General features: G+C 41.4%; 2 protein-coding genes across 7 annotated transcripts; one reads left to right on the forward strand and one right to left on the reverse strand.

Annotated features, from left to right (window-relative positions):
* Positions 1-365: 365 nt before the first annotated feature.
* nedd4l (NEDD4 like E3 ubiquitin protein ligase) lies at positions 366-42,822 on the forward strand. 6 transcript variants are annotated; one of them, XM_072372623.1, is made up of 32 exons: positions 366-701; positions 2,672-2,745; positions 8,802-8,883; positions 10,326-10,364; positions 10,755-10,808; positions 19,187-19,222; positions 19,904-19,954; positions 21,410-21,471; positions 21,750-21,852; positions 22,683-22,837; positions 22,979-23,114; positions 23,226-23,414; positions 23,577-23,654; positions 26,064-26,123; positions 27,109-27,246; positions 28,273-28,443; positions 30,298-30,495; positions 30,873-30,950; positions 33,076-33,130; positions 33,450-33,508; positions 33,826-33,891; positions 34,439-34,668; positions 35,530-35,651; positions 35,809-35,879; positions 36,109-36,204; positions 36,294-36,367; positions 36,476-36,536; positions 36,761-36,820; positions 37,168-37,275; positions 38,216-38,312; positions 40,703-40,775; positions 40,900-42,820. In XM_072372623.1, exons 1-32 carry the CDS (start codon positions 657-659, stop codon positions 41,000-41,002), a joined length of 3,024 nt encoding a protein of 1,007 aa, XP_072228724.1. In that variant the 5' UTR covers positions 366-656; the 3' UTR covers positions 41,003-42,820. The 6 variants fall into 6 exon arrangements, with proteins under 6 accessions (XP_072228724.1, XP_072228725.1, XP_072228726.1 ...); XM_072372624.1 differs by lacking the exon at positions 19,187-19,222; XM_072372625.1 differs by lacking the exon at positions 19,187-19,222 and having other exon boundaries at positions 26,067-26,123.
* Positions 42,823-45,573: 2,751 nt separating this feature from the next.
* alpk2 (alpha-kinase 2) lies at positions 45,574-56,383 on the reverse strand. Its single transcript, XM_072372588.1, has 12 exons — positions 56,300-56,383; positions 55,846-56,017; positions 54,497-55,608; positions 52,137-53,628; positions 51,875-52,022; positions 50,132-50,259; positions 50,001-50,045; positions 49,617-49,915; positions 48,503-48,591; positions 48,200-48,417; positions 48,074-48,122; positions 45,574-47,990 (listed from the first exon to the last, which is right to left on the reverse strand). Exons 1-12 carry the CDS (start codon positions 56,381-56,383, stop codon positions 47,786-47,788), a joined length of 4,041 nt encoding a protein of 1,346 aa, XP_072228689.1. The 3' UTR covers positions 45,574-47,785.
* Positions 56,384-60,922: the final 4,539 nt, after the last annotated feature.

Below are 60,922 nucleotides of genomic sequence, written 5' to 3' on the forward strand. Positions count from 1 at the left end.
GCTCTCTGCCAGAAGCCCTGCCCACATCACGAAAGCGCTCAAGATCTCCACGAGACCATTTTGCAAAAAAAGCAAAATAATGAAACAGCTGTGGTGCTACATGTTGTAATATCTAATGCTAAGATCCCTGTATTGTTAACGTTGTCGTTTCTGAGGAGAATTATATTCAATCACCCTGAAAATTACTAAAAGAAAATCCTTTAAAAAAAATACACACGACACTCTCTGGTTGACGCCCTCTTTTTTAATTGGGCATCTGGGAACGTTGGGGGATTTACAATGCAGTTGATAGGTCCATTATGGGAGCAGTCATACGTAATCCGTAAACGATTGGCTGAGCTTTCAGGAGGAAGTCAAGTGTCACAACATTTGGTGTTAAGCTTTGAGTTGACAATAGCGATCTGTCTCAGTAGAGACAATTTAGTTATTGTCTTTTTCTTCACTTCCAAGTTGGGTCTTGGACGGACCACACTGGCGCTCATTACGTTATTTGTCTGTGAATCAACCCCCGATTCGTGCCAAGGATTTGATCTCACCGTGGACTTTACCACCACCGCACGGCAGAGAGAGGAAAGTGGGACTTTATTGTTCAAGGCTAGCTAGCTAGCTTTGCAAAGCGGCTTGTTTTTGTGTGTACATCGTGGACCGCAGACCATATGGCTGCGAATTACGAACCGATATATGGACTTTCAGAAGATGAGGTAAGCTTTAATGGCAATGAGGCTTTCATGAAATTGCACAGTGAAGTCATTGCTAAGTGTCATGAGGGGTTCAGTCAGACATAGCTAGCGGATAGCCGTTTGTAAAGCTAACAAGCCCTCACCAACGGCAACATTCCGTTGTAGTGTTCAGGCAGCTGTCAGTTTCATGCCACAGTCTATTAGTTTACTAACCTTTTATTAAGTAACGAGTAACTACTTATAAGCAATTTACCACTTTGTCCGCTGAATCTTGAAATGAAACCGTCCACTTTATTGCTTTACAGCCTTACAGCATCCTCCATTACATTGAATGTACGGACTACTTGTAGCTGAACTTGTGCTGTGTTGGAGCTCAGATGTGCAAGGGCGAAATATTTCAATTTCACGCACGTGGGGCTAGATGACATTACAAACCAACCTCCACGACAAACGTCAAAACCCAACTTGGTCGTAGTCCTAGCTGTTTGATTGTGTACTGTCCCCTAAAGGAGTGTGAGAGCTGAAGCTGACGCTTGCGCTCTCAAATGAGGTCAAAATCCACGCGATTTGTGGACTCTGCGTTGACTTTGAATTCAAACTTACATTAATGATGGTAGTTGTGATAATGCAGTGCAGATGTTACGGTTTCTCATGATGGCATCAGAGTCACAGGTCCACATTAAAGTAGCACTCGGTGACAGAGTAGTTTATTTTAATGGAGCAGCTGTCATATCACCTGTCAGAAGAGGTATGTACATTTATTGAATGATTCAGATGGATGATCAAGAGATCGTACGTATTTATTCGTAGTTCTTAGAAAATCCTTAGTATTGGTGTTGCTCTTAATAGCAGATTCAGCTGGCACTTCCGGCAAGATGCAAAGGAATTTTCTATTTATTTGCCTTTTTTTTATTTTTTAAATTGATTTTCGTTAAGGCACGTGGATAGATGTACCAAAGCCTATAAGTTTATATTTGTATTTCTGAAACTAACGTTATTGCTATCATTCAGATCAGTACAGCTGATGATGATCTTTATTAAATGATCCAACCCAAAAATATAGTGTCTTTGTTGTTGTTTTTTGACCAGCTAAACAGCTTCATGGTGCTCTGTCTCTCTGACATTACCTAATGTTATCAGTAATATTCTGAAAAGGATGGTTCCTTTCTATTATTTTTTTGTTTTCTTTCTTTTAAATGATTGAAATGCACCTTATCCGATATGTTCAACTAGAATGTCACAGGGGGGACACGGTTCTCCATCAAAGTCAAAGCTCACAAACTTAAAGTAAGTGATCCAGATCTGAACCAAACTGTATGAGGTTCTTGCTTTGACCCACCTCTTCTGTCTGAAGTTTCTTGAAAATGAGCCTGGTTGTTTTTGCATTATCTTTCCAACAGTCAAGCAAAACACCTAAAGGAACCATATCATTTAATTCCCACAAGTATAGTTAAGTATAGTTGTGGGCCTACATTTCATGAGACAATGCACATCCTGTGGCTATGAGGTAAACTTAGCTTCATCCCACAGCCTGATTATGGGATGGCCTGGGTTCCCATTCCCTCCTGGGCTCCCTCCTATTAGGCACTGCAGCTTTAAGTTAAACTAATACAGACTTTGTTTTCAGGCTTAATGTAAATGTCATTAACCCTACCAAGAAGCAGTGCGTCAGTGATTTTAATTTAGCCCACAGTGAGTTGGAGATACGTGCTCGAGGCTGTAAGTAGAGCAGGTGGTTTGACTAAACTTCCAATAGCTTTATTCTAAAAGAGGTTCTTAAATATAAGGATGCATTCATAGAATAGTCATAAAACACATGGATTACTTCAGACTGCCAGTAAGAATATGTATGTTTTGGAATCTGCTTCAACCAGGACTGCCATAGTTTATAACTTCAAAAGTCAGGTTAGTAAAAGTGTTTCAGGTGGGTTCATAGAGATAATTTTCCATGGGTTTGATTACACAATTTCCATTATCTTTTTCTTCTGCAGCATGAAACGCGAGTGCTGCGGGTTAAGGTCATCGCAGGAATTGATCTGGCGAAGAAAGACATCATTGGCGCCAGGTCAGTGTCACAGGATTCTTGAGGATCCACCAGAAAAAGGCTGTTCTAATCCGAATCACTGAAGAAGAGCTGTTACAATCTGGCCTTTTACATCCCGAAAAAAAATCAAGGCCCATTGTCACTGATAGAATAATGATTTGTCAGAGATGAGTACGAGTAAAACTTAAGACCCGACACCAAAGCTTTGGCTGTTTCCTTAAGCATCCCACTCCTTGACTTTAAAGGTCTCCTTGAGTCTTTCCTTTCAACCTTGGACTGCAAAAATATTACAGACTTTCACTGCATTCCCTGTAGAAACAAGACCTTGAACTCCAAGTGTTAATCAATGATTACTCACCTGCCTCTCCCACTTTACACATAGTCCACCTCAGCTGCAGCTGAGTCTGACTAATAATTATACACGCCGCATACTTTCTCATTTGTAAAAACACACTGATGTTAAAGTTAAACCTTTGAGAGTTTTTGAGTTGTTATGTCCATCGGTGTCTTTTTTTTTTCCTTTTAAAAAGATGTCATATTGCACAGTATGTCTTTGTGGAGTTGTATTCCAAGTCTTTAGTTTGTTATGTATGTTTTTTTTTCTAAGCAGTGTGAAATCTGCCCATGGAATTGTATTTGGAACGTTATACCTGCACTGAACTTCCAACATATTGAAAAGTTAATATTTCACAAAGCAACTAGTTATCCGTGCTACCACCTGTCATGAGTATCAATTTTGTATGTGTGCTAAATTAAGCAATTCTTATGAGTATGGAAGTTTATTATCCAGGGCCTTTATTTAGTCACATTGGATGTTAACTAAACTGCTGATTGTTTTCTCATACAAATAAAAGCATTTGTGTGAGAAATTACACGCGTATATTTGGGTGGTTTGAAACTGAATGTCTGGCATGGCTGCTTAGAAAATGATTAATCGGTTAGTTTCACTGTAATATCCTGTCATTTCTCAATGGGTGATTACTCGGCTGAATGTTTCAGCTCCAGAAGGGATGTAAAACAAATTTTAAAACATCATCATCTAACGATCAGTGTCTGCAGTGATGTTGCGTTTCTGACAATGCTCATTCAGGACAATAAATTCTTAGAAAGCCGAATTGACATTCCAGGACTCGAAGGCTTGGATAAGTCTGTACATGACTATGCAATACTAACGCATGTAGTAGCAGCTCAGTAACATCCTCTCAGGGGCTTCAAAAAGAAAGCTGACTGAAGGCTCGCTTTGTTTAGCATATTATCTTTATTTACTTAAACGCTAAACCGTAACCTCTGCATTATAAGGTGCAGGAGAAGGTCATTTAAAAAAACCCATCAAAATGCAATTCCGTACAGTTGATATCCAGTTGAAATCACAATATAACCAACGCGAGCCTCATCCGCAATTAAAACCATGGCTCTACTGTTGGCTTTAGTTGTGTGTTGTAAATGAGGCCTGTGAAAAGCATGCGTTGCCAGAGAACGGGCTTGTTTAGTGCTACTCACATGCCAGAGTGCATGTGTTAGCATCCCGATGCCCTGCTGGCAGCTGACAGCTCAGCCTGGATGAGGTGAAGGCTGAACTGTAATGAAGAAACACTGAATGAGGTTTTGATATGTGGCTAGCTACCACAGACTGTGCCCACTTGGCAGTCTGTCACCTCATAAGATGCTCGAACAGTGCCAGCTTGTTCTTCTTTTCGCTCCAAACGCCGTTCTGTTGCTGCTGCTGCGTTGCAGCGACCTTGCTATATTGGATTCTTCCCCGTTTCTTTTGGACTAGACCAAACATCTCGAGGTTAGATTTTTTTTTTTATTCGATTTTGAGAGGTGTGGATAGAGCCTTAAGGAAATTGTTTCCAAACAGATGACAAGATGATGGAGCGACATTTTAAAATGTAGCAGCCCTGCGTTGACCTGAAGTCGCCTGTCTGTTTCACACAGCAGGGGTTTTGTTAATAGAGAGACGGAGAAAAGAAGTCTCAGAGAGATACAGTTGGCTCATTGTTATTGTTTAGTCACAGCACATCACAGTACCACACAAACGCACAATTAGAGGCTGCAGGGTTCCTGGAAATGCTAATTAGCAATCAAGCAGCACCCCTTTTGCTTGGGGATATGTTTGCAGCACATGTTTCTGATATCTGCCTCCCCATTGCTCTTTCCTTCCCTTTTAAACTATTTCATCCATATGAATGTAAGACGCTACTCGAGCTGGCAGGCTAAATCTAATTTTGGACACAATCGCACTGAAATTAGAAAAAAAAGAAAAACACTGAAAAGAAATCCCATGGAATCAGATTATTATGACATATCAGGTTTAAAATGTATTCTGAGATGGTTTGAAGTGCGTTTCAAATCAGTTGTCTGGAGCGGTGGTAATAGCTGTCTCTGTGGCCGTAAGCGGTAATTACAGGATGCTGGGGCATTAGCTGCTCTTCTGCTTCAGTCTGAGAGGTGAAGGGCAACAGTTCAGCTGATCCAGCAAACAGCTGATAGTGCCTGAAACCTAAAATCTTCATCTTGATTCCAAACAGCAATTGCAGTGTATTCACCCATGCGCGGCACAGTCGGCGCGCTGCTTATCTTATTAGTGCAGCTGAAAAGTTTTGATCCCAAAGCGGTTGTGTTCCAGAGATGTCGAAAAAAATCAGTTTAACCTGAATGAGTGACTAATGGGGAGTGATCCCTCCCTGGCAGAGATGACAACTGTGCAAACTGCAGCGGGCATTTAAGTGAGTTGCCTAAAATAACCGACTGATGTTATTGTCGACCTCATCTTCATACACCACAGAAAATACTATTTACCAGCACACCGCATGCATGTTTTGCTGTCATGATGTAGCAAATACTTGCTGATATCTGGATGTAATACATGTGGTCAGCTAAGTCATCTAATCGCTGGTGGCTGGAAGGCTGACCTGTCGATGTGCAAACAACCACATGGACAAATTGCACAGTTTAGAGAGTAGCAGTGGCTGATGGGTGGAAAAAAAGCTTGAAATTGTTGTTTAACATTTGTCTTGTTTGCAAAATGTCTGCCAATGCACACCGACTGCGAGCTACCTGTGAGTAGAGATAAAGTAACTTGAACCTTGCGTTTAGGGATAACACGATGCTGAAAATAAATCCTGCTGTGCTCCACTGTAAGGTGCTCTGTGTGACTCGCCAGGGTTACTTTTGTGTTCACAGATTAAAGCCTTGGACTCCGGATACTGACTGACAAACGGCAAAGACAGAAAATGTCATTCGGACTTAATGTTTTGCGTCGGAGACGATTGATTGGAATTGCAAACAGTTCAACTTGTGTCCTCAGTTTTTCTAAAGCGTTTACCCCTCGCCTGAAGTGGGCTGTGCCTTCTTTGGAAAAGAGTTGATGCGCATCGGTTCTGATGGAGCAAACGTACTACTCGCATAGAAACAACCCAACAAGTCATCGTGTTAGTCCAACTAAAACTGGGCTTTAAACAGGTTTAGTTCGGTTTTCTCTAAACCAGACAAGCACGCCCAGATAAGGTGCTTAGGGATCGACTCACACCTGCACGTGGGCGCTCAACTGGACTCCCATTGTTCTACACCCTGCACACACGCTCCAATGTTCCATCTTTTTGGAATGTGTATATTAATACAGCCGAGTTCCCACAACAAAGCTGTTCTCGTTCACATACTTTTCCGTTTCTTTCATCAGATGGTTGCAGTTGCAGAAAATGTGGGCGAAAATCATCCCATAAAGACGTCAACTCGCAGTCGCTTGGTGCGTTCTGCGATACTCACATGTGTTATGAGCTCCCTCAGAGAAAATTAGAATTGGCAGATTGTGTTGAACGTTTACTCATTTATACTTTCCAAAGTGTCACATTGTCAGACGTATTTCAGTCAATGACTCTGCTCCCCTGTTCCTCTGTATAGTGGAAGATTGTCGGTGGTCCGGTTAAATGGCGAAGTTAAGTTGTAACCATAGCCAGACTGAAAGATTTAACACTGCTTAGCCAGTTCAAAAGAGTCCCTACTGAGCTGTCAGTTTATTTTTTTCTCACGTTGTCTTTCTTTTTTTTGAGCTCTTCCAATCTTAGTGTTTTAACTTTGTTTCGTTGTGGCTTTTCTGTTTCCCACCGACGTGTTGGTGGCGTCGTTCTTTGGCTTCGCGTTCGAGCCTGTGTTCGCGCCTTGTTTCTTTAGCTGCATTCCGACCGACAGCACCCAGAACTAAACGGCCAGAGCTTTGTTATCCAGGAGTGAGCAGATTATTTTAGCCGCGGGTCTGCTGCGTTCCCACAGAGCTCTAAGGTTTAGGGTAGATTAGGCAAACCAAGTCTGCTGAAGATTGTTGGACCGCGCAGCCCATCTGTGCTCGCCGGAGTCTCGGCACCGCCACGCTGGGCCTGCAGCAAAACCAGGAAGTCTGCGTCTGCTGCATTCACACACAAATCTGTCCATGTCACACATTTCTATTGGGTTTTGGGTGTTTTTGCATCCTGGAGCCTAACTGCTGTGAAAAAAGAATCTAGGATTAATGGTGAATTAGTCTAAATCACATCTATCTCATCGCAGCCACTGCTGCCCTAACCCTCCGCAGTAGAAGTCCGCTACAGCTGTATCATTTCAAAATCCGCTCATGTTGGACATTTCTGCGGCGTTTAGGATGTTCTTATTTGTTTCTTAGAACGTATTGGCTATGAGAAGATGAGCGATTAACATTTTATTGCTCTGATATCACAGTTTTTTAACACAGTGTCACATTTGGAGCGGTCTCTCTTTCTGGACCATGCCCGACCAACGCAGGTTCGGACAGGGCTCTTTTTAGGGTTTCTCCCCTGGAAGAGCGGGGGGGGGGGGTCGAGGTCAAGGAAGCTCCATGGTTCCTAAAGATTCCTGCCACTGGAATGCACCTCGCAGCGCCACACGTGTACCATGTAAACCACGTAAACCACAGCAAAAAAAGTCACCCGGGGAGATTGATACATTTCTTCCACAACTACAGAATGTCTCGGTGTGAAGAATTGGACTATTTATCTTTCTTCTTCCCACAGCCTGCTGCTTTCTGATTTACATCCGCTCCAGAGAGTTGCACCATCTGCTCTGTCAGGTTTTTACATTTAGAAGTGTTACTTCAAAAAATACAGTAAAGGAGCAGAAAAACCCATGTAACTCTATGTTTTCCCATAGAGTTACATGGGTTTTTCTGCTCCTTTAACAACCGGAGGTTGTTTGAGTTACAGTACATCTGATGCTGCATTTCATTGTTCACTGTTTTTATAAACAACACAACTTGTGTACAGTTTGATGCGCAAATAAATGATTAATAATGCAAAAGGGTTTTACTTTTACTGCATTACTTTACTGATTTTAGACGACTTCCTTGGATATAAAGAAAAAACACAAGAAAGCGTTCTTGTAATTCCCCTTTCTGTAATATCCTTAAATGTGCCAAATGAATGTCCCTTGTCACCACCATAAGTTTCCTTTTTTTTTTCCAAAGGGACACTTCAGGATAGTTGAAACCCGACACTGTAAGTGTGTTGACATCCGCACAGGAACTGGTGAATAGTCGATCTCTGCCTCTCCATCCAGAACTCTGAAGAACTCTAATCAGTCATTCTAAATGTCACAGTCACACACACACACACACACTCTGTTTACTGTTTGTGCTGTTTATCTCAAAATGTTTTGCTATGGCTGTATTTATCATTTTGTCAATATAACATTATAGCCTTAGCTCGCTGTTTCCAATCTTGTGTCTGGTGGGCAGACCTCAGGTCTGGTTTCAGGTCTAACTGTAGCCCACAGCGTGGGCTCCGACAGCTGTGGGATGTGTCTGCAGTTGATATGACATTAGGTCTTCAGTAAGGTTAGGCGTACATTCTGGGATCCAGAATTCTGCTGAAGACTAGTGTGACTTAACACAAAATATCAAAATGTACACTAATGTCAGTTTATTATTACCATATGAAAAAAATCTTATCAGCAATATTACTCATAAACATTTCAGACCGATTGTTGGTGTCACGGAGCATATTTGCATTTGTAACCGTGGATATTCGCATTCTGAATTGCTCAATATGTTTCCTCTCTTGTTTTTGCAGTGACCCTTACGTCAAGCTTTCCCTCTATGTTGCGGATGAGAACAAGGAGCTTGCCTTAGTCCAAACAAAAACTATTAAAAAGGTAAGTCCACAGAGAAACATGGAGCATACTGCTGCTTCCAGAGCCGTCCCCTAACGTCACACATTCTCCCAAACGTTTTTTGTTACTGCATCCTCTTGAAAGGACCCCGCAATCGCCACGGCGTTTCCTACAAATCTCTGTAATCATTTAATTCTGGGAGTGAAACCACAGGAAGGCACCGTGCTTCCTTTTTCTGTTCGTGAGAGTCTAGAGTGAGACATTGGCTGAGGTCTTTACCCCAGTGGCCCATTTTTAGGTGGAAATGTATTCACAGCAGGGGGAGCCATTACTTGATATTAATGTTAATTGTATTCATTTCAAAGTGGTCTGTATAGAGTTCTGGACTGCATTTCTAATTAAGTCTGTTGTACTCTGTTGCTTTACATCTGAGCTTCCTTATATCCAAGTGGAAGGCTGTGAAATATGTATCCATAGGGGTGAAACTTTGATAAAGCAGCAGTCTAACTCCATGTATTATCGGTATAATAAGGATAGTTGCTGTTATCACTATTACCAGTCAGCTTATCTTTTGTCTGTTAAGGGCAGCTCCAAGCAGCTGCCAGCAAAACCCTCTGTTGGAGTCGGGCAGCTCAGGCCTCCAAGCAGGCAGACATATGCTGCCAGTGGCCATGGTGGCTTTATGGGATATAAATAGCTGACAATGCTCTGCTATGTGGAGCAGAAAAAGAAGCTTCACTGCTCAGCTCTTCTGTGGGCTCTATGTGTCTTTAAGTGGCGCACCTTTGATGGCGTCTTTGTTGGCAAGATGATATGAATTATTATTAAAATTATCAGAGAAAGCAGAGAGCCAGGCTGAAAGTAACGCCGAGTGCATACCAGGCACTCATAATTGGCCAGTTAATCTGAGAATATTGTTTGTTTAATGATGATGCATCATGGCTCCCAGAGTTCAGTATTAAATGAGCTGTTTGTCAAAGTGCAGTGGGTTTATTTGTGGTATCTTAGTAGTTGTTTTAACATAGATGTTGTTTTATCGCCGCTGTAAAATGTTGCCTTTATTAATCGGAGTGACTTGTGAAATTAAGGCTTCGTTGACATTTGAGTGTTTAAGTCATTTTCAGTCACCAAAGGAATTTTAATGAGGAGTGTCACTTAGCTCTGAGTCTAATGAAATTCAAATGTGTGAGAGAGACGCAAAGAGTTTAAGGGAGTGTGTCTGCTGGGCTTATCCATCCTGAAAGTGCGTGAAAATCTCCATGCTGTTTATCTAGAGACTAAATGCCAATCGCTGGGACATGTTTTGTTGCTGCAAACTGCCTCTAACAACACACAAAGTGACGCAGATGACTGAGCTGAATTTCTCACTTAGTTCCTCACACTCTGAGTTGGACAGGTTTCATACATCTGTTCTGTTTTTCCGTGTAAGCCAAGCATTGTGTTATTAAACTGCGGTCTAACCATATCCGTACTTTGCCTTTCAGACTCTCAATCCTAAATGGAACGAGGAGTTCTACTTCAGAGTAAGTTGAGCTTTGTAAACTCGTGGGCTGTCATGGATTTTTGTATCTCCAACACAGTCTGTCGTACCTGTTTACTCTGGAGAGTTGTTCGTCTTTGGTTACAGTTTAACTCGGCTGAGACTCGTCTCCAGCCCCACTGTCATCTAACGGACTATATCAGCCTCATAAACCCTTCACTGCTTATTTTCATAAAGATTCTAGTTAAATTCTGTGTTATGATTGTTGGAAGACTGGCTGCTTTAAAGCCGCAGTTGTTGTTGATTACTGTGAATGACAACAATACAGAGAAAACCTTTTTTTATGCATGTACATCTGCATTGGATTTGAATGCCACGTAACCATTGGATGACTGCAGTAACATGCCTCCCTGTTATATTGCTGCCAACACAGGTGTGCCCGCAGAACCACAGGCTACTCTTTGAGGTGTTCGATGAAAACAGATTGGTAAGATTCGCACTTTTTTTTTTTTAATCATTTCATGCTTATAACATCAACTCACTACTATACAAAATGTTTTGATAACACTCGATTCTGTTTCCTTTGGTGATCCCAGGCCTTTTTTTTTCCAGTAGCATAGCCTTTTTTTGTGTTTCTCTCGATTATGCTCGTATAGAATGAAATGAGATGACTTTAATACTGACATTTTGTGCATTTAATGACAATATTCTGCATTCATTTTAGCACCGAAATCATCGGCAAGCCTGAATAAATTGTATTGATTTAATCTTCTCTCCTGTATATTTACAATTTTCTACTGGTGAGCTCTTTGACACAGCGTCACAGGATTTTAGCCGTTGGCTCAGGTAAATTTGTACACGATACAATTGCGTCTTCGTGGACTTGTCTCACTGCTCAGCTTTAAGGATTTCGTCCACCAACGGATCCTAATTCCTCTTCTGTCAGTGTCTTTTTTTTTTTCCCACCCAGATGAGAACACAAGTTTCCTTGACTTGTGAATTTAAACCTGTTGTAGGCCCTCGGTTGCCGTGACAGCTAAATTAAATGTCAAGTTGTTGCTGCAATTAAAAATGGCACAAAAGTAGATCTGGACGGTAAATCTGTTAATTCGCACCGTTGTGTAAACCTCACCTCGGTGAAATGTCTGCGGAGCAAACAGAGGTGAGCGAGGACGTTGTTCTGTGGAATAAGCGGAAGGTTTCCCCGGCAGTTTTATGTCTTCTCAGTAACTTGGTGGTCTCAATCACGAGTTCTGTGTTCTGATAAGAAAAACAATGGAAGCAGCCAAATATGAGTTTGGTGTTCTTGGCCAAAGGCAACGTTCATATAGGCTTCACTTGTTCAAGTCTTCTTTTGTACATGGAAGTCTTTTTTTAAAATAAAGGCACATTTTGCAGTTTGCCTAATAGTTAAAATGGTTAAATAGTGTTATCAATTTAAAAAGGATTTACTGATCTTATGCACTCACTTTAATGTGCATGCTGGTAAAATCTTGCAATATATGGTATCGGTACATGTTCCAACGCCCCTGCAAAGGGGAATTGTTGGCACTCAGCCTGTTAAGAAAAGGGCAGCTCTAAATTTTTCTCTCAGTAGAGTGGGAGCTCTCTGTTGCTGTATAAGAGAGGATGACACAACAGAGCACAGCACAGACAGTCTCAAGAACAGGCCTCTCCTTATATGTCTGAGAAGGTGCTTTCCATCTATCTCTAGGTGCATGCCAAGGCAGCTCCTCCACCACTGGTCACTATTTCTTTGAAGTTGCTGCTTGTTCCCTTGGATCCATGTATTTCTGGTTTATTTGCAAGATGAGATTGCATGTATGACAAAGCTTGTGCTGTGGCATGTGTGACGGATTCTGTTTTTCTTGTGTGAACTAAAAGACTGCTTATGGTACACAAAATGTGATCGATACATACCAGGATTGTGAAACAGTGGTTGAATATACCGACAATGCAGTATGGTTTCTAGTTTGAAACAGGATTGTTATGTCATTTTTTCAATCTGGGCATCCTGCCATTGGACCACACATTGGCATTTTGTTTCCTTTTATACAGAACATTCTCCATAACATTTCACACACCACACGGATTTATTGACTGTGCCTCACACTGTAGGCAGTGTGTCATCGCTAAGTGTAAGTGGCTGCCAAACCAGGATTTCTTCTTATACTACTGCCCTCCACTCTTTCTTTTTTTTATTCTTTCATCCATTCTAATACACCATCAGTGGTTTTTTAGCAAAGTCTCTATTTGAGACTGATAACGTGATGCATTGTGGGCCAGACCATAGGTCAAACTAGTCATAGAAGTTAAACAGGGCAGCCACTTTTTAACCATGTAGCTCTGAAATGTCAAGTTGTGATTAGGGCTTTGTCAGTGCAGTGCATGGAGGCGGACTCCTCCTCCACTATCTCTGGCTTCAGGCAAAGTAAACCCCTCTTTTTCACTTGCTGATACACTGGTGAATCACATTGCTTTTGACCAGTACAAAGCATTCTCTATGAATTTTCCGTATACCGTTTGTTAAAATGTCTCTCGCTGCTGTACCTGCCAAATAGTCTATGACAATTGTCTCACTATCATTTGAGTGCCTTATTTCATTCAGCATTGCAGGCAAAGAAGCGCAGCTGAGTTTTATCTCGGGCGGTGGCCTATAAAACCACCAGCTAGTTAAGTGTTTGGCTGCTTATGGCAGACAGTGTGTCTATTCTGTTTCAAGTATCTTTCCCTAGAGAGGACTGGCTTGTTTGCCTTATCAAAGCTGTGATCTGTCAAAGAGTTTGTTCTTTCTTCTGCCTTTTTTTTTTTTTTTTTGCAATCTATTTTTAGCAACAATATCCCTGTGCATCTCTCCCTGTTTCCAAGCCACAAAAATGTATAGACCACAACTTATCCACCATAACTGATGTTGCATTTTTATGTGTTTCAGCTTTAAATTCTATTTAGTAGGTTTGCTGGTAACAGATGATTCCCTTGCTGTTGTGACTAGTCGAATGATATAGATAATTTATGGGTGTGTTTCTCTTTTCCTTTTTCCCTCCTTTTTAATTTTCCTCTCTTGGGGAAAGGGTGTTCAGGCAGATCAGTGACGCTTGGAAGGAGTGAAGTCATGGCCCTAATGGAGAGATAATGGAGGTCGTATATATACTGTGATCGTATACTTTACATTTTGAAAGGAACTTAAATGATTGAGATGTTTTAAAGACAGTGTTTAGTACTACTTTGAGGAAAGACTGTAATGAAAGATGTTGACGCAGGGGCATGGTAGGCATTAGAAAGAGACCATTAGGATGGTGGGAAGCATGAATGTGCGTAAGCAGGATGCAGCTGGGGGGGGGGCGGTTGGCACTTGAGGGCAGCATGGGGTTGTAACAAGAGGTGGTGGGACCATTTGCTGTCACATGACTGACAGGCAACCCACTGTCACCTCGGTAACCAGGAGCGCCAGCGGCGCTTATCCAATCATGTCAGGAATGCTGGCTGTCACTTGCCTAAGGCTATTTCTGCTGTCTGTCGCTAGTGCTTGGTATTGCTAACGGTTTGCTAGACAGAGATCCTCCTTCATTTTTTTTTTTGTGTTCCCCCTTCCCTTCCTTTAATTTTTTTTTTCTCCGCCTCTCCTTTGAGTACATAGTGTTAAGTTGTCAGCTGTTTGTAGCGACTGTTATGTTTTTGTGGTGGGATTTCTTCTTTTCCTTCTACAGTTTACTGTTGGAAGGAAAGTTGTGGAAGAGTCTCGGAGAGGGTGGGAAGGGAGGGGGTGGGGGGTTGTGGAAGAAAAAAGGGGATCAGTCATCTAGCCAGCCAAAGGAGAAGTGGGCGACTGGAGGAGAGGAGAACCAACAGCCAGTGAGAGAGAAAGTTAGAGGGAACAGGAGCTGTAGTACGTGAAGTGAAAAATGGCACGACGTCTGCGTCTGTACTTTGGCTCTGGCCGAAGTAACACAGCCCCGGAGATACTGGAGGGAGAGTCTGAGGAGCTGCAGGAAAACAGAGAGGTGGTCGCGACGCTCAGCATGCGCCCTCCTACGATGTCAAGGCCTTTTCAGGAGTCAGTTGCGCAGCACGACCCATCCACTGGATTTGGTTTGCACTCGGAGCCTTCGCTGAAACGCAGTTCCTCCATGTTCATACCCCAGCTCTCCACTTGTACCGAGCCACGTGCGACTAAGAGCTCGTCCATGCACATCTCCCTTCAGCGCTCCAATGGATCAGGTAATGGAGATTCCGGTGGCCATGCTAATGATGTCCCACCGCCCTGTTATACTCCTCCTGGACCTGCGCCTCCATATACCGAGCCACAGATTCAAGCAGACTTTCCAAGACAACCGCCTCCTCCATACAGCCCAGATCCTTTAAACTCGCAATCTTTTCTGACAGGGCCAGACCATCCCAAACGCAGAGTCTTTAGCATTGGTTCTAGTGGCCATGCTAAATTCAGCAGAGGCAAAACTGGTGTCAGCGTTGGTGCCATATGTATTCAAAGAGATTCTCCTGATGGCTCTGATATCCAGCATTTCAGGATTCTTCCCTATGGTGGTGCTGGCTGGTCACCCCAGCAGCAGAACCTGGACCAGTGTTTTGGTATTAATGATGCACCACAGAGGCTAGTTTTTCAGCTTCACCAGAACCAGGATCAGAACCAGGGCAGACAACAGACCGCTGCATCCCAGGAAGAATGCACAGACTGTGGCCACGGCAGCTCAAGAGGTTTCCGTACGGTGCGCTATCCCAGAATTAGACTGGAGAGAAGCTCGTCTCGTCAGAGTATGCTGCGAGAAAACAAACATCAGAAAAACGGTGCACATTTCCAGACTATAGATGAAGATCAAACGGATGTGGCGACGGAGGCCAAAAACAGATCTAATGGTTGTACTTTTAAGATCAGTGGAGAAACCCCCAGAAGGCAGCCACATTTCAAGATATACTTTACTCCGGGTGGTGGTGGAAATCAGGATGTGGGTTTTGGCAGTGACTCCACAGCAAATACTCCCAAGGTAAAGATTATATGAAGAGTTAAATATATGTAGCCTGCTAATATAAGGTTTGATGGAAAAAAAATGCTTCAATGTTTATCTTTTCAAGAGATCATACAAATAGTGGATGAGACTTTTAGTGGAATATATGATAGCTTGTTTGATCTGTGGTCAAAGGAATCAAAGGCCACGGCGGCAACAAATGGCATTCGAAGTTTACCTAACCTATGCAAACTATGTCGGGAGGTTACACGTCTAATTTCTACATTTTGGCTCTTATTCGTCCTCGGTCAATGAATGAGGGGAGATGTTTATGGTGCAGGAAAAGAGTGGTAACATTCTGGGAAGTGAGGAGCAGAGACATAGTTACTTCGCTAAATCACACTCACGCTGGCTTTCTTTCACAACCACAGGCATTTGAAATTTTACACACATCAGCCCATTCAGCTGAGGACTAAAAACAGGAACAGGCATGTGGATGAAATGATAATTTGTCCCCCTGCACTTGTTGCCTTCTGTTTCACAGAAATGCGACACTTAAGGTTTGATAATAACCCCCAACTGCAGTCAGTGAGTTGGCTGTTTCTATCTTTAGTGTCTTTCAAGCGTGGTTGTTGATTTTGAGAGCAGGCATATGGCTTATCTTCTTTGGTTGTGGGCTGTTATGGATCTATATCCTCACAGCTGCTCTGCAAGTGATTAAGAAACTAATATGTCATTACAGCCCAAGCAGTGCTCGTGAAGTTTCAGGCGATATTACGGTTTCCTGAAAGCCTTTTGATGTCGCTGTCTCCTTTTCAAGCGTAGCTCAAGCTGTGGAGGTAAACTGCTCTAAAGGTTGAAGTTTATTATCATTGTGTCATGTTATGCAATTCTACCTCTCACAAGCTCTTTTAATCACTTTATGTAATGGACTTTCCAGAAGCAGGATATTCTGCAGACAGTTGTGAACTGAAATAATAAGCTGCACTTTAAAGCTGAAGCCGTAAATATACTGTAATGGATGATGAACTGACGTTTTGATGCTGTCACTGGCTGTGTTAGGGTTACTCCTAGCTTGCTATGAGGTGTGTGGCTCCAGAGAGTAGAGTCGAAAATGAATGAGTGAATAAATGTTCTTATTTAAACGGGCTGAAGTTTGCGTTTATTTAGCAAATGCCAAGAAAATAAACCAATCTAAACATTCAAATGGTATGTGTTTCCTATAGTTCATATCAGTTCTTTCACATGTATGGTGCTTTGCCAAGATTTTGAAGTTTGGACACGACTGAATTGATAGGAACAGCTTAAATGCAATGTTTCAGAGTAGACCAAGCCATCAAACTGCAGCTCTTGTTACGTGCCTGTTTATTCCATCACCCAGGCCTGTATGGCCGCCACTTTCTGTATCCCTTACCGTGGCCAGGGCCCTATGTGTCAGTTTTAACAGTTATTTGAAAAGTATCTGGTTTATAATTGAAGAATTTGGTCCAAAGAATTTCTGACCTTGAACGCAAAGGATTAACTCTAATGATTCAGAAGACGTGTCTGTTTTGTGTTTTGTGTATTAAGTTCCGCTGCTTTCTAATGCTGTCGGTTTTGCCTGAAAGCATCGACAGCACCGTGGCCTTATACGCAAGCAATTTTCACTCTTTTCCTTTTTATATTAGAAAAATTTGCTGGACATCCTGTTTGCCATGCAGCAAGGAAATCTTAATTTAGACCAGAATGACAGGTCTTCCCCAACTGGTAGCCTGGAGTTGGAGTGCCCCCTTTTTAAAGCACGGACATGCGATAACAAGAGCATGTGTTTGTGTGTGTGTGTGCGAGACTGACTAGCTGCAGACAGCTTTGCCACAGAGCCATGCCCTTGTTACAGCTCTTGCTTGACACCTCAGCTGCCACTCACAGAGAGCTCCTGCGGCCCACTTGGATGGCTATATTTACCTGAGGCAGGATGAATGGATGGATCGGGGCTTCTCTTTGTTATTTTGGTCCAGTGGCATCTAAGAGGGATCCAGATTGCTATTGTTGTGAAGGAAGGGCTTTTCTCTGACTGCTCTGATCCGTCTGAGTTGCATGCCATTGTAATTCAGTTGTGTCAGCATGGAGACTGTTTAGTAGGTGAGACAGCCTCCTGACACCTCAGTGCCAGTCTGGGCTTGTTCCAGGTTGCCTTGTATTGTAAATTCTTTAACCACCTCTTCCTGTGGCTTCATGGCAGTTCTGCTCAGTGGCAAATAGTGTCACTAATTCTCGCCATTTTTGTTTACTCTCTGGTGTTCTTTAAGGATTTTGAAAGTAATTTAACTCTCCTTCAGGCTTGCTGACACTTTGTTTGATTTATATTTCAATCAGCACATATGAACTGCACTTCTTTGTGTATCTATTAAACGAGCAGTTTGTGTGAGGCAGGCATTTTGTGGTCTGGTTAAAGTGAGCTGGTTTTTGTTATATAGCCACTGTATGCGGTCTTTTTTTTCTGGCTCAGGCGTCTTTCTTTGTCCCTCCTGTTTCACTTGGTTTTTCATAGTAAACCCCCCCCCCCCCCCCCCCCCCCCCCCCCCCCCCCCCCCACACACACACACACCAGAGGCAGCTGCAGTCTCAGATGTGACCCTTTAATGACTCTGTAATTGTATCTCTCTCCATAAGCATAACCACAGCCTAAAATGGTTGTTATGGTCAAGGATGTGAAAAGCAGCCGTGTCTCCTGAGATATGTGTTCTGTCTGACGCTGCCATTACTAAAACTGTCTTCATATGTGAGACGCAGCAGGGTCATTGCTGTGTGTATATGGTCGCATGAAGTTTCCAGATTACGATTGCACATTTACAGTGACTCATCAGTTCTGGAAAACCGGGTAGACGGAGTTTGCTACAGGAAAGGTGGAATAAGCTTTTGAAAATGTTATTCTTTAGGCTACTGATCAACACATGTAAGAGGGTGTAATACGATGCTGTTAACTCGTGTTGTTGTGCAGGTTTCTTTTGTGGCTCTGTCCTACTTTAGAAGAAGTTTATAACTGACTGTTTTGAATTACTTGTGAGTTATGTAAGCAGTAAATGAATGGTTCAGTTGGTTTGGGAAATGAAAGCAGATAATTTTCCTAGAAGAATTAGTTTAGTAGGTGTGTCTGTGTTTGATTGTGCCAGTGTGTTTATATGATTTTATGTCTTTGTTTTTACGTGACTCATTTGTAACCTCTCAGCATGGATTCCAATTGTTGTTGAAGCCCAGTGACTTTTTCCTTCTGTTCATCAGAGGAAAACAGGGTGGTTGCTTTATATCGTAACCTCAAACTTGAAAACCTGTTACCAGGTCAAGCTGGTTGTTAGAAATGAACATTTTACTCCTTTTTTTTTGTGCCATGCTTTAGACAAACCATGGGATGTGATTTAACCAGGACCTAGGAACTAAAGCAGTCGTTTTCAACCTTTTGTATGCTTTAAAATGCTCTTCTTTGCTGACTCAAAGTTGGACAGTAACCACAAATATTATAATATTGCTTAGTGTAAAGAGCTTCCATGTCCTCATGCTTTTGATTATTTAAATGCAGCAGTGAAGCAACGTTCACAGATGCCAAAACAATGAAATGTGTCTTCTGTTGTACATCAAGGCTTGAACACCAGATGATAACTCTTTAAAAAAGAAAAGAAAGATTGTTTGCACTTGCTGATCACCATGGCGGACTGCAGGATTTTTTTTTCTTCTTTCATTTCGAAAAAGCCCCCGTTTACAATGGTCTTGCTACTATTTAGTTCTCCCACAACCTCAAACTCACGGTAGTCTGCAAAAGCACAATGCAATGTTTCAACCCAGCTTCTCTGTCAAATCACTTTCAGCCAGCAGACGTCATTGTTAGTTTATGTCTGTTGTCTAAAAAAAAGTTGTGTCCCACACACAGGCTGCTACCAAGAATGGGCTTTTCCATCTCGGACAGGTAATCATTGCTCAGTTACGGACAAATCTGTCGGCCTCTTGAATCTCCAACACAAGTTTTCCCTGGTTCTTCCCTTTTGTCACATCTGTCATTTCTCTCCTTTTGTCAGTTGACTTGGCTTCTATTTGGTGGCAGTGGATGTTTTTCCTTGCTGGGTTTAGAGGTTTTTCTCCTATTAAGTGACGCCAAAGGCCTGTCCATAAATAAAAACCTAGACTGAGCCTTCTGTCTGGACACCTGTGAAATTCTCTGTTAATTGATAGCGAACATAATAGTGCAGTCACCTGATAAACCTTAACAAATCACAGCCAGCGCTGTATGATAGGTCTGTTATACCCTATTAAATAATTCCTCAAACACTGTTGCTCTTTATTGCCTGGAGCTGTGTCGTCTTCAGATTATCACAGGTGTTCAGAAATAAGGCGAAAGGTTATTTCTGGATGGCCCATGAAATCACAATCATTTTGTCTTTCTCTCCGTCTGTGACAAAAACACACACATTGCTACTGGTTATTCTGGTGCACGAGGTAATTTCTCTCAACATTGTGGTTTTCCCTTCTCTACCCCTGCTGGAAATTTTGGCTTTCAGTACACGCACAAATAAGAAATAAAAAAAAAAAAAAAAGAAGAAGAAAAAACCTCATAACATAAAGCCTCTAAAGTTCTTGTTCTCTTCCTTAGACCAGAGATGATTTCCTGGGACAGGTTGATGTTCCTCTCAGTCATCTGCCGGTGAGTCATTTACATACGTGTGCACGCAAACTGCTTTAAACCTGTTTTGAATACGCAGCTGTTTCTTATCCTTCCGTTTGTTGTGCCTTATTAACTTCCATGAAGGTCAGGCAGCGCCTTTGTTTGTGTGCACGCCTGTCTTCTGTGTGAGAAAGTGCTTGCCATACAAGAAGCATTTTGTTGCGGTCTAACAGTACTCTTCTTGTTGGAAATGGAAAACAGGCTTTCCAGAATGTAAACAGACAGGCTACCCTCAGAACCAATGGAAAAAGCTGGACTGTCAGATTCACACACTCACGTGAACATGGACAGTTTGGTGTGCCGGGAAACGGCATTGAAAAAAAAACAACAACAAGGAAAGGTTAGGACAGAAGACGCAGTTTAGGTTTGATTTAATGGCCAGTACCTGAGATGCAAACAAAGTGTTCTAATCTCTTTGCAACTGAGAACTGTGCCATCTGTAGCTCTCTAAAGTTTCGTCTAGGTTGCCAACCTTGAAAAACCCATTAAAAAAAAAAAGAAGTTGTTGGGGTTAATTATTAATGTCCCATTTGGATCCCAAAGGGGTTGGAAATTGTTAGCAGATAAAAGCTACAGCTGAGTCACGTTGAGGGGTGAAGGCCACCATTACGGAAGAAAATATTTGGCTCCTCTGCCAATGTCGAATATCTTATTTTAGCCGTTAAACGAAGCGGCTGAGCCAACAGAAGCAAACGTGTGTTTTGGTTCAGTTCATTTAGTTCATGAATGATAACATGTTGCAGGAATTTTTGGCCTATTTATAGATCCGGGGCATTACTTCAGTCATCATCTTTCTCTCTGTAGTAGCTTCTCGTGTGTTGTCAGGTCACTTTGCGTGAATCGGGACAGCAGTGCTGAGTCATCAGGAACAATGAGTCAGCAGAGGGAAACTTTGAGCTGCTCTTTCTGAGCACATTTTCATACACCGTACTCATTTGATATCCCTGCTTTAAAAGAAGCTACAATTCTAACAGCAGTTGTTTTGAGACATTATTTGCAAAGTCGAGATCCACTCTAAATGTCTGACATGTTCAGGAGCTTTACTTTCCGAGGCTTCATACACCCTCTGATTATTATCTCTTTTACTGAAGTTTTTAGTGTCCAGTGTTGTATGTTTGATATGGAAACTGCGTTGGTCTGGTTTAGTAGAACCGGACTGAGCAGCATGTGGTGAGCAGCCAGTGCGGACTGGTTTGGCCCAGTTAGAGAGCGGTGTGAGATTGCTATGAATTACAAAAGACCTTTCTACTGTCTACTTTCTACTGAATGTGTAACTGGAGAATCTCAGCGTTGCATAATGATCCTGGGATGCTCTTGCAGGGGGCTCTAGCCATACTTTTGAAATGGTGACTCTGATAATTTACTGTCTAACATCTGTGTTTGCTTGTCTGTTCAACTGAATGTTGTCAACAAATGCTTCCTTTTAATTTGCAGACAGAGGACCCTGCTATGGAGCGACCCTACACATTTAAAGACTTCCTGTTGCGGCCAAGAAGGTCTGTTTTTTGCTGTTATTTTACCATTAATGAGGTTAGATAGATCACAAAAAGTGACTTTTGAGTAGATTTGTTCTTGTTTTTTATGAATTTGCAAGTTGGAGAAGACAGGCAGTGACAGATTATTCATCTTAAAGCATGGACTGACCATTTCAGTGGTAGCAGCAGGACCGTGCCACTGTCAGTCAAATGCTAAGGGGGAATACCATCAGGGAATATAAGGCTGTTTGGAAACTCACCTACATTTCAAGCATTTTAAGCAGATACTTTCCTTCCAGCCACAAATCCAGGGTGAAGGGTTTCTTGCGTCTGAAGATGGCTTATTTGCCCAAACAAGGAGGGCATGAGGAGGAGGCTGGGGAGATGAGGGAGGAGGCTGAGGTAAGATCTCAGACACTATTGTTGTTAAGATGGTTGAAACTGCTGACTTTTCATTACCTAAGGCATTCTTCTGCCTTTTCCAGTCTTTTCCATAAAACCTGAAGCCAGATTAGATTCCAGTTTTATTTGTGTCTTCCACACAATACTAACCAACCTCGAAGCTGAACGATGAAAGTAAATGCCTCACTTTGGACCAATAGAAATGTCAGAACAGTCTTTACTAGGAGTGAGTGGAGAAAGGACAGCTCTTCTTTTTCTTCTTTTCTGTGAACTTGGAAAGCTTCTTGCTGCCAGAGTCTGGTAAAAGTCTTTTCCAGGTCAGGGTCTGGAAAAACCATTTAGAGTGTGGTCTGCTATTTGCAGAAATAGAGGCTTTGCTTCTTTTACTTTAATATGTGCTCTTGCATGTGTATCTGTGGCTTATGCATTTAAAGATGCAGTTAATCCTCTCGCAGTGAAAAAGCACAATCAAAAGCACTGACTTTGTTGTGGTTTACTTCAAGTAACCTATCCTTCAAGAAAGTTGCCTTTGTCATCACGTGTTGCCTTTTAGATTGTGGTCACAGATATTCCAGCCTGATGGTAGCTCATCAGACGACAACACCAATAAATGTCAACAAAAAAATGTCAAACCACAACACAGCAGTAAGAAAAATGTCACCAGCCACATCTTCAGTATAATTCCATACTTGAATCTCCTCTTAAATTTGATCTATGGCTAATATTTATGTGTCATCAAAGCATTTCACTGGAACCATCTGCAACCATAGCATCGTTTGACTGAGCTACCAGTGAGTTAGTCGTACAACACTGTGGACTCTTTCTTCCAGGGTTGGGATGAGTCTGCAGACTCAGGCTCCCAGCGACCTCAGCAGCTGCTGCCCCCTTTGCCTGCAGGCTGGGAGGAAAAGGTGGACAACCTGGGACGCACGTACTATGTCAACCACAACAATCGCTCTACACAGTGGAAACGACCTTCCAACATGTACCTATGATGTTTTATCCTTTTCTAAATGTTTTAGTTTAGTACAAAGCTTAAACACAGTTTTTGTTCTTCTATTATTTAAAGCTTTTTGTCTGTAGTTATTGGCTGCATTTTGACTTCCGTTAACATCGCCTCTTTAAGGGATGTGATCTCTGAGATTGAAAGTGACAATCAGCAGCGGCAAATCAATCAGGAAGCCCACCGTGTTTTCCGTGCGAGGCGCCATATCAGTGAAGACCTAGAGAATGAGCACCTGGAGCCCAGGGACATGGACAATGTGAGAGAGAAAACAACTCAGACACGCACTAGCTTATGCACACTTCGCCACAGCTGTCCCAAGTGATAAGGCCACCAAAGCATGCTTGTGTCTCCTTGTTTTTCCCTGTAGTCCTGGGAGCTCATCACAGAAGAGGATCCCAATGACAGCTTGGCCCAGTCTCTGCCTGGTCCCTCCTCCATTGTGACACCGCAGCACCCGTCAACACCTGTCACACAGGAGTTCTCTGAAGATTTAAATTTGAGGCTGTCAATCACTCCCGATACCAATGGTGAACTGCCAGGGCCCAGCTCCGCTCTGGTGAGAGTCGAACACTGTAATTTTCTGCTCTCAAAACCTGCATTTCTCCAGAAAAATTGCTTGATGGTGAAATGTTGGCAGTCGGACTGATTTGCTGCCTGGTACTTTTTTGTTGTATGTCATAATTTTTGGTTTTTATTTCTCCCTGCTTACTTTGAACAGAGCCAGCTGTCAAACAGACTCCGTTCTTCAAGTATGACAGATGGCGTCAGTGATCAAGCCCAGGCTCCTCCTCTTATGGTACATATATTGCAGCCCTTGAGTTTCCCCCTATTTATCTCATTTCGCTTTGTTTCTTCCCTTTCTTTGTAACCTATACAGGTTGATGTGTCACGTACCTCCTCTCTGTTGATATTCCTGAGTTCTCTGGGCGCACCACACGTTCATCACTTTTTTTTAGCCTGTCTTGCATGTCAAAACTGCACTTCCATGCCAGGCAGAACGTGGCTTTCTTATCACCTTTTCTTCCCTCTCTCCTCAAATTTGACCTCTTTCCTCTGCTTACTAAACTTTTTGTCTCTAAATGATAACCACACTTCTTCCACTCTCCCTACTGCTTTTTAGTGATTTCACCTGCCATTACATTTGGTGTATTGTACAGATTTTGACGCTACAGATATCAGAGTGACCGTTCCAGTAGGAGCCCTCGATAAGGATTAAATACTAAGGAAAGCACCTCAGAAGTTCGAACGTTCCCCACAGAGTCCTGAGTCAAGAATCAGTGGAGATTCAGCTGACCGATATGTCACATGATCTGAGTCAAATATTTGTTGCACAGCTGAGTCGTAGCACTGAGCTTTGGCGTTATCAAGCCAAGTAAAATTACAGGTCTTTCTCTTGAATTGTAACTTTCTCAGGACTAGATTACAGTGGAACATGAATTTTGTCCAGGAAAAGCAACTTTTGAAATACTTTCGGACCCATTTAAGGTAAAATGAATTCCTTGAATGCAGGTGATTTAGTGGTGTTTGATAATGGTCAACAAAAAGTTTGCCTTGCTGCTGATCCATTGAGCTGTATGGACATTTCCACCACAGTTTCTCTAAAAGAAACGCATTTTCATTCACAAATACATTCCATCATTTAAGTTTTCGGTGTTTCGTGATTAATATTAAGATGGTGTGAATGCAACGCAACTCGTCCGGCAGATTTTTTTAAAATTTATTTCACTTCCACCAGCTGTGTTACCTGTGGGTCTCCACTGTGAAAAATGTTTCCACAAGTAAGTTGAGTTTTAATCGTGGCTGCTTTGCATTTGTCAGGCGAAACGGTGGGACAAAAGGTGTCATTGTTGGCAAGAACTCATTTAACCTTATAGCTTAACATGAATATGGTAATTTATTTGAAAATATGTATATTTGCCTTAAAGGTTAGATATATGATCTTTAGAATGTTAAGAGAGAGTCGAGTATATTTTTGCTGTGTTAATTTATAGTTGTCTAAAGGCTTGCTTACCAGAGAACAAAGTAATTTCTCTCTGTGTGTTTTGTAATCTGAGCTTCGCTGGTTTATGTTGTTGCAGTTGGGGCGGCTGCATGTGCACGTTAGTGCATGTGAGTTCCTGCAACAGAGCGAGCAAAACTTCTGAATATTTTCCTCCACTTGATAAAATGTCTTTCGCAGCTAAAAACCTAAAAATAGAGAAAAGATAGATACGATCTCAGTTGAATATGGTTAGGATTTCCTTAGATTGTGAGTCTAATGAGATGCTGCAAGGCTCCAAGTCGGGTTTCAGTTTTGGTTCCGTTTGTTTTCGTCCGAGAGTCTGCAGCTCTATTGTGATCTGATATTGCAGTTGTAACTAAATGCAGATCTCAGGTTGTGTGTCCACATGTACTCTTAATGGCATTTCCAGTAGAAATAACAGTTGAGGTCATCCGTTATTGGTGTTATAAGGCAGTTTTCTGTTGGTTGCAGCAGTTGAGGGGCTTTTCACATTGCTAACTGTTTCCAGGTTATGCAACACACCCCAGAACATCCTGGTGAAATTGATGCTCTCATCTTACGTGCTTCACTTCCTCTGGATTTTTGGGATAGAGCTATTCTTGAATGACTTTTCCTGATCCATTTCTTGATGGTGAATTCTGCTATTGAAACACTTTTTTTGTTTGTCAACGCTGCAAGTCCGTGAACATCTTTGCTTTAATATCCTTTGAGCACAACTGCTTTCTTTCACTTGTGATTTCATACCTGGGCATAATCAAAGAAGCTGCATTGGCTTGTGATTGAATATAGTCTTTGGGGAAAAGAATGCGTCCCTCTTCCAACAGACAAGTGCAAGCCTGAATAGCAGCTGTGATCCAGAGTTCTTATGATATCTCTTTTTTTTTTTTTCCATGATCTTAAAGTAGATTTACTTTCTATTTTTCTACCCAAATGTAACCAACAGCACAGATTCGTGTGAGTCCTCTGTCTTTAAAGTTCACAGCCACTGCACTTTCCCTGCCTTGCCCTTAATGAAAAGAATCTCCTCTCTTTCATCCACTCCTCTTTTCCTTTGAGAATGAATTCCCCGTCTTTGTCCACAGACTTTTTTCCTCACTCAACCCTCACGGCAGCTCAAATACTTGCCTCTTCTCTTCCTCTCTGGCTATGAAAACATTACATACTGTGAACTAAAGACCATGTTCCCCTGTTGTCTACCACCAGCAGAGTTCCCAGACCAGAAGAACAAGAGCTCAAACAGTCTCAGGTGGTGAGGAGTCTATGGTAATATCTCAGTTTATGTTGAGTATAAATCCTATCAATCATAAACGTCTCATTTCCCTCAATGTAGGATTTGTCTTCTGACTAGTTTTGTGAGCAACCTTCATTAAAAGCTGAACTCGTTTTGAAAAGTACACAAAGGCTGTCAGTCTTTTTATTTGTTTTGCATATTTTTGTGACACATAATGTGAAATATTGCAACACACCATCTTTCTAAAATGGACATCAATGTTTACTTATAGCACATGCGCTGTCTTTTCTGGCAGGTGATTGATTTGTTCTGTAAAGTGATCAGGGCCATTTAAAAGAGCGGAATAACTTCTCTCTTCTTTAGTTCCCCTGTTGCTCGTGTTACAATGCGCTGACGTGCCAGCTTAGAGCAGCATTTGTTTGTGGTGTCCTTCTACGCGTGGACATTTGTGTTGTTGTGTGATCACGGACTGTCAACCTTGTTTTTACGAGAAACGAGTAAAGACGAAGCCCATGTCAACAGCCCGCGTTGACAGTGTGAAAAATGAAGATGTGTTCAGCACGTTCCCTGTGTTCCGTCTTTGCACAGTCGCACCTAAAGTAGCAGCAGTTTTTTTGTTGTGATCGTTTGCTTAACAGTTTTGGTAATGTTTGTGCTTCCAGTGGTTAATGCTTCACTTAGCAAAAAGTAATGATCTACTCCTTTTCCCCATGTGGAGTTTTGGTACTCGTCTGTAAAGGTTGACACCTCCTCTTCCATTAGTTCTAAAGCTTATTTCGTCATGTGTTGTCCTTGAATTGTGCTTCAATAATTGAAACCAAACTCTATTGTTTTGCTTCTAGGTGATAGCAAAAGCTTTTAAACTTGATTAGACTGAAAGCAACAATTTGTGCCAACTTGTCTCTTTCCCAGCAGCATCCTTTAAGTATATTAAAAGATTCCCTCCACGAGTCTTTTAGCATATTAGCCTTTACTGATTAGTTGTCTTTACTTTGCTTTCTCTCCACACTTGGCCAGTCTCCCTCGGCAGCTGCTTACACCTTGACCACCCCTGGCTTGCCCCCTGGATGGGAGGAGAGGAAGGATGCCAAGGGAAGAACTTATTACGTCAACCATAACAACCGCACCACTACTTGGACTAGGCCAATTGTGCAGGTACAGCAGGTCTGAGGGTTGGCTGTCAGGCTGGCTCTGTGCATGGGACTGGACGTTATCTTGGTTCCTGTCGTGGCGTTGGCCTGTGTGTCGGGACTCTTATCCCCTCTTATTCCCTCCTGTGTTTCTCCTCTGTGTAGCCATGGAGAAGTATGGAAAGAGACGCAGCTTTGAAACCTCAAAGTCTCTTTTTCTGTCTTTCCTTCTGTTTAGTTTCCTGACCTGTCCAGCCTAATTGTATGTCTTCCTTCTCTTGTCCAGCATTTCGATTGATATTATTATGACGTGCATCTCTGTGCTGGTCACACCTTTCTAAACCTTGGCATGGATCTGTAACCACCACTCTTTCTTCCCTTTACCTGCTTCGACCCTGTTTTTCCACTTGTCTCCCCCTGTCTTTCTGTCTGCAAAAGAGGCAGCTCCACGTACATATAGCTCAGAGCGAGGCTTCTATATTGGGACTGAGTTTACACTTGATGCTCACGTCTCTCTTCTTTGAAATTCACCTTTTCATGAACACTGTGTTACACCAGCTGTGTTATACCTGTTCATCATCACATTTCCTTCTCATGCTCTGATTGTCATGTTTTTTATTACTCTTAAACAGAGGGATACTATTATGTAATGCTTTTTTTTGGGCACATATTGTGCATATAACCCACTGTAAATGTGGGTTAAACCATTTTACCTGCTATTTGTGCAAGGCTTGAAAGTTACAGAGTAGTTTTAACTTATGTCAAATCTTTCTCCCTGTTTTCTATCTGACACATAAGCCTTTTCACAAATGATTGTTTTTTTTAAGAGACATAAAGGATTCCTCTTTTCACGGGCCTAAATTACCCTTGCTTCTGAGGTTTTAGGAACTCATTTCCTGAGAGAAAATCAAGCATCCAGACCAATTAATACGGCGCAGATTAGCATCTCTGTCAGAATGGCTCAGCTGAGACGAAGCTTTATTTTCGCACACCACATCACTTGCTTAATTCCCGCCCCACTTAACCTCAAAAGTGCTGTTTTCCCTGACAGCTGACTGAAGACGGAGCCAGCACTTCAGCGGCAGCATCAGGAGGATCCCCGGCCCCTGCCTCCACCCCTTCCTCCTCTTCCAATGCCTCCAGCAACCACCTCCATGAGCCCCAAGTTCGACGACCTCGTAGCCTCAGCTCCCCTACTGTCACCCTTTCCGCCCCCTTGGAGGTGAGAATTAGACTCCCGAATCATCCCATTCATCTTACCCTTTTCTCATTTTCACCGCCTGCAGACTACATGTTTCTGTCCCCTTCCTCCTCTAGTCTTTACCCTCCTGTATTGACTTTTCACGACATCCTTGATGACCAAACTAAGTTCTTCGCATCAGTCATTTTTCAGTCACGTAATTTGACTTAAACATTGTGTTTGTAAATGCTTCCATTTTGGATAAATCTGTCTTGATGCAGCTTTTCTCTCCTCCTGTCCTTGCCCATCATACAGAGGTGTAAATTTTACCATGTAAATAATCTTTTCTTCCCAGCTGCTATCTTGCTCTCTCCACTGATTATGATTTTGTTTCTTAATGCTGTTCCTTCTTTATTCTCCAGGGTTACTGACGGATCATTGCATTGTCACACAGTGATGAATGCTCAGTGGTTTTAATGTTGCGGCTGATCTGTGTGTGTAGGTTTGCACCAATACATGAGCGCTCTGGGCTAACTTGAGTACTTGGATGGATTAATGGAAGTTTTTGATTGGTCTATCACTGTTTTTGAACAACCTGAATACACGGTAGAGGTGTTTGTTGAATAATTACTTATGTCACGTCCTGGTCATGCGTATATAGCATTATCTCTTACTCACCGGTTAATAATCAGACAGCACGGGTGGTTAAAGTGTGAGCCACATGAATCTCCAGGTAAACTATTGAAATTTCACCTTGTTATTTCAACCTTTTTGAGGCTTTTAAAATGTGCATAGAAACTTTGGGGACATAAGTTCCTGTTATTGCAGCTCTAAGCAGTTAGCGTTTGTAAAACTTTTGATAGTTTGGCTCCGTTATGGACCCCATCTTAAACTTTACATTGTGTTCTGTTGCCTTAGATATACCACAAGCTTAACTAATTAAGACCAACACATTGTTTCTAAAAATGAACGGTCTCTTCTTGACCTTCCACAGCTTTAATGGCTCCACTCGGTGGTGAAGATCCTTTGCCACCACCGAGGGAACAGACCTGAAGGGGGTTTAATTAAAGTGTGTTGGAGTATGTGTGTATTAATAAGGCATTGTGAAAGGAAGAGGAAATGAAAAATTCACAGTGGAATGATGTAATTACAGCAGCCAGCGGAGGTGGGAAGTCAGGATGATTAAAGCAATCTTTATTCCTGTAAAAAAAGAGATCAGTCTGTGATAACGGGTGCTGAAAAAATAATGTGATGCAGTAACGCTTTTAGTGAGGACGACTTAGATTTGATCAAACTCAAATTAGAAGTTGTTAAGATGCGGGTCAATGGCAGTTTTCTGATAAATAAATGATTTCTGCCTTTATTATGTTGTGACTGATTTGTATTTCTGCCTTGACCAAAGTATCAAATAGTTTTAAAGCACGTCATTTTTTAATTCTCAGTTTGTTTCTTGGACTTTTACATTATCTGGGAAATCAAGAGGGAGTGGGAAATTAAACTCCAGGAAGGTTATCAAGAAAAAAAAAAATCAGAATCACCTTCGACATCTCTTAATATTTTTTTCCATCAGGTTACAACTGGCTTCTTTCTTCTTTACATGTGGCTCAGAAAGGACATTTCCCAGATATAACAATGTAGAGAGAGGTGATAATGTGCTTCATCTTAGTATTCATTGGTTTAGGTGACATTTTTATTTTTTTACTCTGGAGATGAAGGAAACTCTTGGAATATTAGGGTCTATCTTTGCATTTTGTCTGCTGCTTTCAAAATATTACCAATGATTTTTGATTGCTGACCTGTCAGTCATCCACATCTTCTGTAAACATGAGTCCTCGACCCTCTCATGTTGAGTTGACTGGTATTATATGACAACTTTTTTCCTCCCCCTGTTCTCAGGGTGCCAACAACATCCAGGTGCGGAGGGCTGTGAAAGACACTCTCTCCAATCCGCAGTCTCCCCAGCTGTCCCCTTACAGCTCCCCCAAATCCCAGCACAAGACACAGCAGAGCTTCCTGCCTCCAGGCTGGGAGATGAGAATAGCCCCAAATGGACGGCCTTTTTTCATAGACCACAACAGCAGAGCCACCACCTGGGTGAGCGAACACACTGTGGTAACGGGCTGATGGTTGAATTTAGCTTTAAGGATAGATTTTGTAGGGATATAATGAATAAAAACTTGAACAAACTGCCTTTGTATGTGATTATGGAAACTAGTTTGACAATTCTGAGATATCTAATGACAAAAGTTAGTTCAGTGGGTAGTGTTGTTGTTTTTTTTTTCTAGAATCTTCTAGTGACATCTGGTGGTGTAAAAGTCAAGTTCTCATTCACTTCTTTATTAACATTTATTATAATATCCACAGGCAAAATCATCTTTGGGTTGTGTTGTATTTCATTCTTAAACTGGAGATAAACATGTCACTCTATCTATTCGCTTTCTTTTCCTCCCTTTTTGGATACTGATAAACAGGAGGACCCCAGGTTGAAATATCCAGTCCATATGAGGAATAAGAACTCGATGGAGCCCGGTGACCTCGGCCCTCTTCCTGTAAGTACAGACACAGATGGATGTAATCGTGTTGACCCCTACAGCACACTCATAACAGCCTCAGTAACTGCTTAGGTTTGCTTAAGTATTTTAGTTGTTTTAGCTACAATCTCAATGAGAAACTGTAATTTTTCACTTCGATGCACTGCCAGTGATTCGGGGCGAAAGAGCCGACATGATCATGTGATCCGACTGAAGCATAGCTTTTCTTTTTTAAGACCTGTTATGAAATAAGAGGTCTGAGGGGGAAAAATAGAGCTGGCAGGGAGAGTCGTGGGGCTGTGATGAAACCTAACTGAAAACTTGAGCCCGATGTACGGTTTCATGCTAAATTAATTTAGAGCCTATTGCGTAACTGTGAATCTGACTCCATAGCAACGCTGTAGGCTAATATATGCCTCCCAACAAATGTAGCTGCGAGTCTCACAACTGGCATAATGCATTCCCCAAAGATGTTGCTTCTGTGAAACAGCACTGTAAAATGTGATTGTACCTGGCTTGTTCACAGTGACCAATATTCTGCTCATGCGGCTTTATGTCGTTTTCAAAGCTCTCCTGATCTGTGTTTGGACCTCAGTAGCTCAGTGGTTGCTCATTCTCCCCTGATCTCTTTCTTCTTTTCTGTGTTCCACTATTTTTGATAGAAGACGGTTTTTAAACATTTATTCCTACTCGGGCTACCCTCGTACTCGTAGGACTGAAGTTGAATCCAAAAAGTCAACGACGGCATAGAAACCCCGCTGCAGCTGTGTTTTGATGGTGCAATTGTAAATGCCCACACTGCATAGGTCTCATGGGTAGTCTCCAGGTTAGGTTTGCATATTGTCTTCAAGCAGAAGCATTGATTCAAACTTTGTATCATCTGCTTGGCAAAGTTACAGGCCAAACAAATAGGCCTTACCTTACCCGAGCTTGATGTTTGATTATCAAAACTTGCTTGGTTTTTGCATCTCACAGGCTTGTGTGGTGAGTGCATGTGTGTGTGTTCTTTTTCTCTCTCCTCATTTCTCTTTTCTCTTCATTCTGACGGATCTTATGTACGCTACTTCTTCTACACCTGGCCTTGTCTGTTTGGCAGAACGTACCAGAGGAGGTTGGTTTGTGCCTCCCTCCCTCTGCCTGCCTTCTTATCTGTCTGATCTAGTCTGGTCTGGTCAAATGCCTGCAGACAGCCTTGCGTCTTCCTTTTTTTTCCCCCCTCGCTCTTTCTATCTGTTCTCTTTCTTTCTCATGACCAGCATGGATGGATTGTACCTTCCCCTCCTACCAGTTTTTTACCCCACTTCCTCTCTCTGTGAGCGTCTTCCCTGCACCACCACCTCCCCTTATGGCGACGACTGATATTTTAGAGCTCGCTCACCATTCTCCTGAGATCCCTCAGACTGCTTCATGTCTGTGAACCTGCATCAGCGTCTCAGGCACATTTGGACCAGTGTGTAAAGTGGAACAAGGCGAGATGCTCCAGGCATTTGTTAGAGTGAGAAAGGAGGACTTACTGAGGAAATGGGCCTAATTAAGGGTAGATGGCGAGTGAAAGAAGGAGGGAGGTTTCAAAAGAAGCAAAAGGAACCATAAATATATGTCAGAGGAAGGAACTGGCTGTACGCTGCATGTGTTATCAGCTTTTCAGTCTGGTCTTCACTCATGCAGCAGCAGCATTGTTAGAAAAACTCATACGATTGTGACACTCTGTTCCTTTCTCCACCCTTTTACACTCAATCCATGGTCAATTTCCCCATTGCTTGATTGCTGGTGCCGTATGAGTGTGTGTGTGTGGCCCGTGACACTGTACTGAGTGGTCAGTGGTGGTGTACTGGTTTGAACCAGGGGTGGTGATTAACGTTTATGTTGTGGTCGTACCCCTTGCCTTGCTGATGTGTCGGACTTGACTCAAATAGGACCGTGAATCCTTTCATTTCCTTTGTGGTGTTTTGATTGAGCTTGTCCTGCCTGAGGTCCTGGGATGTCAGTGTTTTTCGACCGCTCAGATGGTCGGTCAAGTTCAATTGAACGAATGTTAAAAAGGAAAAAATAAATGGATGGATTTGATTTTCTATTTGAGCATGCCCTTTTAAAGTGTGCAGTCTGTTTTGCTCACGCTTCTCCTCATTTGCTTCTCTTTCAGCCTGGATGGGAGGAAAGGGTTCACACGGACGGACGCACCTTTTACATTGACCACAGTAAGACGGCTCTCTGTCTCTTCTATGCTCATATTTAGTCACGCGTGTGTTCCTTATCTGTCTTTTGCCTCCGCGTCATCCAAGGTAATAGTGTGTTGCAGCTGGAGCGTAGCCCCAGATTTTTTCGGAGTCAAGGACAGCAAAGCTCTTCATCCGTTACTTCATCTGTTACAAGTGTCATTAAATCACTTGAGTTTTATTTCTATGTCATGACGTCACACGATGAGACTTTCAAAATAGTCGTTGAGTGACTTTTGTCCAACTTAATGAGTGTGAAAAGAGACAAACATATTGATTACTATCTGTGTATTTTATTCAGACACTAAGACAACGCAGTGGGAGGACCCTCGTCTTCAAAGTCCAGCAATCACAGGACCCGTGAGTCGCTTCCCCTCAATGTCTCTTAAAGTGTCTCTACATGCAGTGCTGTAGTTTTTATCTGACACACACTGTTATCAGCCTCAGTGCAGCTTTACACAGCAGAGAAATCGCTTTGTCACTTAGCATGCTCACACCTTTGTGCCATTGTGTGTAACTCTTCAGATGCTGTTCTCCTTCACTGCTAACAAGAAGCTTCTAGATTAACCTTTCTGACTGCTAAAAACTCATTTTTTACACATTTCTTTTGCAGTAAATCACAATCAGGGTGCAGTTTTTAACAATCTCTTTGCTGCTGTGTGTCACCACCTGTGCAGGCTGTTCCTTACTCGAGAGAGTTCAAGCAGAAATACGACTACTTCAGGAAAAAGTTAAAGAAACCGGTAAGCAGTGATTTATGCTCGCGCAGCTTTTTTTTATAATGACTCTCAAGCTAAATATAGTCCAAATCTCAACCTCCCCTAGCAAGAAGCTGATGAAATGTGCCTTCTGTATACATAATTTGTATTTATTGCAGCCATTTCACATTCTCTGTTGCAGCATGTCTTGTAGAAAGTGGATGAATGTTTTTTTTTGAGCTGTTGGTTTTACTGCCGGTATTTAATCTTGGTTGAATAATAACAAAAGTAATTCAGGTGAGATTCATGTGCCTAGTTTTTGGCTGAGACATAACACTCGGTCCTGTGTTTGAGTTGTCTTATTTCACTGCCTCGACTTGCTTTTCTTTTAGAAAATCTGAAAAGCATTAAGGCTTTGTTTAATGATGGGAATGTTTTTGTGAAGTTTGACAGGAACAATCATTTTTCTGGAGTCGGTAGCTTTTGTATCTTATTTTCCAGCTAACCTCAATGGACCAGTATTTAATGGAGTTTAGGTTTTTTATTTGTAACAAAGCAGCAGTTACAAATTCTTCTTTGCAAATTATTTCAGGCTGACATCCCCAACCGATTTGAGATGAAGCTACATCGGAATAACATCTTTGAAGAGTCCTACCGCCGAATCATGTCCGTAAAGAGGCCAGATGCCTTGAAGGCACGACTATGGATTGAGTTTGAATCAGAGAAAGGATTGGACTACGGTGGTGTGGCCAGAGAGTGGTTCTTCCTCTTATCGAAGGAGATGTTTAATCCCTACTATGGCCTGTTTGAGTACTCTGCCACGTAAGTCTCTGCTTATTTGTTTGTGTCTGATTGCTTTAGATTTATAGGACAGAGATTTAATCCCTGGACTTTTAACAGGATATGACACAGCACACAGGACAAAGTGTTACTGAAAAGTCAAAGCGGTAAAAGGGACGTGTGTTTTGATGGAAACATCCTTCTCTGTTCATGCATTTGATTGGCTTTGTTGACAAGCTGTAGTAAGAAGCATTTTTTGCTGGGTTGTGTCCCCATGAGACTTGTAAATATTTCCTTTCACTTTGATTAACTTTTCCTCTGATTCAAACAGCCATCCTGAAACAAACATTTCCCACATACACGATAATGAAAGTGTCATTTGCTTTGTTCCTTTTCTTGGACACAGCTCGCTCGTGCTATTGAAAAACAAAGGTTGAAAAATGAGGAATTAATTCATTAAAACTTCTTTCCTTTTTTGATTAAAACCGTTCACAGGTGCTTTTTTTATTACATTTTTTCATATACTTTTAACATCCTCACGAAGCCGCAGGTAAATGAAAAAGCTAATGATGATTCGCAATCACCTAGAAGTTTTGTGCTTGTACTTACGTGTTTATTTTCCCCCCATTGGGTGCAGCAGAAAAAGATGAACACAAAAAAAATCTTACACATAGCTTTGCTTTTTTGTAAAGTCAGCCAAAACTCGGTTGGTTGTGCACACTGTTGGTTGTCTGGTCAGGACCCAGAGAGTTGACTTGGTCAGAGGAGACGTTACGCTGACCTTCTGTAACCAAAGAGAGAAGAAGACAGTGATAAATAACCACAGGTCATTGGTGCATTTCGGCGGTCTGCGGATGACTGAACAAACTGGAAATTAATGTCTGCTTCTCTGTGTCTTTCCAGGGACAACTACACTCTCCAAATCAATCCCAACTCTGGCCTGTGTAATGAGGACCACCTCTCCTATTTCAAGTTCATCGGGCGTGTGGCGGGGATGGCCGTGTATCATGGAAAACTGCTGGATGGTGAGCTACTCAAAGCTGGAGGCTGTCTTTGATATTGTTGAAGTCCAAAAAATGCCTTTTCCTGTTTAGTGTCATGCATGTAAAGATCACTGAGGTTTTCCAAGCTTTTTTTCTATACACATGCCGTTACATTTGAGTGTTTTCTTCCTTTTTCCAGGTTTTTTCATTCGACCGTTCTACAAGATGATGCTGGGGAAACAGATTTCTCTTAAGGACATGGAATCTGTGGTACGGTGTCGCTCCTGCTCATTTATTTAACCGATTTTGGGGAAGAAAAGAAAAAGTACATTTCAGAGCCTCGAGTTTGGCTCGTTGAAATGGATGTGTTGATGTCTACCCTGATTGCAGTTAACACAAAGCAGATGATTAATCATTTGCTTGGAATGACAAAGCCAAGAATTAAGCCATTGTTAAGGGTTTTTTTTGTGTGTGTGTGTGTGTGTGTCTGTTCCTGCAGGACAGTGAATACTACAACTCTCTTAAGTGGATTCTGGAGAATGATCCCACTGAGCTTGACCTCCGGTTTTGTATTGATGAGGACAACTTTGGACAGGTGTGCAGGCCTCAGATCACTCCTTTTGCTTTTGTAATTTGAGGAGAGTCGGGGGGCCTTCAACCTAAATGTTTTTTTCCCTCCCTCAGACGTACCAGGTAGATCTGAAGCCCAGCGGCTCAGACATGGTGGTCACCAATGAGAACAAGCAGGAATACATAGAGTAAGATTTTTATTTTTTTTCTGAATATTTTTAGTGTGTTTAAGCAAAAACACTCCAGAAGGTTTTCTTGTCCCCCCCCCCTAACAAATCTCATTAATCTGCCCTCAGCCTGGTCATACAGTGGAGGTTTGTCAACCGGGTCCAGAAGCAAATGAACGCCTTCTTGGAGGTATTTATGTGCTGTACTAATAGTTACCACTGGGTGGCAGTGTAGCTATATATTTTGCGTTTGTATAACAGATAAATGCCTGTTTCTAAACTGAACCGCAGCTTGTTGAGCTTGTTTTTGAAAGCTTATTAACATGTTTAATTGAACTGTTTTCTCTTCATGTTGCTTGAGTTGTTATTTAATGACGATTATGGTTGAAATAACTGATTTTGTTTCAATTTCAGGGCTTCACCGAGCTCATTCTCATAGATCTGATCAAGATCTTTGACGAAAACGAACTGGAGGTATGCAGACATTGCTAGAAGAAACTATAACAGGTTTTAAGACAGACTAGTCAACAAGAAAATCTAAAGATTTCTTTTAAGTTATTTTTGAGCAGTAAAAAAGTTCCTGCTCCCGTCAACTTTTTTCTTTTGATCATTCAATGATAGTCAACTGAATATCTTTGAGTTCTGGAGAGCTGGAAAATAATTGATGGATTAATATTATAGTTTACAGATTCCGTTAAAATGAAAGTAATTAGCACTGGTAATATTTCTGGTATTTAATGTTTGAAATCGCTGCGATGAAACGTGTTCCTGGCTGTAAAAGCTTTCTCTCTCCTCTTCCTCCCCCCTCTGCTTCCTCGTAGCTACTCATGTGTGGTTTAGGTGACGTTGATGTCAACGACTGGAGACAACACACTGTTTACAAGAACGGCTACTGTCCCAACCATCCGGTTATCCAGTGGTTCTGGAAGGTCTGTCACACATCGGATCGGATCTACAAACACCGACTGTGTTTTCTTCTGAAAGACTCGGCTGCTCTGAGCTGCTGTTTTATTATCAAATCATTTTCTGCTACAGCTCTCACAGTCTTTCGTTGTTCTTTTCCCAGTGTTTTAAAACTTGTTGCTGGCTTAAATGAAGAACAAAAATATTTAAAGAATCCTATGACATAATATAATATAATTTTTTTTACTTCTCACTATTTTAATTGATATATATATATGTGTGTGTGTGTGTGTGTCACTATGTCCCAACATCTTCAGAAGCAGGGTTTTTTAGCAGGAAGTTTTATGATTAAAAACTGGTTCCAGTCATGTTTCTGTCCATCCAAACTCTGACGGGTTTACTGGCCTCACTCCTGAAGATCAAAGTCTGCTTGAAATAACAAGCTCTTGTTTGCTGTGATGAAAGAGCTTAACGTATCACCTACACTGGTTATTCTCTTTGCTTAAGCATTAACAAAATAATCAAATACAATTCTGTTTGAATTTGTTCCATGACTTTTTAAGAAAATTAAAAAAGGACATGGTGACACGGGCATATTTAAGCTCTTTTAATCATCGCAACTAAACAACTTAAAACTGACCCGACAGAAATTTGAACCTCGCTCTGTCTTTAAAACTAGAGCCAGAGTCTGAACCCTTAAACAGAAATTTAAAGCTCCGTCACGAAACTTGTCGACTAGCCTTTATGTCCTCAATGCCACAGTCCAAAACTGGGTCCTAACAGAAATCGCATTCTAAGTACGCTCATGTAGGTCGTGTTGCTGAAATGTCTGTATTGGTGTTCGAATGGAAAAACATTAACTTCGGGTGTTTCTTTATTAATGCTTCAAAGTAGTTCTTTAAGCTGAAAGAGTATTTAGTCCTTGTGAAATGCCATTAAGAGAGTTCCCCTTTCTTCTCTCATTAGGTCGTCCTGTTTATGGACGCTGAGAAGAGGATCCGACTCCTCCAGTTTGTTACCGGAACATCACGAGTGCCAATGAATGGCTTTGCTGAGCTTTATGGTATGTGACCTTTATCAGATAAATTCAGGCTCCTTTATTTTCTGCTTTTTACTGCAATATTTGTGATGTCTTGGCCTGAACTTTATGTACCGATGACAGAAGAATAGTTCTCTGGGGAAAGCACTGCTGGCGCTCTAAGAACTGAATTACAATCATTATACATCACATTTTTAAATGTCTACAAATGAAAAGGTATTGCATACTTATGTCAAACTAACTAGACTCTGTTTCAACTAATACAGAAAGTAATGGTTGGCCAAAAGCCTGAATTTGTGTTCTAATACACGTCTTAAAATCTGAGAATGTCATCTCAATGCCCTTATATACCAAGCCAACTATCAGCCATTAGGGAAGTCACAAGTGTCGGTGAATGTCTCTCTTCCATGTTTTTGTTTTTGGCGTATACTCGTCTATACTGTCAGACCCTCAACTGATTCAGCATGTGTTCACCTCTTCCTCCACAACCCACAGAAGGATTTACTACAAAGCCCACAGCCAGCTTTCTTTTTGTCCGCAAGCTCCATTTAAAATCCCAAACCTCCTCTCAGAGATTAACAGCTACTACAACACTGCTTATAATCTTTCTCTGTTTACTAAGGCTGTTTTGCAGGTGTTTTTCTTTCTTTTCTTTTATTTCTGAACCAATTCCTGACATGTTGTTCGAATGAGGAATATAAATAGATAATAGAATAATAGAAATCCATCCATCCATTATCTACCGCTTCTCCGGGGGTCGGGTCGCGGGGGCAGCAGCTTTAACAGAGAAACCCAGACGTCACTGTACCCGGCCACTTCCTCCAGCTCTTTCGGGGGGACCCATTTCATCCGCTTGTATTCCGCTTGTATTCGTTCTTTCGGTCACTACCCACAGCTCATGACCATAGGTGAGGGTAGGAACGTAGATTGACCAGTAAATCGAGAGCTTCGCCTTCTGGCTCAGCTCCTTCTTCCCAACGACGGGTCGGTGCAGAGCCCGCTACACTGCGGACGCCGCACCGATTCTCCCGTTCCATTCGTCCGTCACTCGTGAACAAGACCCCGAGGTACTTGAACTCTTCCACTTGGGGAAGGATCTCATTCCCGACCTGGAGAGAGCATTCCACCCTTTTCCGGCTGAGGACCATGGCCTCGGTGCTGATTTTCATCCCAGCCGCTTCACACTCGGCTGCGAATCGCTCCAGTGAGAGCTGAAGGTCACGGCCCGACGACGCTAACAGAACCACATCATCCGCAAAAAGCAGAGGCCCGATTCTGAGGTCGCCAAATCGGACCTCCTCAACACCCTGGCTGCGCCGAGAAATTCTGTCCATAAAAATTATGAACAGAATCGGTGACAAAGGGCAAATGTGAAGATCATAGTATGAAATTGGAACAGAAGAGGAATGATGCCAGAGATTTGTTAGTCATGCTAATGAGTAACTGTGACTGTTGAGTGACAGTTTCTGTCATGACAACTGCACATAAACTAGATGCTGTAACTGGATGAGAAGCACTTTTAGCGCTGACAGTGAAAGTCGTTTACCAAATACAGGCAGGTTCATCGATTAAATATTCTCTATAAATTTGGAGAAGATGAAAAAGTATTGCTATAACTGCAAAGCTTCTTTGGGGGAATAATGCCAGGTTTGGATATTCAGCTGAGAATCTATACCACCAGTTGTTCATTCAAAATTGGGTTTGGTTCAAAAGGGCTGATTTATGCTAAAGATTGAACTTGATGGTGGATCAAATGTTTTTACAGTTCAAATGCGGAGAAGATGTCACTAAATCAAAACTGTGGTCAAATTTGGCAATTAAAAAAGCCAACATATAAGGCTACGTAGACTAGCTATGAAGTGATTGATTTTATGTCAGTTGTTTAACGATCACTCAACATCAATGAAGAGCTTCCAATTTTGCTATGAATGCAACTTCTTTCCTGGTGATTTAATCTGCAACCTCGAAGTGCTCTGGAGATGGTTGTGTGTTCAGTCTCAGTTACCATGGTGATCTAGCCAGTTTAAAAGAAAGCCACCCCTCCAAACCCTGACTTTCAGCTCATCATAGCTTTTTTTTAAGCTAACTCTGCTTTGCAGTACCCCCCCTTGATCAAGCATCAGCGACACTCGAACTGTAATGGTGAGCGAATGACAAAAATTGTATAATAAACAAAGACTGCTTTGTTGTTGTTTTCCCCTATTGAATATTGTAAATATACTACCACCCCCACTGCGCTGTTATGTTCTGTTCATGGTGTGTTTTTTTTGGGAGGGATTTTAAAATTTTTTTTTCCTCCTCAGATGCTAGTGACTCGAGGATACCCAGCGGGGGGGCTTTTGTCACACACCATTCTTTGATGTTGATGTAGTGAAAAATAGCCCCTAATTATTTCTTGCTCCCTTTTTTTCCAGGTTCTAATGGACCTCAGCTTTTCACAATCGAGCAGTGGGGAACCCCAGATAAGTTGCCAAGAGCTCACACATGGTATGAAACTATTGCACACGGACCTGGAAAGAAGTCCAGCTGCTCTCCTGTTTTGTATATTTATTATCATGTCTTCAGTTGTAAATTCCCTGGTTTTTTTTTTTGTGTTTTTTTTCCCTCACAGTTTCAACCGCTTGGATCTGCCCGCCTACGAATCATTCGAGGACCTGAGAGAGAAACTCCTCATGGCTGTAGAGAATGCTCAGGGGTTCGAAGGGGTCGACTAAAGCGGCATCCTCTGACTGCGTCTGACAGTAAAAGCGAAAGGAAAAGCCACAGAGACGTCGAACCAGCTGCTGTAGCAGTTTTGTGTGAGCATGTTGTACTGTTATGCCTGACTATGAGCCACCTTCACAGCGCGGTGGTTTGAGACTGTACAGTGACTTTTCGAGCCAATATGCCTACGTCTTTATATCTCTTCAGTGCGGTTAGCTCACTCCTTTAAGGTGCTGGGGAAAGAAAGGGAGTGTTGCACAGTTTGAGTGCTGAAATCCTTTATCCACAGGCATGAGCGATGAATGATGGGAGCTGGCCCCTGATCCACCATTTCTTTCCCCTCTGCACTCTTCCTGTGAAAATCTACAGTGCTGGAAAACAATAATGCATTTCAATAGCTCCTTTATGTACACTATAGCACAGTGTTTGATCACCCTTCAGTGGGGGGGGGGGGTATTAGCATGGCCTTAATCTGGCTCCTACATGCACTATTTCTCTTAGAAACCGCAGTGGCGCTCTGATCAGAATTCTTTCAAATATTTAGACCAACACCAGATTACCTTAGGAATGCTAGCCAATCACATTTCAGGAAATCGACCACACTCCTCCGTAGAGCCTTGTCTGTGTCATGTGATCAGATATTGCCGCTGCAGCCTTTGTAAAATGTTTTTTTTTTTTTTTTTAATTTTTGCCAGTGATAAAGATTAAGAAATACAAAATTTTGTTTCTCTTTCCTTTTATTTTTTCTTAGTACATATAATTTTGTTGTCATAGACCATTTTTTATTTTTTTTTTTGGTAATAATCATTTGTAGAACTTACAGGAAAGTGTATTTGTACCGATGAACAACATTCTTTACTGTTTTGACAACTATATATGAAATGGTCATGTGAAGTACAAATCTGGCTAGTCTGGGAACTGATTAATGCATATCATTTGTTACTGTGATAGCAAATGTCTTGAGTACAATGGTTTTTATTGTAGTGCTTTACAAGCAGCATGAACCTGTGTCTTGTGTTTGCTTAGACTACATACTAATTGGAAGTGTAATCAGTCTCGAGGTCGTGAAAGGAAAAGGAAAACCGGGGACAGTTTCTCTGATTGCATTATTATTCTCATGCCTGTCGCTGTTCATAATGCTGTAAATTGTTTCTTGGGGAAAAAAAAAACAACAAACATTTTAAGTTTCTTTCATGACCTATAAATATATGTATGTATTACATTTAACAGAAGTATTACTGATCAACACTAAAAATGAAGCTGTATGCGTGTGTGAGTGTCTGAGAGAAAAGCTGTGATTGCCACTGAATATAAAGCAGCACGTTTCTTACAGAGAAAAAACAAGCATTCTTTTTTTTTTTTTTTAATCTTCTTTCTCTCCTTTTTCTAACACCATTGAACCTAAAGGGCACTTTATAGATCACTCTGAGGTCATGTCGCCTGATGTATGTCTTGTCATTTACTTGAATGTGATTCTTTATTTTATTTTTTTTTCCATTCAGAGCACTTACTTGGTGCAATATAAATAGTCTGTAAATCTGGGCTGCTGCTAAGGTTGAAAAAGAAGTGAAGCTGAGACTTCATGTCCTGTAGTTTACTCTGTTTCAACTCTTTTGACCTCTTTCTCTGTATTTATCTCCCTCATGTCTCTTCTCCTCTGTACTCTCACCATTTGAACTGACTGCAAATTAGTCATTATTTTTTAGCTGTTTTTTCTTTTCTTTTTTTTTTTAAAAATGAATAAGCGGAGATATGATTTTTGTTAACGATTCCACTTCTTTCTGCAACTCTTTGTGGTTCATTAACTTCGGCCGAATAAAATGAAACTTCTCAGACTGTGTTGTTTGCTTTTCTCACGTGCAAAGATGGATTATTAGAAGATCCAAGCGGGCATCTCGCACCTCTAATCCTTAAACAGATAAGGAGACTGGAGATTGTCAGTCTAAGCAACATATTCAGTTCTACCATTTACTTTACTTCTATAATTACAACTCACCTAACTCTCTCAGGTTTTCTTGGAAAACAGAGAAAAAGTTGACACAATGCTCCGTACTGCTGCCAAACATTGTGACCTCAGTAATGACACAAAGATTGTAATTGTTTTGATGGCAATCGAAAATATAGCTTCAAATGAGTAGAAGAGATTAGATTTACAAGATGGATCAAATAAAGACATGATATGAATGAATAAAGAGATATGAATACTAAAAACCATAAAATGCAGTAATACAGCCAGCGGAAAAGTTTTAAATGACCAGTCGATACAGCTGATATCTTCTAATAGCTGAAATTAATTCTACAACTTTATCATAAAGGGATTTGATTTAGTTTAAATGAGTGTCAAATAAACTTCTGGAAATACACTAAAAATACTCCCCAAGAAGTGTTTTAAATTGGATACGTAGCTGGAAATGTGGCAGTTTGTTTTGTAGGATGAAATGATTTCTGGATATGACGACTATGCTGAGTTTAAATTTGGTCACAGAAAAACTGTAAAACTAGTCAATGCATTTGGTTTTTTCTAAACTTATGAAAAAAAAAAAATGCTGAAATTATTCAATTTAGTTTCCGTGGACCCAACCTTGAAAATTCATGACCAAACAATATTTGAAAAGAGGGTTAGGTGAGTGGGCAAGGAACGATGCAGTCTTACAACTCCTTTACAACTGTAACACTTTATCTCTAAGGAAAAAAAAAAGACTTATTTACGTTTATCTCATCTGGACTTTAAATGCAAATAATACCTCTAAAGCATCCTCCTGATAATAACTATATGTATGTATGTATCTATATATGTGTGTGTGTTTATATATTGGAAAAGTTCCCTGTAATTCATCCACATTACAAATATCCTGATATTTTTTGTTTGAGTTTTTGTTGGGACATCAGTGACATTTCCAACCCTCTCTGTCTGTCTTTCATGTAAGTGTATGTGCACATAGTGTGGTGTGGTGAAGGGACCTCAGTTCATTCACACAGGCAATCTAAGAGTTATCAGCTCCAAGGACGAGCAAATAAAAGCCACCCAGCCTGTCCGGGGACATTTTATCAAGCCGTCGTACCCTCCATCTGGTCACAAACAAACCAAGAGCCAACTCCTCTTTAGATCTAAAATATTCCAACTGCTCACCTGCTCAAGAAAAATAATTAACCACATAAATGAAATCTCAAATAGATTGGTAAAAGATGGTGCTTGTCCTTGGGTCTTTCTGTCTCTCACCGGCCTCTGATTCTGTTATGTCACAGCTGTGACCTTAATACACCGATGAGAGGTTCCAAGGATGAGCCCAAACAAAGGAGAATGATGATGTCGTTTCAGATTTCATAGATTTAATAGATTTAATTTTCTATATTAATAATCCCTCACAATGAATTTTAAAGGCTCTTTATGAATTTCAATTTCACTCCTTGATAATGTTTCAGGGCTTGATGAGGTGGCCGGTAGAAGTACAGGGAGCTTCTTAATTTGATAGCAAAGCCTTGCTTGGCAGCATCACTGCATGAGTATGAATGATTCTAACTCTTTTAATTACTGAATTAGAATGTAGAAAAAACCCTACAATACTAAAATGACAGAAACGACTTTAGCAGACTGTGACGAAGATTCAAAAATACATTTTTAACATTTGGCATGTAGTGTTAAGGTTTCGTGCAGCTATACTCCACTGACAGCCACTGACATTTGTGTCAATGTTTGGTCTGTTGCGTGAGGTTTTCATCTCATCAAAACTCTAGATAGTTGAATCCATCGATCTGAGCAGTTGTGAAATGTTTTGGGTGAATGTCTGAGGCTCGTTTCTTGATTTCGTTGCATGTCCCACTGCAGGGATTTCCCTGCACCTTTCTTATGAGAATTCTACACTGCGACAGCTGTAACGTCTCAAAAGCATGTGACAAAACGCGCAACTTTTACTTCATTTGGGTCTAATTTCAGACTCTGCCTGTCAGAAGGCTACTTGCTGAATTTCTGTGTCTTCCACTCCATCAAACCAGAGCATACAGAAACATTTTATGTTCTGTCTGGAACCATCGCCAACATTGTTGACTCTCAGTGACACCTCAGTTTTAAGGCCCTGACCAGGGCAGCTTTTTGGTCTCCCCCTCCTCCACCCTTCACCCTCTACCTCTGGTCAGGGTCGATCAATACTTCCCCTGTAGCTTATCACTAATGTGCAACTGGCTGTTTGTCCAAACTCTGCTCTGTCTACATAAAGACGTAGATGGGACAGTGTCTAACCCAAATGCACCACGTATCACCTCATGAACCTTGCGACTGCGGACTCACTACTGGACTTAAACTGACATTTACAAAGACATAAGGAGCAGAGAACCGGAGGCTGACTGCTGAGCATGAATGCATGGCCGGGAAGACCTTTGAAACATAAGGTGAGTTGGTATCGTTCTGCAAGAGGACTGAAGATTTTCACAATATTTTTAACAAACAATTTTACCTGTAAACGTAGGATTTATGTTCGGTTGAACGATCTGAGGAATCCTTTTAGGACTTTTTTTTTGGCACAGATGCGTTATGTATGTTACTGAAAAGTAGACGCATCAAAAAGTAACCAAGACTGTGTGACACATACTCTGAAGCAGCTTTATTTATCAGTTACATTTTAGAAAACTTCAGCAACATTTGTTTTGGAGGATCCCGCAGTTGCTCTTTTACTTCTTTTTTTTGTGTCACACGCTCCTACTTTCACACACAGAGACAAGTTCACACAGCTGCAGTCATCCCCACAATCAGTAAAAAAAGAAAAAAGCACCATGACTGGACTTTGGACAATCCGGATAAGCCTCGAGTATTTACTTGGCACGTTTTTTTTCTGGGGTTATCTACATTTTCTTACTCCTTTTTTTCCATTTTAGCTTGATATAACCTGCAAAAAAAGAGCAGTTTTGTTTTTCACTGGAAAACACCACAAACACACACAGATACACACACATCATGTTACACTATAATTTTTTTCCTGTTTTGCTTTCTGTCAGTTTTACCCTTCTCTTTACTGACTCCACACATCCAACTGCTCTTTTCCCACCCCCCCACCCCCCAGGCAATCCGTGTGTCCACCAGCTTGCATGAACAACCCACGCCATCTCCACATCTGCAGCAAACCTTGTCCTCCAGAGCTGTGGAGTGTGACAATGGTGTTTGTTTCCTGTCTATCAAACGCCATTATCACACTAAATAGCTACAGTGTGAAAAGGACCTCAGCGCATTCCTTCACTTCCCGGGTTGTGCGGTTGATTTTCTTCATTTCGTCTCTCATTTGTTTTGTAGCTTCTGTATAGTCCTTACTTCCCCTCATTCACACTGTAAAGCATGGACATGTGTCCCCATGTGTCAAAGGTGGCGACAGCGCGGGATACGTTACACCAGTTCCGCAGAAGCAGAGATGGAAATAGACATAAAGTGTGTTGAAACATGATGTCGCGCCTCTGATTGCAACCCGCTTATTTTTGCATTTGAGGTGCTAATTTGCTGCTGGAGACCTTCACCTGTAAGAATAGATTGTGGAAAACAAACAAACAAAAAAAGGCTGCAGCCATGTCATATGAGTATTTTCAGCATATAAACAGTTATTTATTCTTACAGTGCTGTATTTTATGATTGTACATTTGTCATAAATAAATGGTTTGCGTGTGTCTGCTGCTTTAGAGTGGACCTTCATTTCGCCATTCCTCAGAATGAAATAACATGAAATGTTCACGCTCCACAAGTGCACTCAGTCCCAAACAGGCAGTTACACGAACAGAATATGTGACCTGGTCTAACTTTATGCGACAAAAATCCAAAACGAGCATTTGAGAGCAATAACACCCCTTTAGGAACAAAGAACTACTGTTTGCAGACATGTTGGGCACAGCCCCAGCCTCGGCCTCATGTCAGCAGTTTGGCTCAGGGATTTAAAAGGCAATGGAAAGAGTAGGACAGTAGAGAGGCTGTATTTGAATGGCTGGAATACTTCAGAGATCATATTGATGTCAGGTCAGTGTGCGATTACTTTGACATGCCTTTCACTTCACATTCACTGATTGCCAAAAGCCTAAACCAGTGTACATATTTGAAATCATGCCAGACGTTAGAAATAAATGTTACCGGAGGAAACAACCCAGATAATTATACATCAGCTAATTTTTAGATTCTTTGAAAACAACGTGTTTCCACGAGCTTCAACTTTATAGTGTCCTTGTGTTGTTTCCAAAATATAAAAGTCAGCTTACCCTGAGCTCCACAAAAAGAAGAACTCTAATAATACAACATTACTCTTTATACACTGTATCTCAGCTTTACCACTGAGCAAAACAACACAAAAAAGCACCCACTCATACAAACTACTTCAGAGACATTTCCTCCAATCAATTAATTAACAGGTCCATTAATTTAATGAACTAATAGTTTGAAAACATCACAGAAGTAGAAAAACAATTAACCATTCATAAAGAAAATATATTGCACTCCATCAGTCAAGCAATCTAAGACGTCCCAGTTCATCGCTGCGGATAAACTCATAAACTCAAAGTATTCCATAAAGTTATCACAGGTTTTTGGCAAACTTGTGAAATAGAGACACAAATGCTTCGGAGATCTTCATGAAAATAACTACATTTTCTCTCAAGTGTTCATCTCAGATCAAACAACAGCTGCTGGTTATATGACAGTCTCTTCTTCCAGTGTCACGCTGCAACCCAAAACTCTTTGACTTTCTCTTTGACGTCCTGGTGAAGAGGGTCACCAAAAACACAGCCATTTCAAACAATGAAGAATAACTTAGTCCAAGATTCTCCTCCTGTTACGACTTGCCCTTCACTGTCGGCCCAAATGTTTTCTTCTTGGATGCAGCAGAGGGTTGGGGTTTAGGTTTTGGAGGAGCTGCCTTTTTGGCTTTGGGCTGCATGGATTTGAGCCCCAGGATCTCACAGTACTTGTTGCACAGATGCAAGACTTTGAACTGGTCAATGAAGGAGGTGGCACAGTTTCCCTTGAATCCCTTATAACTGCAAAGTAAAGTGATATTAATTGAAACAATTTGTGTGAATATATTCGGACATTATTCTGGTCCCAAAGTACGAATACTCACCCTTTCTTACAAGTGGCTATTCCCACATCAGTAAGCCTCATTCCAACTCCTGAGAATGAAACAGACAGTTAGCACTTTAAATTATAAAACCCAAAAGAAATCGGTTCAAACAGATGTTTTCCTGACCTTGCATATCAGTAACCAGTAGGTTGCCCTCTGTCTTTTGGAAGACCCAGTGCTGGAAAGCACAGCATTTCTGTCCCGCCTCTGAGTCGCGTCTCATCAGGTTGATCTCTTTGCCGTCCTTAACCGAATATTTGACAAAGTCACCAATCAGCTCCTCTTCCAGTGTGGCATAGGGGATGTCATTGGATGGACGATGAACCAGGTAGATGGGAATGATCCTGGTGGATGCGTGCACATGGTAGTGTTAGATAAAAGAACATAAATTCTGTGGAGCGTTGACAGGGTATTAAACATGTCACTCACTCTGGGATGTCCCCGAAGGCTTCAATGGCCTGCGCTGCAGCGGTGTATGCTTTGATGTACTCCCTCGCTGTGTTCTGGACATGACACTCCTGCAGAGCAAAAAGCCACTCGCACTTAGTTTCTATAACACAGCATGTCTGTATATGATTGTAGTCCATCAACAGGAGGGTAGTCCAGCTTTAATGAAACATTATTTGGTTTTATTCATCAATTATTGGCATTTCTTTTTGTTGGAAGATTCACAGGTGTACTGTTTATCAAAAAAAGTTAAAGTTAAAAAAAAACAATGAAAAATATATAGAGGAATCGATAAAAGAATTAAAGAATGAATAATTATAGAAATTAAGTAAATAGAACATTTTTAAATTTTTTGGAAACATATGAGCAAATGTAATGGGAAGAAAATTGATAAAATACATCACATGAAAATAAAAGAAACATGCAGAAAATACTAATTTTCAAGCATTAAATAGACGTGTAAATATATTACTTAAAAAGTAAATGAATATATACAGTTTGATAAGTACATGCAGAAATAAATTAAAGAATACATGAATTTTTTTAATGAAAGTCTTTCATGTTTGTTTTGTTACAATGATTTGCATGATATATATCCCTAATTTTTTATTTTGGTATTCATGTATTTGTCTTTGTATTTCCGTATTTTCATTTAACAATTTATTATCTTATTCAGTACTGTTTACTGTTTTTTTTTGTTCATTAGTTGTTCATTAGTCTATTAATCTTTTATTCCTACATTAATTTTCTTACTCTGGTAGGCATATCTACCACCTAATTTTGAGTCCAAATCATTTCTCAAAACATAATAGGCATCCCTGTTGATACCATGCGGTACATATGCTTTGGGACATAAATGATTATACTTGTTTAATAAAATGTGTAGATAAGGAACTTGATGGGGGTTTTCCTCCACATATATTTGAATCACTGTATTTGATGCAAAATATTGTACATTTCTCAAAAGTTAAATTCAGATGAATAAAGTAACTACTGTATATTTTAATTGTCTGACAACGTATTCCGATTCCATCATGTTGTATAAAAAGTATGTTTTACCAACCATACCATCTAACTATACCGATGACATTATTACCTCCACAGCCAAATTGAAGTTCTTCTGAACAAGCTCGTCGTTGTTGTTGGTCCCGTAGCTGATAGCGTTGTGCACCTTTAGCACACAGGAGTGTCCTGGCACCAACAGGTGTATCTGACCTGTCTGCAGCTTGGTCCGGAAAGCCCGCCGATGCATCCCCTCCCCAAAGTGGACCTTTTCAGTGACAATGCTGACGGGACGTTTCTCTCCAAAATGTTGGTCTGAAAGGAAATCCTCCTTGAACAAGAGCCCAGAACAGTGGACATCCTCCTCTTCACTGCACACTTCCACAGGGGCAGCTGTGAGAAGATGCAAACAAAGATCATGTACCATCTGCAGTCAGCTGTGTGAAGCGACAGAACACACTTCTAGATTAATACTCACCTGAAACTGTCTTTGGAGGCGGAGGGATGACAATCTCACTGAGAACTGAAACACAGTCGTGACAGGAAAAGAAAACAATGCATTTTGCTTCTCTTGTTCAGTCAATTTTACAGCTGATGTTTTTCTTTTACCTTCATATGTGAGCAGGTAGTCCAAGGTGACTGATCCATGTAAGCTGCTGATCCGACACTGGTACTTCCCCAGGTCTTTGTGAGAAGCATTGGTGATGGTCAGCGACACTCGACTCTCATCCCCTGCGCTTTAGAGGAAGGAAAATTTCTCACAAAGTGGATCACACAAATCTTGGTACTACAGTCATCACTTTGGGTGCTAAATATTAAAGGTTAGGTCTGGTGTCTTCATTTAATTTATTGAAGTTTCCTATTCCACAAATTGAAGTGACCTTGGGTAAGATACTGAACCCTGTGTTGCCATAAACATGTTCCTCACATGCTCATCGCTTTGCATTTGCATTAAAGCCTGTATTTAATGATAAATGTAACTGGAATGTAAAAAAGAATGTGGTGGAAAAGCTACAGTTCTCTGTCAGAAAAGACTGTCTGTGACTTAAAGCTTTTAAAATCACTTACAGTATATATAGCAAGCACTTGAACTAATATTGATTTTTTTAAGTTAAATTTTTTTCCCTGGCTAAACTGTGTTTAGAGTCCCACTTCAGCAGTTATTAATCCCTTAGACTTATCTGTTCTTACACACCTTCTGATAAGTGTCTTGCATGAAGTGTCATGCTTGCGGTTATATAACGTGTCATTTATGAGAATGGTGTCAATAAAAAGTTGATTGCAAAAAAAAAAACAAGACTTATCTGTGTTCCTCAAAATTGTACATCAAGCTGTAAGCTGTTGCAATGTTAAAACATTTCATGTTTCTGGAATTGCTTTGTTAGGACTTTAAACCTTTTCCCCTCCTCTTCGAATAGAGATTTAAAAACAGTAGCTAATCTGACTCCTCCAACATTTCTGTCCTTTAGCAGCAGCTTGTGCCCACTCCCACTTGCACCTGGCTAACTTCTCCTAGCCTGTGCTTGCTTCTAATTTCATAGGTTCTTCTCAGTGCATGCTATAAACCCAACTGTGCAGCCCCACCTCGATGGTGGTCAGGCTGGCTGAATGTGCATTTCTGAGACTTTAGGGGGTGCTTTGCAGGTTCAAAGCTGAAATCCACAGCTATCTTGATGACGGATTTTGCCCATGATATATTTTGTAGGACATACAAAACATCTTGTGGGTATGTTCACAAAGGTCAAATACTTGCTTTGTAATGGACGGGAGCTTTAACGACTGACCCAGTTGGCAGCAGCACATTGTTTAGCTTCCATGCATGTACTCCTATCTGCTTCTCGAAACTCAGGGGAAGATACCTGCAATCTACTGAACACCACCTACAGCCCCATTTCAAAGAAACTATGCTACTCATTTAAAGAAAGCAAAATGTGATGCCATATATAATCCCACCAAAGCACTGCATGACTAATTTGATGTTTTCTTTACTGATAATTGTACTCATATCTAAACTGCATGTTAAACCACTGATCAATTACTGATAGTGGCATGAACGCTGGAATAGTTGGCTGAAGGAAAAAGAACAGGTAGTGGGCTGTGTGGATGCATGACATGATTTATGACAGGCAGAAAAGACTGGCACCTGCCTCTGGAGATTATTGCTTCGCTGTTGCCAGAGAGCATTTTATTTTGAATGATTTAAATGTGTTCGGTATATGTCAACTAAAAGGGAATTTAAGGACATTGAATGGGGCTTTCTATAGACCTGAGTTTTGTGACAGTATCATGTTATACAAAGATAGCATCTGACAATATGTTTAAATGAAAAACATGTAAAATGAAAGAAAATACCTTCTCTTGATCTCAGCCAGGACTTTTCCCTCTCTGGTCCAGCTCACAGTGTTGTCAGAGAGGGCTGCAGAAAACTGACACCACAGACGCAGACTCTGAGTGTCCCCAATCACTGACACTGCCTGGATAGGCTGCACCACCTTGAGATCTGCAGAGGTTATGATTTTATTATGATGAATGAATTGTGTATTTACTCAGCGTGAATCAGTGTTAAAAACTGGCCATGGTTCACAGAAGAAAAGGTGTTGATGAGTCCCCTCACCTTCTGTTGGTATGATATTCTGTTTGACCACCTCACTGTATGCCTTCTTACGAACTGCTCCGACATCTGCCTGGGTCTCTTCTCCCTTTGCTTTTAGGGAAGATTCTGCCTTTGGTAGTTTAGACTCCAAAACACTGACAATCTTTCCAAACTTATCTCCTGACACGCGTCGTCTTTTAATGACATCATCCTTCAGAGGACTGGAGAAGGTTTTGGACTTGTGGTCTTTATGATCTTTGTGATGCTGAGGTTGTTCTCCCGGAGGTGGTTTAGTCTCTGGTTGTTGGGGTTTGTTCTCAGCACTAACTGGCTGATCAGGATCCTTCTGAGCTTTTCCAACTTTAGGGCCGAGCTTGGCCTCAAACATATCTATCCTTCCCTTTGCAGTCTTTGGTTTCGCTCTATTCTCCACATCATTTGAAGGCTCCCCTGCACTCTTTACTGTTGCGTTCTGACCATGTTTCTTTTTTTTCTTGCCATGTGGCTTGCTTGTACCCTTCTCAGTGGCCTCAACAGTCTCAATCACCAGTTTAGCCTCTATGGCCTCAAGCTCAGCTGCACTGTTCTCAGTGGTTTGATTTTCTCCTGTACTGGAGCGACTTTCTTGCTGTTTGAAGGTCTGCTGGGTGGAAACATGGTGAGATAAACTTTCCGTTTTTTTCAAAGCATGCTCACCATGATGATGACCAGATGATTTCTCCTTTTTGGAGCGTGTTTTACCCTCTGAGGGATTCTTGTGAGTTTTGTGCGGCATTTTCAGTTCAGACTTCTCAGAGACTGTAACTGTGGATACGGGTTCTGCAGCCCCAGAGAAAAATGGGTCATTCAAATCTAAAGTGACGTATGCAACACGGCTTTCCTCTGAGATGATGAAATGATCTGAAGGAAAAAACGTGAAGTTTGCATGTTCTCTTCTGAGATCGATAATCTCCTCAGTTTTTCTTGCAGAGAGGAAACACTCTGCAGTGTCATTAGCGTGCAACTCCTGTAGTTCTCCCAGGGAAATTTTCTCAGCAGGGTTTATTGTGTTCTGCTTTTTACAAATCAGCTTATCATCACCTTCCACAGATAGTTTGTCAGTAATTCCATCTGGCGTTGGGCAGAGTGTGCAGTGTTGTACGTGATCACAACAGATGCTGTCATTGAGAGACCTTTTGGCACAAGTCTGATCTCCTTCCAAACTCTTTGTCCGACAAACGAGGGAGGAGCCACCACTGAGAGGAGCTAAGGGCATAATAAACTCCGGACTACCCAACTGTGGTGCCTCTTGATGGGCCCCATTAAGATCTGGCGTGTTAAGTGACTCAGGTGCATGCAGGTCAGGTTGTGTGTCCACACCTGGCACGTCTGAGATTGTCAGAGTGTGTGTGGTGAGGAAATTGAGATCTGTTATGCTCTTATTTCCCTCACAATCAACGTGCTGTTTGCCCACTGAGCCCAGCTGCGGGAAACTGTGTCCATCTGTCACTTGACACAGTCCATCTCCATGGGGCTGGAAATTAAAAAAAGATAACATCAGCGGTATTATTTGAGTTCAAACAACAGCGTTTCTGTGGAAAAAAAGTTTATTTAAGTTCTCACATATTCCACAGAGATAAAGGCAAATAATAGATAGAGAACATAACTCTATTAAGACGCTAACTTAAAGTCAAAAGCCAGCTGTGATTTTAAATGTTGATTCTTTCCTTTTCAATTTTTCTGTTCAACACATACCTTTCTATAGAGCAAGGCAGATTATGAAACCCCATGCCTCTACATCCAGTCCTAAAATCCATACGTCCTGCCTGCAGCCAAAACCTTAACTGTTACAGTCAAAGCCCAGATATGCTTTGCACACCAACCTAAGCCAGTAAGAAGGAGTCTTCGCGACCTGAGGACCTGTCAGCCTCCTGATCTTAGATTTTTTAAGGGAGATGGGGCTGGAACGGGTGTGTTAAAGGGCGCAAAAGAGAGATAGAGCAAAGCAGGGTCGTGTTTCATTCCTCAGCTGTGCTCTCCTTTCACCCCTCCACCCTGACACGCCACGGATGCATGCTATTATCATTCAACTCTCAGCTATTATTAGATGCCATTTCTGTCTGTCTGAAGTCTTCCTATTAGGTACTCCTGTTTCCTCCAGCACCAACCCTCTGCCAGTCTTGAGCCTCTGGATAGGAGATAAAGCCAAAGGACTTTTCCAATAATGCCGAATCAACACTGGGTGTAAGTCCTGATTGACTCCCACAAGAAAAGCGACTCGACAATACGTGTGAGTCTCACATGAATTGACATAAATGGATTTTGAATTTGTCACTGATGGTATGCCAGTTTTAAATAACAGAGATGACAATCAATAAAATCTACAACATAAGAAAGCTTACCTCTTCAAATACCAGCTCGGTAGGGGTGATCAAATCTGTGTACTCTGTTATATTCAGTATGATTGGATAATCCTTATCACTCATAAAAAAGTCTGCCTCCAAAAACTTAGAATATCCATCAAACTGAGAAAGATCCAAATCATCAGAAGATGATGGCGCAGCAGTCAGTGTATCCTCGGTTTCATCTACACTCTGTCCTTCAGTAGAAGCCACAGTCGTGCAGGATGAACCCATGGATGAATGCTGGGCAGTGGGGTGTGGGGAGCATTCTGTCTGACAGCTCTGGAGCTCCTCTGGCTCCTTTTCTTCTTGTGTGGTGGTTGCTGGATCACATAAGGATTCGTAACTTTGGGGGCCTCCTTTGTCACGGAGTGCAGGCCCTGCAGCTTCAAGGCAAAAAGAGAGACAACTTTGCCCAGATTGAATGGAGCTCTCTGGGATATTTTGTGTCTTCAGAGGCTGATCCTGGACACCCATTGTTTCCTTCAGTTGCTCCTGAACTGCTGTTTCTTGATCTTCTTGCAGTGTGTCTGACTCTGTGTGAGTTTTCACCTCCTCTAGAGCCTGAGTCAAAGCATCTATCTCAGCCCCTATCTCTGCAAAGGCAGCTGTGATGTCTTCTGGCGGAGCCTCGAGGATCCCTGTCCAGTCTGAGAGTGCAGTCGCCCAGCTGTCCACTGATGACCACCTCTCAACCGGTGGCCCCCAACCTCGAGTGTCATCACAAGACCAGCCAATCCCCATGCTTCCATCAAGGTTGCAATCTGACACTTTTGTCTCTTCTGGGGGAGAACAGGACTCAGTTGAAGCTGAGTGACCTCCCTGCATCACAGAGTGACCTGCTTTGTCCAAAACTTCCCTATCTTCTGCATCCTCACCAGTCAAATACTGGCATGCGTCCAGCCAGAGCTCAATGGGGCTGTCACTTTGCTGCAGTTGGTGGGTTAAACCAGTGACCTCTGCTTTCTCTAATCTCACGTTATTTACCGACATCAAGTCCACCTCCCAGGCATCCACAGCAGGTGCTCGTAACTCTTCTTGGCTTACCTCTGACACACCGCCCTCAATAGCTAGTTTCTCACTAGAGCCGTGATGACATTGTGTCACGATGCCTGCTGAGTCACATACCACAACATGCGTATCACAGTCATGGTTTGCCTTCCCCACTCCTGTCTCTGATGGCTGGTATTTAGGACATGTAATATTATGCGGATCTATAGATTGGCTCAAAATGAAGTCATGTGTGTCACTTTCAAAAATATAAAGGTCTGACATTGGTGCTACAACTGTATCACTATCTAAACTATCTGACTGAAGTGATAACGATCTATACAAAGGAGTGGGCTGACTGTGTTTGGAGCTGAAATTGCAGCTGGCGAAGGGCTCAGTGGCAAACGGCTCTGTCAAACCCTCAGCTGCCTCAGACCCCTCAGCCACAGAGGATTTAGGTGTACTAATTTCCTGTCTGACAGAGAAGGGCAGTAATGAGTCTTGTTTTACACAAAACTCTGTGAAGGAGGACTGAGGTGGAAAAAAGTCATGAGAGAACTGGGGCAAAATGGGTAATATAGGTTCTGATTTGCCCAAACAACAACAAACCCTGAGATCATCATTGTTTGGTGAAGGCTCTGAGCAGTGTGAAAAACCCTGTGATGCGTTGCAACTGGGCAATGAAGACTTCAAACTGTCTGAGTCTGGGATTTTTTCCTGCGTGGAAACGTTGAGTGTGGATATGTCAGTGGTGACTGAAAACTCACACACAGACTCTGTCACTGTCTCATGATCAGACAACAAAAAACAAACAGAATCTGAATCCTTAGTTTGACTGTCTTCGGGAGCCGGTGCTGACCGCCTTTGGTCATCTGTGCAAATGAGCGGCAGATCCATTGGGAATCCTGTTATTCCGTCTTGAGGACACTGTCAAAGTCACTTCAGCCTTGGTGACAAAGTGTGAGGACTGTTCCTCTTATTTCTGCCATCACTCAACCACTGATCGCAGCTTGTATTTTGAGATTCCGTTCCTGAAAGGTAAAACATGAGGTCATCAGTAAATATAAAGCTTGCACAACCAACCAGCACAATAAACTCTAAGACTTGAAGTTCATGTGTGAATTTACCTCTGTGCGGTATCTGAAGTAAGGCCTACTATCTCCCTCTAGCTGTCACTTTGTGTGACGTGTTTATCTGAGCTGCAGGAGATGGCCCCTTCAGTGGCAAGTTGCATCTATTTTAAAGATTTTCAAGTGACCCTTGGCACACCTTATCACAGGAAACCTTCTTTTTGTAGTTACTTTGTTGCTGATAAAAGCATGTGTGGTGGCTGTCAGCTGATGATTACACTTTCCGGTTTCTATTGTATTACATCGCAGAGACATAGTAAAACATACATAGCCTACAATTTTCAAGAGATACATATCCAATTCTTGGATCTGCACAAATAAAACTGTTGGTAAAGTGCCTACATTCCAACATTCACAGTTACTCTTATCAGAAAATTTCAGCTTATTTAGGGACATAAGGTGGCTGTAAAATGACAGATGTCAGTAAGACTACATTACCGGCAGTCAGCACATAAAAATGTAATTCACTGACGAAAATGTTCTTGTCTTTTGAAAAATAAATGCTCATTTTGAATATGACATCTTCAACACAGATCACAGAAGTCAGGCAATGTTGTGTAATGTCAGTGACATCAAAAACATATGAGGAGTGGGTTTCACAACGCCATCAAAGACTGATGGAACAGGCTCGTGTTTACCAATCTATTGCTTCATCTCCTTTTCATTACCATTTAAAGCCTTTGAGAACCGAAGAGACCAATTCTTGTCATTTTAAAAGAAAACTGTTTTCCATTCTCTCTACAACAGAATTTGATTTGCTCAACAATTTTGGCCTTCTTTGTTGTTTTTTTCATGATAGATTATTTCTGGATAGGTGGGCGACAGATCTGGGTGGCAAGCAGGGTAGTTTAGGTCCTTGGCATTGGCTTGCTGAAATGAATAAGACCTTCCTTGAAACTGGTGTCATCTTGGTAGCTCCAGTGATTCGTAGCATGCAGCAATAATGAAGCCTTTACAGATAAGCAACTTGCACACCCACGTCATCAAATATGCTGGCTTTTGAACAAGTCTTCTTTGGCTTGTTGGTTTAGATTAGTAAAATCACAGGTCAGTTTTCCACTTCCAATGCCAGCTGGGGCCAACGGAGGCTCTTGTTTATAACAATGTTATGTTATGTTGCTACCATAAAAAAGTACATTTGTATTTAATGCAGTGCTGGAAAAGGACCTGAGAATCAGCCATGGTCCTTCTTTCAAAGTCCCTAAACATTTAATTGTACTGTGTATTGAAGATAAAGAAAAAAAAAAAAAAAACTCAAATTCTTCCTAAATTGTCAATTTTTTTACATTCATCACAGAATAATTAAGTCCTCCCCATGAGGATAGTAATAAAACCTATGTCACTTTTTCCTAGTTTGTTTAAATGACTTCAGAATTATTGCCTTCTGTTTTTATTTACATTTTCCACGGCGTTCAAACTTTTATGGAAATGGGGTCACATGTGTGGAGGGCTGATATGAAGTGTTGAAGGGGGAGGCTTCAAAACATGCACTCTGATATGTAAGATGGAAGCCGGTGGCACCGACACTGGAAAAATACCAGCACATCTTGCCCCATGACCTGCATTTGTCAAATTCCTACTTTATGAAGGACACCTAGCCTAGCGCTCCCGCCTCTGATGTTTTCTATGACAAATGCATCCTAACCCATCGATAGATTTTAGACATATAGCTTTATCTACTCTAATCTACAACGTACACTGCCAAGTTTTAATCTAACTCACGTAGGTCTTGCTGGGGTTGCTTATTGGTTTGCTAAAAAGGACGTGATCTGTATTGACATAATAAAAAAAACAATAAAGCTGTCAGCACCTGAGAGCGTTGAAGTGTAATTTGATTTCATCTTGACCATTTGTGCCAAAATAGATTAATCTTCAGTCATACAAACACTCTCAAAGCTTCTTCATGAAGCTTAAAAGGCAAAAGCTCAAGAAGTGATTTTCAACTGTTTTATATATATCAGGGATAATCTGAACAAATGTGTGTTAGAATTTCTTCTACTGGTAAATAAGTTATTTTAAGGAATAGATTCTGATGTTTGATAGGGTGTGTGATGTGATTCATGCAGCACAGCAGAATGTATGTTTCAACATATCAGCAGCACAGACAGCATTAGCCATTCCCACAAACAAATGACAAAGTACCTCACAGATGAATCACAGATGATTAAAGTATTATAATTACTTCAGGCATTAAAACAGTTGTCTACTCTGTGAGGGGGGATTTCCAGCCATGCAAACAGTACGTACCCTTTTCATGGCCGTGTGGTTGAGTATAAAGACATGATGTAGGACTTCAGTATGAGCTCAGGCAGAGCTGGCGGTCTCGGGGTGTGAGTCTATTTTTAGTTGTTGTCCCCCGTAAGGCCAAAGTTAGTTACCTGATATTGTGAACATGTGCCGATCTTGAACATCTAAAATATGATATCTATATTTCAGGTCTGCTTTACTGAGGGGAAAAAGTAATTAAATGTTTATTTCACCCGTTTTTTGTTTTTGTTGGGCTTTCCTTTCACATTGGCCAATATATATATAGTTTAATTAAGTTACAGAAAAAAAGGGATTAATGCATGAAAAACATGCCAAGGTTTCAGCTTGGAAACAATTACAAGACCAGGCTGTATATTTTTGCATTTTCTTAATTCGCAACGATACTTTGTGCCAAAATTTCTTGTGTGACATTATAGTGTTTGACTTGAGGGTCATATTTCTGGCAACATTGGCACCCCTCTAATTACGCTAACAAAACAACAATGTGTTGTTGTTGTTGTTGTTGGTATCCAAAGCAACTTAATGAGGTCAGACATCACGCTGAAGCAGTTCCAATTAGTTCACAGCGCTGTGACTATGATCACATGAAATTTTGCATCTCTTTTAGCCAGTTTATTTTTCTCATGAGTAACAAACGAAAGGAAATCCCATATGGGATCAATCGGTTTCCAGAGATGTGAATCACTGAATAATTCTTATTTATACTTTTCTCATTTGAACTTTATTTACAAAAATGTTGAATGTTGGAGTTTTAAGGTGTGTTGCAATAGTTTTGGGGTAAAAAAAACCCACGTGATTAACTGAACTGGGAGATATGGTGTGTAACATTTACAAATAGGCAGTCTCTAATCTTTTTTCATCCCCTGTTTTAAAGTCATCACAGTTTCATTTTATATTTGCATAGAACTTCACAGTGAGATATTTAGATTATCTAAAGGAATCTTCTGAAGACAAAACAGTGTTTCCCTCATGGTCCCTTCACTCTTTTCTCTAAGATTTAAGTGCATAGCAGGTTAAGACTGAATGAAATATGACTGTAACACGATTGTTCATGACGGGTGAGAGGAGCTCATCATTTTACTGCTTTAAAGTCAGCACATTGTAAATAGCAGTTTAACAATTGGGACCCTCTAGTAAAACAGCAATGCCTCAACTCTTTTCCTTTTTAAATAAATGAATATTAACTGACTATTTTTAGCTGCAACCTGTCTGGGAAGGCCAATGGGAAGGCAATGTGTGAAGTCATTATTGTAAGTGTGTGTGTGGTCTCAGTTTAACATAACAGGAGCCCACATTATAGTTTCTAACAGCTTTGTGGTTTATCAAAAGTTGTTTTCATGGTTAAGGTTAGACTTTTACTATTGTTAAGGTTAGGATAAGAAGCTATGGAATGCTTTGTGTCAGTGGAAGGACCTTGTAAGAATGAAAATATTGATGTTTTGCAGGTATATACAACTAATCAGAGAATTGTTTTATAAATGTACAGCTGAAGACACAAAGCATCAGAATTTTGTCATGTCCCACGACTCCATTTGTACAATTATGTAACCCTTATGTTGCAAATCTACCAGGTAACAGATGGAATATAACTGGAGGTACATAGTATGTCACGTCAACCCTGAGCTTTACATTAACTGAGTCACCAAACAGCAAATGGATTTCATAATTCCATTGCTGAGGTACAAGTTATTGGCACAGACAACAACACCAGTTTCTCTGTACGTGCAGTACATTCATTCCATGTCGTTCCAGCCAAAAATGTAGCTGACACGATGTTGTGGAACATTTGAAAGAACTCTGACAGTCTCAGACATCTTGAGCATGTTAATGGGAGGTTTTGGAGTGGATGTGGCCTCATGGAGTCATGTAGTCATGGAGAGAGAAGTTTCATCTTACCAAAGCAGGCTATATTTTTACCCCATGTTGTTACACAGACTGCCTCAGCCTGCCATCTGCAGTCCTTTCCAAAGCTTTCAGGGCCAGGTGGAGAATGGTGGTGCACATGAAATGAATGTGTTCACATTTTGTCTGTGTGAGT

This window comes from Leuresthes tenuis, unplaced genomic scaffold (genome assembly GCF_036924035.1).
Source record: "Leuresthes tenuis unplaced genomic scaffold, fLeuTen1.0.hap1 SCAF_19, whole genome shotgun sequence".
Classification (NCBI taxonomy): Eukaryota; Metazoa; Chordata; class Actinopteri; order Atheriniformes; family Atherinopsidae; genus Leuresthes; species Leuresthes tenuis.

Coding starts and splice junctions, on each gene's coding strand:
- alpk2 (XM_072372588.1), bottom strand. CDS start 56,383: ATGGATCTGCCGCTCATTTGCACAGATGACCAAAGGCGGTCAGCACCG. Junction 53,629..54,496: donor CCGAGCTGGTATTTGAAGAG/GTAAGCTTTCTT, acceptor TTTAATTTCCAG/CCCCATGGAGATGGACTGTG. Junction 48,418..48,502: donor GCCTTCGGGGACATCCCAGA/GTGAGTGACATG, acceptor CGCATCCACCAG/GATCATTCCCATCTACCTGG.
- nedd4l (XM_072372620.1), top strand. CDS start 14,224: ATGGCACGACGTCTGCGTCTGTACTTTGGCTCTGGCCGAAGTAACACA. Junction 33,131..33,449: donor CACCTTTTACATTGACCACA/GTAAGACGGCTC, acceptor TATTTTATTCAG/ACACTAAGACAACGCAGTGG. Junction 36,205..36,293: donor ATGAGGACAACTTTGGACAG/GTGTGCAGGCCT, acceptor TCCCTCCCTCAG/ACGTACCAGGTAGATCTGAA.